This window comes from Silene latifolia, chromosome Y (assembly GCF_048544455.1).
Source record: "Silene latifolia isolate original U9 population chromosome Y, ASM4854445v1, whole genome shotgun sequence".
NCBI lineage: Eukaryota > Viridiplantae > Streptophyta > Magnoliopsida > Caryophyllales > Caryophyllaceae > Silene > Silene latifolia.
The window spans coordinates 65,364,983-65,437,071 of NC_133538.1; the positions used below are offsets into that span (position 1 = coordinate 65,364,983).

Below are 72,089 nucleotides of genomic sequence, written 5' to 3' on the forward strand. Positions count from 1 at the left end.
TAAAGATCAAACAATTTAAGATTCATTCAAGAACTATGTGAAGATGAAGTTCGTCAAAAGATTAATCAAGCATGGATGATGACGTGGCTTATACTCGAAGATCTTCTTGAATATTAGAATAGTATAGGTGATTATCTCGTAATGGTAATCAAGAATGAGTTTCTTGAATTAGTAAAGTTATAGCTTTGCAGCTATAACATTACTAGTAAAAGAGCTCAATGTTATAGCTCTTCTACAATAACATTGAAATGCTGAGTTTTTATAAACGACTTATAATTGTTTCGAAAATTATTTTATAATTGTTTAAAGTTTGTTTTAAATGTTTTAATGAAAGTATTTATATATTAAAGCCCGGTTTAGTGAGGAGTTCGGTTTTATAGTAAACGTTAATTGGTAGTCATGATGGATCAACTTATGAGTTGGACTTTGCTACTAATTAGGGTTTCTATATAGCCTCTCTTAAAACCTAAATTCTAATTATATGTTAAGACTAGGGTTTGCACGATTCACGAGGCTTATGGGCCGTGATATCTCGTGTTGCCTAGGGGATATTAGGTAAAGATTTTATTCCATAATAATATCTTTAAATATCTTATATATCTTACTTAATATATTTATTTATGGTTAAAGATATTCTTGTTTTAGGAAATCTTATCATAATCTTAGAATTTATAGTAAAGATAATATTTGGAAAGATTATATTCTATCTCTTTGAATATTCTTTATTATCTTTTGAGGGCTTTTAAGGAAGAGATAATAAGAAGATATGATTTGTTTCTATATCTTATTATTTCCGCTATTAGGGTTTGACAAAACCGTGTAGCCTACTCTTTCTTCTCCTATAAATACTTTGCTATTTACAACATCTAAATTAGAGACCTTAAGCATAAAAATTGATTTTAATTTTACAAAGCAAACCGTGTGTTTTAAGCAGAAAAACCGATTTGCTATTTTGAAAGGTCGTGTGTCATAAAACTCGCATATTCCTTCTTCATTTATCGTTATAAGATAATAGTGCTTAATTGATTTCTTAACTCGTTCATTAACGTGAACCGTTGTTAGAATCATTAGTGCTTTCTTATTAGCGTAAGTTAGTCACTCGAGTATTTAACGGTACTCATTGAGTTACAGCTAGAGTTAGTTGTACGAGTTGGGTTAGTAAATTTGTAATCCGTAGAAAGGTACTAAATTTATTAATCGAGAATAGTGGACGTAGGTTTCGACTTGTGAAACTGAACCGCTTCAAAAACCGTGTGTCTCTTCGTTCTTTCGTTTGTTTTGCTTATTACGTTTATCTTCATTAGTTGATTAGTTAAAGTTTAATCAATAAACTTTAAATAATCAATTACATATACATTATCGAAAAAGCTTTCAAAAAGTTTTAAATCCTCAATTCACCCCCCCCCCCCCCCTATTGAGTATTTTGGATCAATAGACTCTTCAGTTTGCACCTTGGGCAATGAATCGTCTCTGCAAATTGGTTTCCATTGCAAAGATGAGTACGTTCTTTATCGCACCCGCTTCCATGACGAAGTCACTATAGGCAAGTGATTCGTTAACTCCTGCATTGGGGCCTGGGTTTACCGGTATTGGCTCAGTTAAGTACTTGAGCTTACCGTCAAGCAATGGCGACATTCGCAATGATGCCTCCCAGTCCGCAAAGTTGGACCCGTCATTTTTCAGACGTGTGAACTGATTCATGTGGTCCATGAAAGCTTTCAGCCAGGACTCGCATCCAAGTGTGGCACTCGGCATTGGGATTTCGTTATTTTTGGTCAAATTATGTGACAATTCCTCAATTACTCACATTAATTTTAATCTTAATTCACATTAACCTATAATATGAATTAATCTCACATTATTTTAAACTTCTTTAAAATAATTAGGTATCTATTAAATTGTGAACTTCTTCACAACAATTAATCATACATTATAAATTTAATGTATAATTAATATTGGCCAAAACAAAAACAAACAAAATCAAAAAAAAAATTCTCTCTTTTTTTTTCTTTTTGGTCTCGGCAAAACAAGAAGAAAAAACAGAATTTTTTTTTTCTTGTGCTCTCGGCAAAGAGCAAAACGAAAAAAACAGAATTTTTTTTCTTCCCTTTTTTTTTCTCGGCATTTCAGCAAAAACACCAAAAAAGATTTTTTCTCGGCTGAATTAAAACGAAACAGCCTTTTTTTTATTTTATAAAAACAAAAAAAAAAACATTAAGATGAACAAATTTGTTTATAGTTGCTATTAGAACAAGATTGGCTTAAACATCTTTTTAATTTAAACAAATATTCAAACTTGATGATCCAATTTAACCTATTAAAAGGAACATCTAAATCATTATAAAACCGATCATCACAATTGATTTGAATGTTAAATTAACTTGTTTGCCAAAAACCATATAGCAAAAAACAATTGAACAACTGTTCCGGGTGTAATTCCAGAGCAGTTATACGTTACCACCCGTGCTTGTAGAATGACGTCTTTGGTTGACTCCTCCTTGCGGTCTCCTGAAACAATGAGCAAATTGAGGGCTCGGCTTTGGGCCGAGCGAACTCACTCCGACGCTCAAGTCAGTAAACTTAGAAAGATAAGTTGTTGTTACTTGGTGAAGTATATATTGTAGAGAGATAAGGAAGATATTACTAGATGAATAGTGATTCTTAGGTTAAATTGTGGATCCCCTCCTCAATGAGAGTTGAGGATGATTTATAGACTTTCACCTTTTGTCACGTAGTGGCCAAGTGGCCAAGTGGCTAGCAGGTGGAAAGACTGATCTACCCCTCGGCCGAGGGACCCATGGCAGGCCGGCGGGCCCTGTTGACTCACCGCCGAGGGGTCTTGGATATGAGTTCGCGGATGTGTGCCTCGGCTGGCTAGTTGTCCCCGCCGAGGCACAAGAGACAGCGGGACAAGTGGCGTCGGTTAGTTTGTCTAAGCCGTTGACTTCTTTGTGGATATCTTTGACCTTGCTCAATATCTTGCCGATTGGTCGCGGGTGCAGAATATGCCCCATCAATTTGCCCCCAGCATAGTCTATGCCGTGGTATGGGCTCCGATGTATGTTGAGCGTATATTCTGCGCAAGTGAAAATTTCTGCCCTGGCCTCTTCTTCCCCGGCATGGCTCTGCTTAGGCCGTACCATATCCCCCCTCCACATGGATGTGTAATGGACATCCGATGTGGAAAGAGGCAATGACGCTGGCTGAGAGATATGAAGGGTGCTTTCTGGCTTGGTTGATCATGTGGCCGGCGGATAAACGGATACTTAGGAATTTGTTGAGGAAGATGAACAGGCAGAGAGATATGAAGGGGCGTGTTGAAGACGCTTGGTCACTGTTGCATTGATTGACGTTCAACTGTTGCAACGATTGACATTCCGTGGTTGCATGTCTGACACGTGTCCGTTTGCTGATTGGCTGACGTTTCATGGGCTGTGCCCTGATTGGTCCTTCTTCATGGGCTTTTTTCTATAAATAGGGCAGTTAGTCCCTGAAATTGGCCACCAATTTCATTTTCTATAAAATTTTCTTCTTTCTAGACTTCTTTGACGAAACTTCTCTCTAGCTTTCAGACTTGTTACTCCGGCGTAGCATTTTTCTTCAAGGTAAACAATCAAATTTTTAATTTTTTCATTAAGTTTTCGTTGTGAATCATGTCTTCTGCTGATGCCGGGCCTAGTAACCGTGCGCCGGGGGGTTCCCCGCCGCGTCTTGATGAGGAGGAGATGCTAGGTGCCATCCCGATAAGGTCTAGGGGCCCTAGGTCTCCGTCTCCCGAAGTCGATCCAAAAGCTTTGGAGGATTGGGAGGACGATGATGATGATGATGACGACGGTGATGATCTGGTGATGATCTTTGAAAGGGCTCATCGATGAGGGGAGGCGATGCGTTATGGATCACGGCGAGGCTGTAAGGTCCGCCTTGACCGCGTCTGGACCCATAAGTTCGCCAGTTGTTCCGGCGAGACATTTTTCGAGGGCCATTTCTACTTTGGCAGGGGGTACAAAATTGTTATCCCTGAGGAGGGCCAGGCCATCTGTTGTCCTCCACCGGGTTGCACCGGCGTATACATCCGGCACTTAGAGTACGGGCTCCGATTTCCGCTGAATGATTACGTTATGGCTATCATTAGAGCCATGAACGTCGCCGTGGCCCAACTGCACCCGTTGGCTATTAGGACCATAGTCGGCTTTGTCTGGCTCTGTCTCTTCAAGGGGGAGGTCCCAACGGTCAATTTATTCCGTCGTCTTCACCACCTTCGGCCGTCGTTTCCCGGTCGTGTCGGATGGTACAGCGTGCAAGTGGAGCCGGGTTACATCTCCGTTGATAAGCTTTCCTCCTGCAAGGACTGGAAAGATCGGTGGGTGTACGTTGAGGTGCCGGATGACTATCCGCTGCCCCGGTCCTTCCAGCACCAAGTTAATTTGCGGTGCGAGACTGAGGCGGAGCATGACAGATGGGTCACCCGGAAAAAGCTTAAGATGGACGCCAGCAAGGTCCCTCTTAATGAGGATGAGAAGCTGGCGATGAGGCTCTTTGAGACGGACAAGAGTGGGGTGTCGAAAAGATGGATTCCTCGAGCGCTTGAGATCATTCTTCAGGATGAACCGCTCTGCCATGTCGGCCTCATACCGGCCCTAGCGCAGGGTGAGTGGGGTCGGTGTGAGGCCCATCTCTGCTCTCAACGTTTCTGTTTCTTGAATTTTGATTTACTTCTACTTAACTCTTACTTTGCTTCCTTTGCAGACCACTTTGGACCGGACCTGTCTGAGGATATCCTTCGGAGAATGGGGCTGCACAAGGATAAGACCGTTGCTGATTTGCACCCTAAGGCTCTGGCCCGTGATCGCAGGACGTCGCCGAATGATCTGATGGATCAGCAGTTGAAAGGCCACGAATGTGGAGGCGGCCCAGGCGAGGGTTGCTAGTAACATGCCGCGCCGAACGCGGAAAACGAAGTCTTCGGCGGCGACGGCGTCGACATCCGTTCCACCTTCCATCCCTTCAGTCCAGAAGGAGACGGTGGAGATCGTTGACATTACCGATGGGGGGGACTCCGATGCGGAGGGATCTCCCCTTGTCCGTAAAAGGAAAGAGCCCACCCCTGCTGCTGATACTTCTGCTGCTACTGCCGCAGCTGCTGCCGGCGAGGAGATGCGTCCTCCGAGCAAGAAGGCCAAGCATGGTACAGATATATCCTGTGGCTCAGACTTAGCCGGTTAATTAGGCGTTCCTGATGACAGGCTCTCCGATACGTCCATGTATACTGACACGGATGTTTTAATTGACTTTTTGTAGATCAACCGTCGGCAGCCGCCGTTCTCACTGTGCGGCAATTGGAGAAGCAGCCTGAGAAGGCGGGTGATAGAAATGTCACCGTCGATCCCCTACTTCAGAAGGTTTCCCCCACCGAGCTTGTGGCAGAGGGGATGAGAATAGGCAAGAGGCTGGCGAAATGGACTCGGCTATGGCTCCCACATTATGGAGCAAGAGAAGACCATGGCGAGGTCGCCCACGCTCGAGCGGCTAAGGCCGGAACTTGACGCGGCGAACAAGGAGGCTAAGAGGGCCAAGGCCGAGGTGAAGAGGCGTCCGTCGAGAGAAAACTCGGGGAGGACGCCGAAAGGGAAGTCCTCGCCGAGAGAGCCAAGGCCGAGGTCGGCGCTGAAGTGCTAAGCTAAGCTGCGGGAGATGCGTGACCTCGTTCGAAGCACGCCGACCTTTACCTTATACGAGAGGAACGAATTTAGGGGCTTGTTCCGGGCCCGGGGAAGGTGGTCCGAACAAGGATGCTATCATTGCCCAAAGGGAGGAGGACATTGAGAGACTCCAAACCGTTCTTCTCCCTAACATGTGCGCCCAATCCGGGACTGGCCGAAGAAGCGCCGGGGAAGTGATTGAGGAGCTCTTCCCTCTTGATGGCTCCTTTTCGTGGGGACAGATTTGTGAGCTGTTTGATGACAAGCTCGAAGCTAAGGAGGAAGCCGCGAAGGAAAAGGCCAAGGAGGAGGTAAGGGTAAAGAAGGAGGAAGAGGCGGCCACGGAGAAGGCGGCCCTTGCTGAGGAGGCTAAGGCGGCCAAGGAGGAAGCCGAGAGGATGAGGGCACTGAGGTGCCGAGGCGTGGTCTTTGCGAGAAAGCCGAGACTCGCCGAGATAGCTTCCGGGTCGCCCATTAAGGACGATCTTTGCTAAGCGGCCGCGATGGCAAGCAGCAACGAGGCATAGGGAGGGGCGATCGTCACCAGGCTCACCCGGCGTCTCGGATAGCTTTAGCTGTTCGGGGGCCAATTATTAAGCCTTCCCTCCCTACCATCTTTTGGCGCTTAAACGATATGTCTGTAACCTTTTGCCTTTCTTTTCCTTGTATTTTGTACAACTTTGGTAGGTTGTGTTTTGGCTTATCCTTATGGGGACGGCCGTCGTCTGTATTTTCCTCACTTTGTAACCTGATCATTTTTAATAAGAGTTTGCTTATTCTGCCTCCGGCTTGGCCGAGGTTTTTTCTTGTCTTCGTCTGAGTTGTCTTCTTACGTCATTAATTGAGCGCTTCTTTTGCTTCTACCTCGGCTTTGGCGAGGCGGTTAGGAATGCGTATCTCAAGCGTGTTTAACGTTCTAGGGCGTCTTGATCGCTTTCGCGAGTCTCAAGCATGTTGCGATGGTTGTCATGAAATCTGCTTCCTTGTAGTGATTGCCGTGGCGTCTACCTCTTGGAGTGACTGCTGCGGCGTCTACCTCTTGGGGTGACTGCCGTAGCGTCTACTTCTTGGGGTGACTGCGACGGTGCTTATTTCTTGATGGTGACTGCCGTGGCGTCTACCTCTTGGAGTGACTGCTGCGGCGTCTACCTCTTGGGGTGACTGCCGTAGCGTCTACTTCTTGGGGTGACTGCGACGGCGCCTATTTCTTGATGGTGACTGCCGTGGCGTCTACCTCTTGGAGTGACTGCTGCGGCGTCTACCTCTTGGGGTGACTGCCGTAGCGTCTACTTCTTGGGGTGACTGCGACGGCGTCTGCTTCTTGATAGTGACTATGGGGGAAAATGAACACTTTGATGGAAAACTTGGACGATTCTTCATTAGATAAAAACGTGGGTCGGGGTGCCCACAGTTGTCTTGGGCACCTCCGCCGCTTATACAAAATTTTCCCGAGATTGTCAGTGCCCTAATGGCTCATCAAAGGTGCACCCTCCATGTCTGTCAGCCGGTGTGTCTCGAGGGATCGTCGGACCTGGGAATGTACTGTATCTGGAAGGACTTCAATTTGGCGGTGTCGGCCTTCACCCTTTCTAGGTATCTTACTATCCCGTTGATGCGTGTCATTTATATGATGTTTTACATCTCTTTTTACACGCATTTCAGAGCTCAACTGTGCTATATATGCCCATATTTCTCTATTTTCCTCTACTTTCGTACTTTTGTACTTTATTGCAGAAATGTGGAGAATTTAGCGGAAATCAAGCGAATCCGTCCCGAGTAAGCTGCATTGCAAATGACGTTAAGGAACCGCTTAAGGAACAAGCTTGGTGCGCAATCCAAGGCCCGAAAGACGAATCCACGAGTTTAAAGAAGTCGAGTAGCAGCTAATCCGGTCGATCGACCAGTATCATCAGTCGATCGACCACCTATCGGATCCCGAAGCTCTATCATTCGAGGAGCGATCGATCGACCGATCGAATAGTCGATCGACCAGACTTCGATTCCAGACGAGATTTAGAACTCAAAGCCCGTGAAGTTTAGGTTTAGGAAAGGGTTGTTGCGCTTATTTTCTATATAACGTAACACAACTTTCTGTTTTATTATCAAGTCTTTTAGGGATAATTTTACATAAAGTTTTAGATTCAAGTTTGCATTCAGAGATTGTTCGGATAATTAGGGTTTGGATATCGAATCTTGCTTTGGAATTCTGCCTTTATTCTTAATCGTTTCCTCTGGAATTTTCGGTATTGTTCTGCCCTAATCTTAAGTTCATTGTTTTGCTTTCATTGTTAGTATAGAATTGATAGTTAGTGATCCCAAGCCAATTATCGCTTCATCATTATTGTTGTTTACATCAAGTATGAATTCCGTAATAGTCATTAGTTTTATTGTTGTTTTTACATTCACCATGAGTAGCTAAATAGCTTGTGCTAGGATGTAGGCGATTTATGGCTAGGCGGCAATAGGGTAGATACGGACTGAACCCGCGTGTCAGTCGATCGACTGACATTGTTGGTCGATCGACTGACCTTGTAAGGTTACCTTTCGTTTTGATTGAATTTAATCTTGTATTTAACGACTCGAATGCATGCGACCAGTTAGATACCTCTTTTGTGACTGACCCATTAGACCGAGAGGTAGGGTAGGTTGCTTGACCGTCAATTAATTCGACTAAACTGTGCTAAGATCGAAAGATAGGTATAGTTTAGACCATTAGTCATTTTTCGGGATGAAAGTCAGTATTAGTGACATTAGGGACCTTTAGCGAGATCGAGAGATGCTAATTGTTAGGAGTGGACCGAGAGGACCTCTTATTTCCCGCCTTACTTGTGTTTAATTCAGACCGACCTAGTTTTTCTTGGAAGCTGTAATGACCCGACCATCCTAGTACCTTTCTTTTATTTGTTTAATCCATATCTTTAGTTTATTTTCTTCTTATTATTATTAGTTATAGACCAATTCAACCAGTCCCCATAATAGTTACCTTAGATCGATCATAGAACAACTAGAATTTACAAGCGCCTCCTTGCGGATCGACCTGTTACCACTAGCCTAGGTTAGTCTTAATAGGAATTATAAATTTTATCTTTGGTACTCACAGCGACGGGTATCAAATTTTGGCGCCGTTGCCGGGGAGGCAATAGTCCTAATTTTAGTTGTTTTTATTTTTTTAGTCTTTCTTAGTTTAAGGAACATTCGTTCCTTAAACTGTTCTTATATTTTGTTGTAGTTTCCTCTTATGCGCGAGTCTCGGGGTGGTCCATTATCGCCATTTGATCCAGAGATTGAAAGATCTTTGCACGTTAAGAGGAGATTATTTCAAGAGCAACAGCTGGAAGAACCTAGCTCTCGCTCTAGCTTTTACGAGAACGAGTACATTCGAGGAGAATCCACCCTCTTCACCCGTTTCTACATCTTCAGCCGAGACAGTTACTTCTCGGAAATTTCGGTCATGGCCGAGGAAGCGAGTATAGCTAGTTTTTCGAGCCGACAGCCGCCGATTTGTACAAAGGGTTCGAATTACGGGAGAAGCTGGGAAATTCGAACCAAAGCCTGCCTACATTACTATGGTCGAGAGAAACCAGTTTGGGGAAGCTGCAAATGAAGATGCGAAAGCACATGGAGACCTTCATTGACTATCTGCAGCGCTATTCCCCCACCATTTGGAGTGACCGCGGACCAAATCAAGGAGACCATGTTCATCTTTTCCCTTCGTGATGCCGCAAGGGAATGGTATAGGGATTTGGACAAGACCGTTCGGAGATCACCGATTGGAATACACTGGCATTGGCGTTCTACAAGAAGTACTTCTCTGCTTCAAGGACGATCGCTATTAGAGCTCAAATTACGGGCTTTAAACAAGGGCCAGATGAGAACTTCCACGAGGCATGGGTCCGATTCAAGAAGTTGGTGCGGACCATACCGCACCATGGGATTGCGAAGTGGAGTTTGTGCAATCATTTCTACAATGGGTTGTACGACGATCAGAGGGCTATTTTGGATGCTCTTTGCCAATGGGAGATTCGCTGAAAATTTGGGAGCAACCAAAGGGTGGAAGATCATTGATGATCTCGCTACCCACAAGGCCGAGTATGGGAATTCGAGAGGAAATCGGAGGAGAGCCGCTGAATCTTCCTCTGTAGCCGCACTTGAGGCTCTTCTTGCAAGATTTGACAAGTATGAGCTAGGAGGGGTCTCTAAAGGAGGGATATACCAAGTCAACGCTGTGACAGACGGTCCCTTCGTCTGTGAAAGGTGTGGAGTTGAGGGCCATGTCTCGAAAAATTGCCCTAGTCCATTCGAATCTTGCGCTGCCTTCCAACACTATAGGCAGACGAACACATACTTCGAGCCGAGCCACCCGAATTTGAGTTGGAGAAGCCAAAATGTCCAAAATCCAACCCAACATCCACCACAGCAGCAGCCGTATGTTCCGCCTCATCAAAAGCAACAACAATACCAGAAGCCTCCTTATGTGCCGCAGCAGCAACAAACGCAAAATTCTGAGTTTTCGGAGCTTAAGAATCTGTTGCTAAAGGAGTCCCAAGCAAGAGAGGCCGGAATGAAGTTACTTGAGAGCCAAATTGCTCAACTAGCTAGTAAAAGTAACACTCGAGCTCCCGGACACCTACCCACTCAACCCGAACAAAAGGAGACCCTAAATGCAATCACCTTAAGGAGCGGGTCTACCCTTGACGGTCCTGCCATGGTTGAGGATGCTGTCGAGAAAGATGAGCCAGAAACAAGCCAAGAGAAAGCTTCAATGAACAATTCAAAGAAAAAGACGTCTGCCAGGAAAATCAGTCGATCGACTGACATACCCAGTCGATCGACTGAAACACGGGTTCCAGGAGCTTCTGGAACTGTGCACACCAGTCGATCGACTGGCGAGGGTGGTCGATCGACCACAATCACTGCTGATGCTGAAGAATCTCGTCCTTTAATGCCAAATAATCTGCGAGATTACTTGTTTCGGGGTACCACCGTCCCGAAGATTTTAGGGGCAGACCCGAATGCTGATGGGTCAGTCCCGACTAAGAAGTTCGACCCAATGACGGTCAATGGGTCTCATTTTAGACGGTCTGAGGAGGGGTCCAGCTTCAACAAAGAGAAGGTGACGGACTTTCAGCCTAAGTCCAAGGACGTCGGCGCGCGCGAATTAGAAGAGAGGGCTAAGGTACTCCTTACAGCCCCATATCCGGAGAGACTCTTGCCAACCAAGGAACAGGTATCCTTTAGCAAATTTGAGAAAGTGATTCGTAGCTTAAATGTTCAGGTACCCTTTCTTGAGTTAGTTAACCAAGTGCCAGCGTACACTAAGTTTATGAAACGATTCTTTGTCAAAGAAAAATCACTTGAACAAGTTCATACTGTTGCATTAACTAAAGAGTCTTGCTCTTACTTGTCTCACACTGCGCCCCATAAGTTAGAAGACGGGCAGTTTTCCGTCCCTTGTAGCATAGGTACCTTTTCTATCGAAAAGGCTTTATGTGATCTAGGAGCTAGCATAAGTGTCATGCCCTTAAGCCTAGCTAGGAAGCTTAAACTGACCAGGTTTGCGATTACCGAGATGACAGTTCAGATGGCTGACCGATCTGCGGTCGAGCCCATAGGAGTCCTAGAGGACGTACCCGTCCAAATAGGGAAGTTTTTCTTCCCTGTTGACTTTGTTGTCCTTGACATGCCTGAGGATGACCATATACCCATCATTTTGGGTAGGCCATTTCTGCACACTGCTGGTGCAGTCATCGACGTCGGTAAAGGTACCTTGACTTTCAAAGTGGGAAAGCACTCCATTGTTTTTGCCCAGTACCGCCAAGAAAAAGGATCCCATGTGGCTGTCACCTGTAACACGGTTTCTGAAAAGAAATCGTACTTTGTGCTTCCTGAACTGACTGTCCCTATTACTACTGCTGTATTAACCCCTCCGCCCCAGATTGGGAGCACGAAGGAGGAAGACTTTGTTGTTTTATATAATGCAGGAGCCGGTTTGGGGAAGGAAGAGCCGCTGGATGCTCCAGCTGCGACAGAGCCTATCGTTTCGAGAGGAGTTCTTGGATGCCTAAGTTATGGGACTGACGAGGAAGTGGAAGATGAGCTAACCAAGGTGAGATGGGCAGATTTGGAGTCCGACGATTCCGAGGGAGTCCTTGATCGGGGAGATGACGACGCCGAGCAATTTGAATTCTCCGTCTGTCGAAGCTGAGAGGGGTGCAACTGATAAGATGAGCACCATTGAGGCTACCTCTAGTAGCCAGAAGCCGACGAAGTGGGCCATACCATGGTCCTTTTTGATCAACTATTAGTTGATCAAATTCGTTATAAACTTCATTTTATTGCTTTCGAACTATTTTTTTTTTAGTGCTTTTGTGTGCGCGAAAACTTCGCTTTTATTTTGTTTGCTTAGTTTTTTTTATGCATTTTAGACTTTTTCTGGGTTTTGCGCAATTTTGGGCGCGTACTATTGTGTTTTTGCAGGTATTTAGAGTTTCTTAGCTCGAATCATTGAGCAATTACGAAGAAATAAGACACTGCAGCAGTGTTTTCAGTCGATCGACTGGTTTCAGTGGTCGATCGACTGGGTTGCGGGTTACAGGAGCTACTGTTCACGACCATCCAGTCGATCGATCCCCTTTAGGTCGATCGATGCTGCTGGCTTGATACATTCTTTCACGACCTCTCCCCATTTGTGTTTGGTCGATATGCGGACTTAAGGGAGTTTTCTACTCCACTTTATTTTCCGTCGAATTGTCTATTTCTTCTTTTGTCTCATTTATGCACAATTTTTACGTTCCAAAATTGCTTTCTTCCGTCTTATGCGTGGTTTTGATTATTTTTCAGGCACTCTTGTCGGTAGCACTGCTGGCTACTGAAACCTCCTAGCTCACGCTGGTTTGGGGAGGTTTCCTTTGCTGCGCTTAGAGTCTTGTGAGTTCCCAAGTTATCCCTTTATGTCATTATGTTTTTATTTCCCTTTTTCTAGCAAATTCCCGTTTTCCATTTTTCTTCATTACATGATTTTGCACAATGGGGACATTGTGCGATTTGGTTTGGGGAAGGGTTTTGCGTCGCATATCATTTGCTTGCATTCACGTTTACATTTCTGTTTTGCATTGTTTATTTCATGTCTCATAAATACAAAAGTCCAAAAAAAAAAAAAAAAAATTGAAAAATTTCAAAAATTTCCATAAAACGCACGTTTATTTTAGCATATAGGTCGAGTCGGAACGGTAGTATTTCTATGATGATTTAGCATTTGCATCTGTTTTGCCTGAGCCTTGCTTGACTTACATGTTATTAGTAGAATCGTTAGTGCATATCTACGAGTTTTCGTTAAATTATTTGCTGAGCCTGAGACTTGACTTTAATAATTGGCAAGCTACATCATATATTTCGAGTTTTAGAGCTTATAACTGGTGTCATTCATGACCAGTTCATCTAGGAATGTGAGTAGTACTCCTTATGAGGCATGTTTCCTTAATTTGCATAATTATGAATTTGATCTACTTAATACCTGTATGCATTCGGTTTGTGGTTAGTTGACACATGTGGTAGAGGTTTCCTTTTCTCATTTTACCCATAAGCTTCACTATGCCAAAAATATCCTTTTTGTCCTATTTTCTACATCCTACATTTAGCCTGTCCTTTGTCAAGCTAGTAGTCTGTGTTCTTGGGATTGTTACTCAATTTTTGGTGGTACATGCTCATGTTTGAGATATCGTTGGGAGAATGAAATAAAGGAGGAAAGAAAAAAGAAAAAAAAAAATGTGAAAAAAAGATTCGAAAAAGAAGAAAAAAAGAGGTTCTGTACTGTGTAAGCAGTCGATCGACTGCCACCTTTAGTCGATCGACTGAGATTCGTGAAAGGAAGAAAAAAGTCAATTCGCATGATTTAATCCTTAGCCTTTGGCGATTTTTGCTCCCATGTTTCATTTATTTCTTATGGGGAGTTTATTGATTTAATAGTTTGGAGATTCTGAGTTTTGTGCTTGCTATAGCACCGTTTCGTTTGATTATGAGAAAGAAGTTGGATGTTGTCCTTTGGTTCCGTTTTGGTACTAGCTTGATCACCTGTACCTCCACTTTACCATAAAATGTTTTGCCTCTTCTTACCCATACCTCACATTTCCATAATTACACCTCGGCATGTGTCAATGGTCATCTGTTTGGTTGGAATGCGTATGTACGGTCATAGAGGTCGTCTTCATAATTTATTGCTGGCATGTTTTCATAGGTCGTAGTTAGGTGAGAGTCACTACAATATTAATTCTTTCTATCTTACAAATATATCACCTGTGCTTAATTGAGCGAATTGAGCGACCCGCGAGAGTCCAATTTGATAAGTCCGCATGCGGTTGATGGTTAGCAGATTTTGACGACCTTATAATTCGTTTGCATGATTCGCATTACTAGTTGATTGTTGGTTGTGCATTAAATTGGTTCAGGCCCTACAGTTTTGCGTTTCGCTACGAGTTTGAACTCGTTCCATTGGGTCATTAGATCGAAGTCTAGTTCTTGCTTGGGGACAAGCAAGGTTTGGTTTGGGGAGATTTGATGCGTGTCATTTATATGATGTTTTACATCTCTTTTTACACGCATTTTGAGCTCAACTGTGCTATATATGCCCATATTTCTCTATTTTCCTCTACTTTCGTACTTTTGTACTTTATTGCAGAAATGTGGAGAATTTAGCGGGAAATCAAGCCGAATCCGCCCCCGAGTAAGTGCATTGCAAATGGCGTTAAGGAACCGCTTAAGGAACAAGCAGTGCGCAATCCAAGGCCCGAAAGACGAATCCACGAGTTTAAAGAAGTCGAGTAGCGACTAATCCGGTCGATCGACCAAGTATCATCGATCGATCGACCACCTATCGGATCCCGAAGCTATTCTGTTGAGGAGCTTGATCGATCGACCATCGAATAGTCGATCGATTGGACTTCGATTCCAGGCGAGATTTAGAACTCAAAGCCCGTGAAGTTTAGGTTTAGGAAAGGGTTGTTGCGCTTATTTTCTATATAACGTAACACAACTTTCTGTTTTATTATCAAGTCTTTTAGGGATAATTTTACATAAAGTTTTAGATTCAAGTTTGCATTCAGAGATTGTTCGGATAATTAGGGTTTGGATATCGAATCTTGCTTTGGAATTCTGCCTTTATTCTTAATCGTTTCCTCTGGAATTTTCGGTATTATTGTTCGCCCCTAATCTTAAGTTCATTGTTTTGCTTTCATTGTTAGTATAGAATTGATAGTTAGTGATCCCAAGCCAATTATCGCTTCATCATTATTGTTGTTTACATCAAGTATGAATTCCGTAATAGTCATTAGTTTTATTGTTGTTTTTACATTCACCATGAGTAGCTAAATAGCTTGTGCTAGGATGTAGGCGATTTATGGCTAGGCGGCAATAGGGTAGATACGGATGAATTGGCGTGTCGTCGATCGATGACATTGTTGGTCGATCGTGACCTTGTAAGGTTACCTTTCGTTTTGATTGAATTTAATCTTGTATTTAACGACTCGAATGCATGCGACCAGTTAGATACCTCTTTTGTGACTGACCCATTAGACCGAGAGGTAGGGTAGGTTGCTTGACCGTCAATTAATTCGACTAAACTGTGCTAAGATCGAAAGATAGGTATAGTTTAGACCATTAGTCATTTTTCGGGATGAAAGTCAGTATTAGTGACATTAGGGACCTTTAGCGAGATCGAGAGATGCTAATTGTTAGGAGTGGACCGAGAGGACCTCTTATTTCCTGCCTTACTTGTGTTTAATTCAGATCGACCTAGTTTCTTTGCCTGAAAGTCGTAATGACCCGACCATCCTAGTACCTTTCTTTTATTTGTTTAATCCATATCTTTAGTTTATTTTCTTCTTATTATTATTAGTTATAGACCAATTCAACCAGTCCCCATAATAGTTACCTTAGACTGATCATAGAACAACTAGAATTTACAACTGCCTCCTTGCGGATCGACCCTGTTACCACTAGCCTAGGTTAGTCTTAATAGGAATTATAAATTTTATCTTTGGTACTCACAGCGACGGGTATCACCCGTCATCTCGAGCCTCGTACTCTCCACTGATTTGGTTGGCCACCAATAGTGAGCATGTTTTCACCACGACGTGCTCCGCCCCGGCAGCCCTAGCTAACTTGACTCCATTTATCACCGCCTCGTATTCGGATTCGTTGTTTGAGATCGAGAGGGTAAGTTTCAAGGCGTGCTCAAACACGTCCCGTTTAAAGGAGGTGATAAGAATGGCGCTCTCCCGAGCTGTTCGCCGTGGGGGACCCGTCAGTAGTTATTTCCCATACGCCGGGATGCGGCTCTTCTTGGTCGGTCGGGGTTCCTTCAACCATGCCGACGTCGGTATTCATCGGATCGCCCCCCTGCTGCGAGGATGGGCTCTTCCCCTTCCCTGACTTCTTCGCCACTTTGAGGTATTGCATGTTGCACCCTCTGGCGGATATCTGGGTGTTGACCACCTCGTCCTTCTCGTCCTTGGAGACGAGCTTATGCGCTTCCCCCCGGTCCGAGACATACATCAGTGTCAGGGCCCGGATTGACATTACTGCATCAGCCTCGCTTAGAGTGACGCGGCCTATGAGGACGTTGTAGGCGGACGAGCCGTCAATGACTACGAACTCAGATAGGACATTCTTCGCCGCATTCTCCTCGCCGAACATCACCGGCGATCCCGATCAACCCTGTGGGTACCAGCCGGCCGGAAAAGTCTGACAACGGATTGGTGCAGGGCTCAAGTCTTCAACCTTCGCAGACCGAGGTTGAGAAAGCACTCCCCGAACATGATGTTCGTGTAGGCGCTGTGTCAATCGAGGCACCTCTTGACAGGTGGTTGGATATGTCCAAGTGGACTACAAGTGGGTCGTTGTGAGGGGCGATGACTCCCTCGTAGTCCTTCTTTCTAATAGTCATATCGGGGATGTTGGAAGCGGGGACCGCTATTTTGGGCACAAAGTTGATGGCCTGATACAGCTCGTTCAGGTGCCGTTTGTGCCCATGAGCGGACCCACCGTTCTCGTTGCCCCCGATGACAACATGGATCACTCCTATCCGTTCAAAGACGGATTTCTTATTTGAACCGCCGGCCTCAGTCTTTTGGCCTTTGGCAACATATTTGCCGAGGCTCCCCTTCCGGATTAGCTCTTCAATGGCATTCTTCAGATGCCGGCAGTTGTCGATAAGGTGACCGGTGTGGCCGTGGTACTCAAGATCTTGGCTCGTGTCACCGTCTCCCTTCGGCTTGGGGGCCTTTCCCACTTCTCGGCCCTCACCCTTGCTCGGGCGAAGACCTCGTGGAGATACAACCAGGGGGTGGGATCATTGTACCGCCTTTGGTGGTACGTTTCGAACTCCCCGGCGCCCGCCGAGCGCCGCTTCTGGTGGACTGTCGAGGCCGTGACCTATTATCGTCACGGCGTCTTTCATCCGGGTTGTCCTCCCGGTGGCTCTTCTTCTCTCGAGTGCCCACCTGCCGTGGCCTACCCAGTCTTGTGATAGTCTTCCACCTTGATGGCCTGGTCGGCCATCTTCCTAGCGGCGTCTAAGCCTAAGCCGCCGCACTTGATGAGCTCGTTTTTTAAGTCTCCCCTTGGGAGGCCTTTCATCGTGTGAAGGCTCCCCAGCTCATTGTTCGGCTCACACGAATCTTTGAACCTTGGCATCGAACCTCTTTACATAGCTTCGGAGAGACTCGTCTCCCTCTGCTGATCAGGAGGTCCGATGTCTCCACGGCCCTCCTTTTATTGCAAGAGTATTGGGCTAAGAAGGCGTCCCTTAGGTCGGCGTAATAAAGATACCGAACCGTCGGGCACCCCTTGTACCAACTCGAGCCATCCCATGCAAGGTTGTTGGGAAGACTCGGCACTGGACTTCGTCGGGTTGCTCCCACACCGACATGTACGACTCAAAGGCCTCGGCATGATCGGTGGGGTCGCTATCCCCTTTGTATGTGAACGCCGGCAACTTTAGCTTGGTTGGCACGGCGGTTTCAAGGACGTAGGCATTGAGGGGCTGTCTGACCACGTGTCGAACGACACGCGGCGATCGACTCCTCGCATTCCTAGTCCGGCTCCTCTCCCCGTGGCGGGAAGGGCTTCTTCTCCGACTTTGGTGAGTCGGGCTTCTTCTTCGACTCTGGTGAGTCGGGCTTCTTCTCCGACTCTGGCGAGTCGGACTTCTCTCACTTCTCTGAGGCAGGCCTCGTCGGTGCTGCGGCGACGCCGTCCTCCCGCGGGTCCGGGAAGGACTTAGGTCTACCACTAGCACTTTGGGCTCCTCCGGCGTCTTGACGGGGCCAGCTTCTTCCAGTGCTCCATTCAGGTCTCTTGGAGTCACATTTCAGGCCCTGGTCTCCGGACGGGTTCCGCCGCTCTTGTCGGTGTGACGGTGTGAGCCGGCGTACTACCAATTATGTCCAGGAGTAGCTTTAGTTTCGCTGCATCGACCACATGTCCCATGATGGTGACCTGGTTGGCGAGCGTGGCGTATCTGGTATTATTGGCATCCCGTACTCGGTTGAATTACTCGGCCGGTGGAGGGTGCGCAACTCGAAGCGTGGACGGTATTATCTTGGCGAGAACTCGGTTTCGTCGAGTTACGAATACCTCTTGTTGTTTTGACATCTTCTTAGCTTTTTGGGTGGGTTTTTGTTTTTTTTTTTTTTGTTTCGGAATGAATGTGACTAGCTTCTAGTATCTTTCCCCACAGACGGCGCCAATTGTCCCGGGTGTAATTCCAGAGCAGTTATACGTTACCACCCGTGCTTGTAGAATGACGTCTTTGGTTGACTCCTCCTTGCGGTCTCCTGAAACAATGAGCAAACTGAGGGCTCGGCTTTGGACCGAGCGAACTCACTCCGACGCTCAAGTCAGTAAACTTAGAAAGATAAGTTGTTGTTACTTGGTGAAGTATATATTGTAGAGAGATAAGGAAGATATTACCAGATGAATAGTGATTCTTAGGTTAAATTGTGGATCCCCTCCTCAATGAGAGTTGAGGAGTATTTATAGACTTTCACCTTTTGTCACGTAGTGGCCAAGTGGCTAGCAGGTGGAAAGACTGATCTACCCCTCGACCGAGGGACCCATGGCAGGCCGGCGGGCCCTGTTGACTCACCGCCGAGGGGTCTTGGATATGAGTTCGCGGATGGGTGCCTCGGCTGGCTAGTTGTCCCCGCCGAGGCACAAGAGACAGGCCGACAAGTGGCGTCGGTTAGGTTGTCTAAGCCGTTGACTTGCTGTGGATATCTTTGACCTTGCTCAATATGCTGACTGGTCAGCGGGTGCAGAATATGCCCCATCAGCATATTATCATCTTAACTAATTAAAACAACAATATGAAAAATTAAAATAGAAACAAAAGATAAAAAAAACAGAAAACTCTCGGCCAAAAAATAAAAATAAAACCCCTACGGCCGTTTTTTTTTTCTTTTTTTTTCGATTCTACAATTTTTTGTTCAAATTCATTTATGAAAGTCATCAAAAATAATTTCGTGGCCTTGGCTCTGATACCACTTGTAGGAAATATCGGTATACTTCTATTAACATTATAAGGATTATGACGAAATTATTATTATGAATACGAGTCATAAAAGAAATTACATAAACAAAATAGAAGAGGATTAATAATCAACCTTTGGTCTTTGCAAATTCGGCCTAAGAATAATATCAAAGTTGATATTCGCCTAATTGTTGCACCCAAGATGATATGAGAAATGCCCTTTTGATTTTGCTAGAATCGATCCCCAAAAATTTACTAATTAATTTTAGGATTTTGTTGTGTTTTTCTTGATGAGAGAAAAGCTAGGTCAAAAATAAAATTAGGTTAAGGAGAAATGATCTCCCACTCTCGTATTATAACCGAAATAAGAGAAGTAAAGGGGAGATATTTTTTTCTCCTAATTTTCGGCCAAATCAACCGAAATAATGAGAATAATCTCCTTAATTCCTCAAAATGTATAAAAAGTGTATAATTTATAAATTGTCATTTAATTTATTCCGTATTAATAAGTCTACACACAACAGCTTGCAGTCGATTTATTAATGCCGGTCTGCAATAATTTATTATGACAATATCGCATAATATATACTTTAACTATAAATATCGCATATTTATAATTTGCTAATTAAATATAACTGGTTACATTTAATTACGAGAACATCTTAATTCGTTTAAGCTAACATTATATACATTTATTAAATATAACATATTATATTCAATTTACGAAATGTGATTAATTGTCTCTCGGCTAATATTATTTAATTAGATTAAATAATCGTCTCATCAACACATTGACTAACTATTTAGTCAAATACATGGACTAACCTTTTAGTCAGGCATCAATGTGATTATATTTTCATACAATCACATCTCTCAAACACATCTTTTAGGTGTGACTTTTAGGGACCAGTTGATCACTGTCATCAGTATGATAATAACGTCAAACTTTCTAGCAAGCTAACCGTTATTAAGTAATCGTTAATCTACTGATAAAATACGAAGTATACCCTTGTGAACCTATAAGAGATTTATAAATGTTATCACACTAATTGTGGAGGACACAAGCTCCAACAAAAACAACTAGGTTTGCATGGCTATCTATTAGGTTAATGATTATGCTTTCCACTTAAAATAATCAACACAATATTTTTGCCGAATACACCCTACATTTCGGTCCATTTAAGATAAAATGGATTCCATTTTATCTTTGTCAATTTATCAATTTGTCACACGTCACAAGTCATGTAAAATTGTCATGTATTTTAAACGTATTAAAAATCAACGTATTAATAAAATACGTCATGTACAAAATCGACTTATTAATTCACAATTACTTGTACCAAAATTCTTTACCAATTATAATTACAACATCTTGTATTTATAATAAATCATTCATTCAGTTTCAATTATTTCCGTAAACAATAATTTCATCTAAGCAATAAAACAATTCGATTACTTAGACCGTGTCTCATTTAATCAAATTACAACGAGACACGTAAATATTACTTTCAAAATCGTCCGTCAATTTTAAGCAATTTAATTGACTCGTATCGTTATACGACCAAATAAATATTCAATTAAGAGTGTTTCCCTTTAGGTATGACCTAAGGGGATCAACTGATCACCACCGTCGCACGACAGTAATGTCAAACTCTAGTCAGCCAATCATTACCGATATGTGTGGACCAGTTGACCGTAAAATATTACATCCCACATGTATTCTTAAAATGATACTTAAACATGTGATCATCATGATCGACAGTTGTCATCGCATTATTGTCGGAGGACACATATTCCAAAAATCTCCCACTTGTCCTCGACAAGTGTGCGTCACCAATTTTCTTGTCCTATTACTATCTCCCACTCAATGAAAGGTGTCTTTCAGGTCGTACTTGCAAGTGATCATATCGAGAGTGGTTTCCTCGATCTGGAGAATAACTGATTGACCGGATTTATCTACCATAGATATCTTCTGAGCGTGGCCACGCATTTCCAGTTCATTACTCCTCAAGTGGCCCTGAGATATTGTTATAACCCTGACAAGGGGTGGACAATTCCTATCGCACTCATTCCCTTCGACTAGCCACAGCCATCATAACCCAAAATATACCCATTTGACCCCATTTTCGAAGGTCGTAGTAACACAAATCAAAGTTAATCTGAAACTGTGCCATCTTAGGCGAACAGTCTTTAGTCAAAAGAATCGACTCATTAGAATACTATAGTAGCTCTCGCCACGACCAGGCTATATAAATTTTTCAGAACTCTATAAGCGGTCATAAGGCCCGACAAATTGTTCCTAACATTTTGCCCATGTGATCGACTAGTCATCACACATGACTCCATGGCACTTGAACTTGCCATCAATCGCATCACACTCTAGTCACTTCGAGATTTCACCTCATGTAAGTAACTATGGGCGAATACAATGCTAATCCGTGTTCACGTTAACGGGGTTCAATTGTCTCTACAACCCGTTTGGATGTAACAAAGTATAAGGTGAGTTAATAATAACTCAAACGACAAATGTCGACATCACATTCGGGTAGTCAATACCATATTACAACCTTGTGATGTATATCGTAAGTGTGTAAACACCAGTCGATTGCAATAGATGTTTAACATACCATGTGTCCATGTGTTCAAACTTCTTTTATTGCATTTTCCTTTATATTCATGTTATCTCTCATAGCATGAACCTTACCAAGTACACATATAGGTTCCCAACCTTGGTTTGGGTTCTTTATCTTGAAAGAACTTTCTTGTTGTTTATCACATAACCAACGAATTTGTGCTGGATGATATAACTTGCACTGGTCAAGTGTTCTACCAACTCACAATGCACTAGGTATACGTTTTGTAGGGTCTTGCAACAATTGTCAAGATGATTAGCCTAGCACTTCACATAAGTCCTAGTATATTAGAAAATATTAGTTTTGAGTAGCTTCTTACTTTAACTATCTTTCCAAACTTCTTATTTCTCCTTTTAGCTTGAATAGCTTATGATTTTCATAAATCCTTACGTGTGTTCGAACTTCAATATGTGCTACCTCTTGTCACATAACAAAGTGTTCTGTCCAACATTGGAATCGCTCATTAGTTCTCCTCGAGAATTCATGACGATTCTTTTATGGCTTGCCAATGATTCATCACGCTCTTATGCATATGATTCATTATTGGACATGTGCATGATTATTCTAATGGCGGAAACATTAGTAATTTATAATCATGTGATCAACCATTCTTAGGTTCAATGAATGACCATGACTGCTTATGGCAATTCCATTTTCATTGACATGAATAACCTATGTTTCTCGTTGATTCGATGTGTATATCTTAATACCTATCCAACATCTCATGATGTGATTGGATTCATCATAGTCCATTTTCATCCAGAATTGAAAACTCAAATACTTCTTAGTGACAGATAGTATTAGCTCGTCATTCTCAATGAGTAATGAGTTATAAATTTTACAAGATGATTGCTCCCACTAAATTCCATGTCTTCACATGATAATTTCAAACTCCCACTTAATTCCACATGTTTCGTAATTGACTACTCAATCGAAACATTTCAAGAATTGAAATATATTTTGCTTTGCCAAGTTATTAAGATAAAACCAAATGTTCCCAACATATCTTTTCAAAATACCTATTTAGAAAAGGTTTCAATCTTAAACTTATGGAAAGAGATTTTAATCTCTAACTCATACATTTTATAATGATGCGTAGCAATGTCATTATTTAAATGTGAATTTCATTTAATATACGCCCTTCTCAAAAAATACCCTTTTCCGGAAGGAGGTTTAACCATTTCATTTTCATAATGAGGTTAAGTAATGACACTAGCGTGGTTAACAATTAATTTAGCTTTCGTAGATATTGGCATATCTTTCTTTGCAACTTTTAGTCATAAATCTCATTTACTTTTAAGGATGCAACTTTGTTTCATTTAGGCTCTTAAGTAAATATCAATATTGAAACTCTTGGTCAAATGTTGTACATAAACTAGCCAAATCTCTTGATAAGTCTTTTCATTAGTCATTTTTTTCCAAAACTTTCTTTTGGTCTCCTCGTGTAGTAATCTTGAGAAATCTTGAGAACATATTCTTTTCATTACTTCACTTGGTCTCTTATGTCATGTAGATTTCATCTATTGATTACTTCACTTGGTCTCTTATGTCATGTAGATTTCATCTATTCGAGACCATAGATCTCATCTATTCGTGTACACTATCTATATAGGTATACAAATCATTCTTTCTTGCGTAGATCTCATTTACTCAAGTACACAAATTTGCTTTGTGTTCTTTGTGTCTTCATTTTTCTCCCACTCTATCTTTAGAATAAATACACTAGAGATTCAAAGATAGCTTATGAGACACAAATAATGATTTTGAAGTATAAGGAGGACCATCTCATAGGTTGACTAATTGTTTTAGATTTGATAAGTGTACTTGGTGATTGACATTCCTTTAAGAGAGTTCATCAACTCAACATAACTTTATAATTGATCATACACAAGCCTTAAGCTTGTGGACATATATTGAATCACATCATTATAGTTGTCTATTAGATCACTTTAAGTGGATAATCATATGTTTTTATGTGCAAGCATATAAAGACGAATTTTTAGAACAAAGAAAATACGATAAAACGGGTGACTTAGGTTGCAAACCAAGCCACCATAATCCAAAATACAACAATTGTTTAGAAAGGATCAACCATTTCCATATCGAACACGGAAATCAAGAGGGCCTTTCTTGGTCTTGGAAGTGCTAGCTTCAAAAGTCTTAGCCTTGGTGAAAGTGGGAGCTTGCTTCTTACCCTTCTTCCCATTCTTCTTGAACTTTCCTTTGCTCTTGGTGCTTATGTTAAGCACATCCTTAGGTGGGTTAACATTTAACCCCATGTCTCTTTCGGTTTGCACAAGTAACTTGTGCAACTCTTCGAGAGGCACGTCCTTGTCTTGCATGTTAAAATTCACCCGGAATTGAACATACGTTTTGACTTTGGATAAGGAGTGTAGAATCCTATCTACAATGAGCTCTTTGGGGATTTCAACCTTTTGAATATTTAAAGTCTCGACTAGCTCCATCAATTTGAGCACGTGAGGGCTAACCTTTTGGCCCTCCTTAAAGTCGAGATCAAAGAATGCCGAGGCCGCCTCATATTGGACGATCATCGGAGTTTGTGAAAATATTGTCACAAGCTTGGAATAGATTACATTAGCGGTGCCCTTTTTAAAGGCTGTCCTTTGGAGATCCGCCTCCATCGCAAAAATCAACACATTTTTCATTGCGGCGGACTCCTTGTGGTAAGCCTCATATGTTTCCCTAGTGGCGGCACTCGACCTAGAATTTGGTTCGGGTAGAGAGGCCTCGGTGACGTAACGAATCTTGTCGTCACCTTGGGCGGCTAATTTGAGTTGGGCATCCCAATCGGAGAAATTTGACCCATTCTTTTCAAGTTTACAACGATCCATGAAGGATTAGAGCCATGAAGCATTAGTGAGAGGTGTGGCGTTGGTGTTTGGAGCGGCCATTAGTTATGAGAAATAAAAGTGGTCTACAAAATGAAAATAGAAGGAATAAAACATATGTCGTTTTCAAAAAATAATAATAACACTCGTAAAAATTTAATTTAAACAAGTTTTGCATTTATCTAGTAACCTCTACCCAACTTGATAAATGATTCCAAGACCCAAATTCATATTAAGTTGGGCAAGGGGTAGCCGATGGAACCCTTATCAATATAACTCGGTGGATTAACTTTTTAATCGATTCTACTTTTAGAACTCTTGGTCGATAAAATTACTCTAATGTTTATCTATAGCCCGGAACACATGCGACTACGGTCACGAATACTTCCGTTGAGGTCAATCCAAATTTCAAATAAATGTGTCCATGATCCAAATTCACATTAACTTGGGCACGGGGTAGCCGATGAAACCTTCATCAACATGAATTCGGTGGATAAACATTTATCACCCACTTCCCCTACGTAACAAGGTTTGTACCCCGGGGTGGCCGAGTGCACTCCCTCGCGAAATAGGTTTTCATGGTTTCTACTTTTTGGTAAGGCTATGTCTCAATTGTTTAATTTTAGCGAGAGGTCATGTCAATTTATCATCTATCACGTTTTAAGTGAACTAAAGCGGTGAACTACGATAATTGTAATTGACACGGTCGATAAACTCGATTAAAATGATAATGCATGTTTTAGTTATGGCGATTTAGCGATGCATGCAACATATAAATAAAATGCAAAGCATAAATAAAATCCTAGTATGGCCTTCATAAAAATAGTAAATCTGATAAACTATTACAAATTCGGAAACCAACTCCATTTGTCCCTTGAACTTCGGTTTTGGCACGCATCTCGAGGTAACACCGTCTTTAATGGATCGCCTTCTTGAGTGGCACCGTCTTCAAGGAACTCCGGAATAAATAAATTACATAACAAATTACATAATTTCCTATTATGCATTTGTAATTAAAATAAAAAAATCTATTAAATTACAAAACGGTGATACAAGATCACAATAAATTACAACCGAATCGATATTCCCATACATTTCGGATAATACCAATTAAAAACTAAGGCCATACTAAGTAAAATTACATAAAATAAAATTACATAAAATAAAATTATGACAATCATAAATAAAATGCAGCATTATAATATGTATGAACATGCCCAATTTTATGCTAAATCGCCTTTAAGGAGCCAATATCGTATATTAATAGGTTTTTATGGATTTGCATGATTCAACCTTTTAAAATCACAATAATTACATAAAATCATATTTATGTACTAGTTAATTACCCTAACCATCTTAGGACTAAAAATTAGTCTCCACTAACATATTGACAATAATTAACTTATATTTCTTAATATTGTTCATAAAAGGACTTATAATTACAAAATAATGCCATAAACTTCAAATAAATCATAAAAATTTCAAATAAATTTGAAATTTGAAATTTAAACTCATCAACATTCTGGAAAAATACCATGACACTCATAATGTTCAAATACTTAGGTTAAAAATTTCGAAATTTATCGAGGAAAAACAATGTTGCGGTTTATCGGATTTATCAATAATAATAACCATAAAAATATGAGAAAAATATTTTTATTTAATTTTAACTTTTAGATCTGAAATAGGTGATAAAATGCAATACGTGACGTTTTTCCTTAGTCATGAAGTATGTTTTAGCAATTTTTACTAATTAAAGTCACTACTTATGTGATTTTTTATCAAAAATTCATAAATCATGCATAAAGACTTCATTATAGCCAATTATTTTACACACATCTTATAAAATTGCATGTGACAACATACTAAATTTCTATGACCAGATTCGAAATATTACTCATATTAACCTATTTTTCCATTTAAATTCGATTTTCTCTTGAAAAATCCATATTTCGAGCATAAAAACTCATAAAATTATGAAAAATTACAGGTCATGAAAATATAATATATGTGAAAACCTATCCAAAAACCACTGGAAAAATCGAAGTTTAGCTAATTTTAGTCCAAAAATGGCATTTTTATCATAAAATCACATTTTTAATGCCATTATTATGTACAATGAACAATAAAAATCCATAAATTAACCAAAATATCCTAAATACATTTTAGGACCAGAAACTTTAACATGAATAATTGATTTCATGATATATCATAATAAACACAAATTTATAAGTATTATTTGTTAATCGTATAACTCGTAAAAACTATAACCGATTTGCATGCAAACAACCTAAGGCTCTGATACCACTTGTTAGAAATCTATATATCATTATACTCAACATATTCATATATGTTTCAATTTAATTTAGTCATAAAATGCGAGCCTATGAATCCTTACATTTTTTACCCATCACCTATCTTTTCAATGAGACTTGTAAGACATAAACCAACTCGAGTCTCATTAGACCATGCATGTTGTTGAGTAGGGAAGACTAAGTCGACTTGTAGGTGTTATACAATCTAATCGATTCGGCTCCGGGACCCAAACTTTCCTAGGATTGTAAGATATAACCCAACTCAATCCATCACAACAATAATTGCTTGCTTATAATTTGAGAACATGTTTGTATGATCAATTCCCATGAATCCCCTATGACCCCATGATAACCTAGTGCTTTTTATCAATTGTTTACAACCCTTTTTAATTCTTCTTGCTTGTTTACTTTTATTGCTATTTAGTTTAGTGACGTTCTACATCAACCCAAATTGTGACACCCCTAAGATACCACTAGTTGCAATAGAAATCTCATCTCAATTCCCGTCCCTTGGGATCCGACCTTTACTTGCCTCTTTACTAATTGTAGAGTTTTTTGTGAAGCTATAAATTGTGTTTTGGTCTAGGTGCTCCTAACGACAAGTTACCGAAAATATTTTAGTCCGACCAAAAATGGCGCCGTTGCCGGGGACGGTGTTCACTTGATTTAGATTTTTTTATATTGTTATTAGTTGTGTCTTTATTTGCCTTGGGGAAGTAAAACTCCTCAAGGTTTGTTCTAATTGTTTTCGAGTTGTTTGATATTTTGCATGTCTAGAAGGTCACAAGGTGACTTGTTACCTTTTGATCGTGAAATTGAAAGAACTTTGACAACCAATAGAAGACTTGCTAGGAGAAATTTGAGAGGTATTGGTGAGGTTGTAGATATTCAACCAACTATTGAGTTCATCAACCCTTTTGCAAGAGAAGGTAAGGAGAACCCAACACAAAATACAACACAAAATCAACCCACAATGCCTAAGTTTTCATCACATTCCGTACCCACCGAGGAGAACCTACCCAATGGTACTCCCACACCACAACATCTAACCGGAAATTTTATTGTCAAATCCGCATTTATCCAATTAGTCGAAAGAAGCCAATTTGGGGGGATGCCTAGTGAAGACCCTCACTCTCATATGGAGTCCTTTTGTGACTATTGTGATGCGATTTTTCAAACCGGTGTAACTCAAGACCAAATTCGATGGGTCTTATTTCCTTTTTCTCTAATTGGCACCGCGAAACAATGGTTGAAGGGCCTTGATAAGGCCACTCTCGGAATTGATTCTTGGAAAAAGTTGGCTCTAGGTTTCTACAAAAAGTTCTATCCACCGGAAAAGACTAACATGCTAAGAGCTCAAATTACGGGTTTTCAGCAAAGGGATGAAGAATCTTTGTATGAAGCTTGGGAGCGGTTCAAAGGAATTTGTCGCTCATGTCCTCACCATGGACTTAGCGAGTGGTTCTTGGTACAACAATTTTGGAACGGTCTATATGAAGATTCAAGGAACATTCTCAACATGGGATCAAATGGAATTTTCACCGAAGTTGATGACAATCAAACTTGGAACAAAATTGAGGAAATGGCGATCCATAACTCACAATATAGTAGACCTCGCAAGGCTACTAGAGGAGGAAAGCATGAAGTGGACTCCGTTACTCAATTGGGTGCTCAACTTAGTGCTCACATTGATACCATCAATTTGAAGTTTGAAAAGGCTATGGCTAGACTTGAAGAAGCCTCAAAATCACCAAAACATCATGTTAATGCCATGACAGCATCTTCATCAATCCCAAGTGGGATATGTGAGAATTGTGGAACTTTGGGACATGACCAAAGTGAATGTAGGGGAACAAATGAACAAGTGAATGCTTTCAAAGCATACAAGAGTGCTACCCCTTATTCCAACTATTACAATGAAAACACCAAATTCCATCCAAATCTCTCATACAAAAGCCAAAATGTTCAAAACCCTCAAACAATATACACCCCACCTCCCATGAGAAACAAAAATCAAAGATCCTTTTACAACCAAAACCAAGGTTACCAAAATCAATCTCCATACAATCAACAAAATGACCAAGGTTTTGATGTTCAAAAAGCGGTCCTTCAAATGCAAAAGAATCAACAAGAGTTTTTCACTCAAATGCAAAAGGATAGTCAAGCAAAGGAAACCACCATTAACAACATCCTAGCTCACACCAAAATGTTGGAAACCCAATGGACTCAACTAGCATCTTCAAGCTCACAAAGACAAAAGGGGCAATTACCACCTCAAAGTAATCCCCCAAGACATGAAACGGTTAGTGCCATTCACTTGAGAAGTGGTACAAGGTATGAAGCACCGAAGAAGCAAGTTGAGGATAAAGTTGTGGAAGCTAGTGACAAGGAAGAAATTGTGCAAAACTCCAAGGATGGAGAACCATAAAAAGAAGAAATCTCAAAGAAAAATGAAGACAAGGTCAAGGAGAAGGAGCCCATTGTGATTAGACTTCCTTTTCCAAGTCGTCAAGCCAAGCCCAAATTTGATGACCAACTTGGAAAATTTAAGGAAATTGTGAAGAATTTGGAAGTCTCAATTCCTTTCACGGAATTAATCAATCACGTGCCGGCCTATGCGAAATACATGAAAGACATCCTCACAAAGAAGAAGTCGATCCGAAAGCTTGAGACTATCGCCTTCACTAAGGTGAGTAGTGCAATACTTCAAGGGTGTTCACCTCCAAAACTCAAGGATCCGGGAAGCTTCTCAATACCGTGTACCATTGGCGACACCACGATCAACAAAGCCTTATGTGATCTAGGGGCTAGTGTGAGTGTTATGCCGTACTCGGTGAGTAAAAGTTGGGGATGGGAGAGCTTAAATACACCAATATCACACTCCAAATGGCCGATAGATCGACGAAGACACCATTAGGGATATGGGAAGATGTTCCCGTACGAATTGGGAAATTTTTCATCCCGGTGGACTTTGTCATTGTTGATATGGAAGAAGACTCCACCATTCCAATCATTCTAGGAAGACCTTTCTTACACACCGCGGATGCGATGATTGATGTGAAACATGGAGAGCTCACTCTAGAAGTGGGAGATGAGAGTATAACTTTCAATCTTGACAAGACCATGAGAGCTCCCTGTTTTCATGAACCATGTTTTATGATTGATCATTATAGCCGGAAGGATGATAGGAAGAAGTCGGAACTCCAATGGAAGAAGAAAATTGAAGATGCTCCATTCAAAGAGCAAGTGAATTGTAACAAAGAGAGCTTGAAAAGCTCACCAAAGTCAAGCAATGAAGAAGATGGCCTCATTGGCCAAGACAAGAAAATGGGAGAGTTGTCTCTATCAAGTCAAGAGATCTTTAGTGATCAAGTAGATGAAGTTTGTGGTCTTTGGGACGATGAGTTTGAAGGGATTTTCAATCCCTATATTGGTAATGCTATCGATCAAGACCGACAACAAGGGCAAAGATCTATTGAAGATCTTTATCATGACAATGAACAAGCTTTTGATTACTTCTTCAAGGTGTTAAGCAACATCAAAAACACCTTGGACATGCCCCCATGACATCTCACTAAGGATGAGAGTTTGGTGGAGTCCTCCCTAAACCACCATTTGTAAATATTTCTAACTCCTAACTCGCATTTTAATTCTCATATTGCATTTTTGTCATTTTTGGATTTTTATGCCTTGATCAAGATAATTATCATGTTTGAGAGAAGTGAGGGAGGTACTAATGATTTCAATTGATATGTAGTCCTTTAGCTTAGTGTGGGGATAGCAATTGCCTAGGCTATCCATGCCTTAGTAGTGCTCCCACAATGAAGAACACGAGATTTTGAAGAATGAAAAATGACGCGGGATATGCAAGTACACGGATGGAACTGAATTCGGGTAAAAGGGGAAGAATCCGAGCGTTTTCAAGAGAACCCGCCCGTCTTCAGGCAACCCGGGCGTCTTGGTCCGAATCCGCTCGTCCTTCATGAGCTGAAATTTTTATATTTTGGGACTGTTAACGAATCCGGGCGGCCTGCAAAAGAATCCGCCCGTCCTCAAAAAGACGCCTGTCCTTCAAGGGAAGCCGCCCGTCCTTTTGGCTGAGAAAAACAAGAAAAATCCCTGGAAAGAAATCCGCCCGTCTTCACTGAAAGACGCCCGTCCCGCAGCTGAACAATCCGAGCGTCTTTGCTCAAAGACGCCCGTCTTTAGGCGAGGATTTCCCAACCTGAACGAGACGAGAATCCGGCGTCCGAAGGAAAGCCGCCCGTCTTCCCCCTGCATTTCAAAATTTTTGCGTCTTTTATAAACCCCCTCCCACATTCATTACTTCATTCCTTCATTCAAAACACTACCCATAAACCCCAAAACTCAAAACCCTCATCCTGTCCATCACAAAAACAAGATTTCCTCAACCACATTCATCAAAATCAAATCAAAACATCCTTCTAACAAAAATTAATCACTCCTCTTTCAACAAAAATCAAACCAAGAACAAAATCTTCAACCTTTGAGCCGATTTTTGAATTTATAAAGGCAAAGTCTTTCATCATAAAATCGATTTGGGTACACTTGGAAATTGAAGATTTTCACTCTTTTCTTGGTTCAAGCATCAATGGCAAGGACAAAAGGAGCAACAAAGGCACCAAAGGCAAAGGCACTCTCAACAAGACAAAAGAGTCTTCAAGCAAAGAAAGTCTTATTGGCTATGGTGGTAGCTAGCTCAAACTTGGAAGTGCAACAAGAACAACCTCCCTTGGAAGCAACAACATTTACTACTCCGGAAATTGCTCAACTTTCGAACTATCCGGAGGTAATTTTCATTTCCAAATCCCATAGGGAAACTTTTGCCAAGTTTGCTAAAAAATCTTTTATATCCACCAAGTTTATTTGTGAAGATGCCTTAGATAAGTTGGGTGTCCTTGAGCAAACTAGAGCCTTCTTTAAAGCCATGGGGTTGGAAAAACTGTTTACAACAAAAGAATTGACATACCCCTCCCTTACCTTAGAATTCTTGAGTTCTTTGAAAGTTACAAAGGTAGAGACCATGGAAAACATCGAGTTCCGCCTAGCTAATGTTAGTAGGCGCATCTCCTTTGAGGAAATGAGTAAAGCTTTGGGTCTTGATGATTCACCTAGTTATTTCAAGAATGTTGGCAAGTATGACCCCGCTCCTCTTTGGGAGGCGATATCCGGAAGGAAATTTGAGAACTATCATGCTAGTCACGCTCTATTAGTCCACCATCCGAGCATTAGAGTGTGGCACAAGGTCATAGGGAACACCATCATTACAAGAAAACACACCAACCACTTTACCAAGCTCGATTTTGTTCTTCTTGAGTCGGCCTTAAACATTGGAAGGGAATTCACCAAGACTTTCAACTCTCTAAGGCTTTTGGTGGATAGATGGCTAAATGTTGATTGTGGGAAGCAAGGCACTACCGTTATTGTAAATGGAGGTCTAGTCACTCTTTTGGCTAAATACTTTGATCCGAACTTCAACAAGGATAGCAAGTATGTGGCGAAAAAGGGTGGTCATCTCATTGATTTGGATACTATAATAAACAAATACAAGTGGGTCTCTCATAACCCTCTTGACACCAAGTATGGGTGGCTCACTAGTGAGGCTAGATCGTTTACTTTGCCTTCGAAGATTTGTCGTTTAAGTGTCCATCGGACCAACTATTTCCTTCCCCTCTCAAAAGAGGCCGAATACATTATCCGACAACAAAGGGATTGAAATGCCCTCCTCTTCCATTGCCACACCACCCTATCCTTTCACTTACCAAGAGTTCAAACCCGAAGGTGTTGAAGCAAGCAAAGATTATATGACTCTTCTTATGCAAGAGATGCACAAGCAAGCTTTTAAGGATCGGGAAGATGCTTACTTAGCCCAATATCTACCCCTCCTTCATTTAGCTAGGCAAGGACTCCTTGATCCTTCATGTCCTTTGCCTAGTTGGGCGGATAGGGAAGTCTTCTTTCCGAGTGCATCTAGGGATGAGAGTCCGGGTGACGATGAGGTTGTCGGTGATGCGGTTGATAATAGCATTGATGAAGAGGCTAGTGAAGAAGAAGAAGAGGATGATGAACAAAGTGAACAAGAAAGTGAAGAGGGAAGTGGTGATGAGTCCACTTCTATTGAGGAAGATGATGATAGTGATGATATGATTGAAGATTAACAAGCTTTGGAGGCTCCTACCCTCTTGAGGTTTGTCTATTTCTCTCTTTGTTTTATTTATTTATCTTGATCATGATTGAAGTAGTCCTAACAACATAGAGGACTAACACCTCGGCCCCATTGAGGTGTTCTTATTTTATGCATTGCATCGTGTGTGCATGAACTACACCCAACCTTAGGACATTAGCAATAATGTCTAACTCGGTTTGGGGAAGTACATAACATGCACAACGGGAGGTAATCTAAATTATCCTCTCCGTCATAAACAAAAACCATGCATCATGTAGTGTAGATTAGTGTAGCTTGCATTTAGTGTAGAATTCATGCATCATGCTTACATGATTTCCCATCATTTTGGCCATTGAGGACAATGCCCATATTAGTGTGGGGATGGGGAATTCTAACTTAACTTCTATTCAAAAATCCAAAAAAATTGAAAATTTCAAAAAACCATAATAATTTGAAAATTTGAAAAACCAAAAACATGTTCATTTCCTTTGTAGTGTAGTCGTGTATATATTATTGTATATATTGTGTTTGTTTTACCCTTGTTCACATTGATCGACTACGCCACATCCGAGATATGAGGATATTGAAGACTGCATGGTATGATCTTTCCAACCTCGTTTTTCCTCTTTATGTTAATGACTATGTGGCTTTATTTTGATTGATGAGGTATAAAAATGTGAACTTAGGACTTGCATTTAGTTTACATGTCATATTAGTTGGTAGAATCATTTGCATTAGGATTTTTATATGTTAGTTGCATCATGGCATGTAGTTGCATGTTAGAAAAATTTTGCGAAACCGTCTACTTGGGAAGCTTGACAAGTGTATATAGGCCCTAGTAGATGCTTTTTCTTCTTAAGACTTTGCTTGTTAGAATACTTGTAAAACATCCTAGGATGTGTCATGCTAGTATCCTTCACTACAAGGAAAATGTGGGTTAGTGACGGCCCTACCGACGGAAAAAAGAGGCCGTCAGAAAATACGGGTTACTGACGGATTTGTGACGGAATTTCCTTCAGTAACTATTTCTGACGGACATTCCGTCATTAACTATTGGCGCGTTGACAAAGTCAAAGACGCCAAAAAACCTGTGACGGAATTTCCGTCAGTAATTCCATAAAACTGACGGAATTTCCTTTATTGCTATTCACATGCAAGAATGGAGTACAGCTGGAAATTATTTTAGCCCATTGACGGAATATCCGTCACTTTTTTCAAAATCCTGACGGAAATTCCGTTAGTGGGCCAAGATATTTGAATTCTGTGTTGATGACAGGCTGTCACAATAATTGGTCCACTGACGGAAATTCCGTCAGGATTTTGAAAAAACTGACGGATATTCCGTCAGTGGGCCAATAATTGTGACGTGTACAGTCACTTAAATTATTGTCTGCTAAAGTGGACATCTGACGGATTTTCCGTCAGTAAAATAGGAATACTGACGGAATTTCCGTCAGGATTTCTATTTTACTGACGGGAAATCCGTCAGATGCCCTTATAAACTAAGACACGGGAACACTTTCCCCTCACTTTACCAAATTTCCCCCAAATCAATTAAAAATCGTCAACCCTAACCTCCTTAAAACCCGACACCACCACCACCCTCCTCCACTTCCGGCGCCACCACCACCACCACCAACACCACCACGCCGTTGCCATCACTATAAGGTAATTAACTTTCTCTTTTTTTCCTCTTTCCTTTATCTTTTTCCTTCTCCTTCATCCTTTTCCTTCTCCTTTTCTTATTTACCTTTTTTTTTCGTCCAGCCCGCCGCCAGCGGCCTTCACGTCCGCCGCCACTGCCCCTTCTTTTTCATTTTTTTTGTCAAGTTAATTAGGTATTACTCCTTTTAATTTTTTTAATTAGTTTAATTAAGTTATTGTTTTTAATTGTTGTTGAAAAAGGGTTGGTGTTGATGCATGTTGACTTAGGATAAAAGCCAATGTTGTGACGGATGTATGTTGTTAATGTATGTTGTTAATTTAGATTATTAGTTATATTTTTTTTTAATGTATGCATGTTGACTTAAGATAGATATTTAATTTTATTGTTAAAAATTAGATTATTGTTAAATGTTAATTAGAATAGATATGAATTAGACTAGATATGTAAAATGAAAACTAAATCATGTTAGTTTATGTTAAATTAGATTATTGTTAAATTTTTTTGAACAACTTATCAACACCATCATGGATGTACCAGGTAAAACTAAATTTGACCCTAAGGGTAAAGAAGACTTTAATGAACTTTGCTATAAACGGACCACATCATCTAGGTTTGTTTTATCTACCGCGGAGAAAAAGGCTCTATGTGACTGGGTTACTAACTTAAAATTCCCGGATGGTTATGCTTCAGGTTTGAGTCGGTGTGTTGACCATAAAAAGATGGTGTTACATTCCATGAAAAGTCATGATTGTCATGTCTTTATGGAACGACTACTCCCCGTTGCCTTGAAAGAGTTGCTCCCCACAGGTCCTGGGAATGCAATAACTGAGATAAGCCAATTTTTTAGAGACCTGTGTACTTCTACGATTAGAGTTGATTCTATGGAACGTCTGGAGTCAAACATTGCGGAGATAATATGCAAGTTAGAGAAGATATTTCCCCCGTCTTTTTTCAATTCCATGGAGCATTTGCCTCTTCACCTACCTTATGAAGCAAAAGTTGGAGGACCTGTTCAATATCGATGGATGTATCCATTTGAGAGATTTCTTAATCATATAAAAAAAAAAGATTGGCAACAAAGCTCGGATTGAGGGTTCAATATGCAACGCTTTTTTGTTAGAGGAAATTTCAAATTTCTGTTCTTTTTATTTCGAAAATCACATTGACACAAAAGCAAAAGACTTAGATGTTGGTGTAAATTCCGATGACCAGTTGAAATCTAAGTTACCTGAGTTATTCAATGATGACATGGGAACTACAACCGGGAAATGTATACAGAGGTACTTAACTGAGAAAGAGTATGAAGAAGCTCATTTTTATGTGCTAAGGAACTGTGGAGATTTTTTAGAGACTTATGAAAAGTAAGTTAATACTTCATCATTACTCAATTGTTTTTTAATTATCAAATTAGATCGAATTTATAGGTAACTAATACATAATTAAAACATGCTTTCCCTACTTAGAGGGAATTTGAAGCACATATCAAAATCAATTTTCCTGATGTCACATCCTCTGATGATGTTTGGGCATCACATGACAAAAGTTTTCCGAAATGGTTCCGAAATCAAGTAAGTGATGATACATTTTCTTTGAAATTGAACTATACATTTAGATTTCTTATTAGATATTGAAAAAAATATGACAACTTAATTAACATTTTTTTATTCATAGGTTCATAGATTGAAGGATCGTCTAATAATAGCTTTAGCATTGGGTCCTAGTAACATGGTGAAGTCTTGGAGACGGTATTCCATCAACGGCTATAAGTTTCGAGCTTATAAGGAGGGAGTTGATGTTTCGAAGTCTACGTTAAGCAATGGGGTTTCTGTGAATTCAACTAAAGGGTTGGACTACTATGGAACCCTAAATGAAGTAATTGAGCTTTTTTATTATGCCGAGCAAAGGGTTTATAGGGTTATATTGTTTAAATGTGATTGCCCCGATAATTCCCCACAAGGACTTAGTATCCATAAGGTTTATGGACTTGTAGATGTAAACGAGAAAAAGAAACTTCGTGGACATAACCCATTTGTGGCAGCTTTTCAAGTTGATCAAGTTTGTTATGCTCCTTATCCAACCATTAAGAAAGGTAATCAAGGTATTCAGTGGTCCGCGGTTTTTAAAACCAAGGCAAGATCACAAGTTGATGCTCCTATTGAATAAAGTGTCTTTCAAGAATATGTGGTTGTGAATGATCACTCAATTTCACCGATTTTGTTGGAAGATATAGAGGATGAAGATGTATACGAAGTGACAGTGGAAAGAGGTCAAGGGGAATAGGACAGAGACGTCAGAGAAGAAGGGGATGAAGATGAAGTTGAATAACTTATTAGATACGAAAATGAGGAATCAGAGGAAGAAGTAGGAGTGCTTTTTTCAGAAGATGAACTTGTTTTGATTTGTAGTGATAGTGATAGTGAGGAGGACTAGTTGTAATTGTACAATTATTAAACATTCAATAAAATTTGCTCTCCGTTTTTTATTACTTGTCGTTCTAGGCTATTTGGTTTTTTGTTTTATACATGTCGTTTTAGCTTAACATCAATAGTGTGTTTCAATTTCCAAGGTTTGGTTATAAGAAACCTCTCAATTCAGCCAATAAAATGCATTAAAGAAGAGGCAAGTGGTAATTAGTTCACAGTTTTCCATAGTGTTTTTTTCAATTGTTTATATATACCCTGCATAAATGGTTGTTTTGAACTAACGATTTTTTTTTGAACTAACAATTTGAATTGTTTACATGCAGTGATTATGCCGAACATTTTTCGCCGTGTTTTTGGGAGCAATAGTAATGCAAATGCATCTCAACAGAATCGGGAGGACGACGAGGTTGAGAATGAGGAAGATCCTGAACCTCCATCACGAAGACAGGAGAACATGCAGGTGACTCTCTCAGCGGCCCGTGCTCGGCCAGATCATTTTTGGTATGTTTATGTTAATTTTTTAATTTTTAAAAAACTTAACATTTACAGTTTTAATTTCAAATATTTATGTGTTTTTCAGGTGGGATAACGAACCAATCAAGAAATATGTTACTTGGTCGTTCACTCGTAACACAGGAGATAAGTACTTCACTAGGTGGGGTAAAGCGAGTAACGCACAACGTCAGAAGATGTGGAATTACTTTGCGGTAATTATGTTTTTCAATAATAATTTTCTTAAGTTTATAATAATTTTCTTAAGTTTATAAGAATTTTCATAAGTTTTATATAACTAATTTCACACTTGTTTTTGAAACAGGGTCATGTAAGATCCATCGATCCTGAGTATGATCTTATTCCTAAGTGGCAGGCGAGGGTAACGAGGCGGATTACCACTCTTATTAATGGACTAAAATATAACAAGAAACCGCCAAAGTTTATATCCGTCACTCACAATCTTCCCCATTTTCCCTGAAATCACATAAAATTCCACGTGTTAGATACCACCGACGGAATTTCCGTCAGTAATGCAAAAAACTGATGGTAATTCCGTCACTTCTGCGCTGAAAATAAAGACGGATTTCCCGTCACAGATCCGTCAGTTTTTTTATAGACCGACGGAAATTCCGTCAGGACAGGTTTTTTACTGACGAAATAAGCTGACCCTGATTACTGACGGAATTTCCGTCAGGAAATTGAAATACCGACGGAAAGGCCGTCAGTATGGCCTTAATTTTTCCGTCAGTTTCCCACGTTTTCGTTGTAGTGCTTTGACCCATGGTTTAAGGCCTAGTCAAGAGTACCTTGTGTGATAACTCCTTGGCTACCGTTTATTCCAAGGTGACCCTTGAAACCATGCATCCATCATCCATGTTCTACCATACATTTTTGTCATCAAAGGGAATGGGCACAAAAAGAAATCAATTTGAGTTCAATGAAATGAAAAGTGAAAGAAAGTTTGCAAAAAAATGCATCAAATGAAAACAGGAGCAAAAATAGAACTCCTAGAGCTTCAAATATAAGCCACCCTCACTACATATGGGGTGACTTTGAAAATGTTCAAAAGAAATGCAAAGAATGTTGTCAAGTGTTGAAATGCCAAAAATCAAAAGAAATGGCAAGAAAGTGTGCTCAAATGTTATATGCCACATGAAATTGGGGGGAAAAACAAAAATGAAAGCAAACTCTCAAAGTGAAACTCAAATATCTATTGATCCCTTTATCCACCGTATCCATTTTTGTGCATGGTAGAGAGGGGACGACCCTTCTTCTTGTCTAGGCAAGAGGGGGAATTCCGCGATCCTCCAGTGTTTCTAACACCATAGGGAGTCTACTCTTGACAAAAGCATTTAACGATTGAGGATAAAGGTACCCTAGCTTGACACAACTTGGAGGTGATTTATTGGTATCCTTCTAGGCTTAGTAGTTTGAAGAAATTGCATCTATGAAAGAGTGTGTACCCTTGAATTGCTTCCCTGGTAGATAATTTCCGCCACTTAGATGAGGAAAGTGGCTATTCTTTTGTAGATGCATCCATTATTTGTTTTTGTGTGCTTAATGTTTGGATGTGTCGCCATTTTGGCAAGACCCACCTTGCCTTGCAAGACGGCATCCTACCTCATGGTTGTCTTGTTGTGAGTTTAAGGGGCGGAGTGAGACCCGCTAATTGTCTCATATCGGCTATGTTATTAGGTTAGTTTAAATAATGGTCCTAGTCTTTGTCACCTCTTTACTCAGGACGAGCAAAGGTTCGGTTTGGGGATATCTGATGTGACCATAATTAGAGCATATTTAGTCCCCGAATTAGCCTTGTTCCCATGCTTTTTAGTGCATATTTGGGTCATTTATTGTCTTTAGTTTTTTGTTTTGCATATTCTTTGAGGTTTGTGTCCTTGGTAGGAAAGGAGTGCAAACCTTGCATTTTCATGGCAAAACGAGACTAAATTGATTGAATTCAATGACCAAGCATCAAGGAGAGACAAGATTAGAAGGCCTTTGTACATACTATAGTAGATGGGCAATGATGAGAAAAGATCCTTGCATCCCCGAGGAAATCCCCAAGGATTTTATGAAGAAAAGGGAAGAAAAGAAGAAGAAATGTGACTGTACAGCAATCCGTGCGGATTGTCCTGAAGGCGCCCGTCCTCCATCTTCACAATCCGTGAGTCTTCACTCCAAGACGGCCGGGCAGCAACCTTAGAAGACGCCCATATTCTCCCCAAGACGCCCGGGCAGAGACTCTCGAATCCGGCCGTACCGAGCCTAAGACGCACGGATTCCAAGGCAGCAAAACTTCGTCTTCTTCAAGCTTCAAGAAAGATGCCCATCCTTCCAAAAATACCGTTGTTTCCTTAAGTAGAGACTTAATCATCATTTAAGCCCTTAGTTAACCCTAATTCCTACACCTAATCCCCACTATAAATACCCCATTAGTCTAATTAGAAGAGCATGTTCTTCTTAGCAATCTCTAGTGTAGTTAATATCAATCAAATCTCTCTTTAATTTTGTAATCAACAATTAATCAAGTTTTAATACAAGTTTTATTTCCTTAATCTCTCTTTTGTTCATCCTTTATTTTGGGTAATTGAAGATTATTTGGGTTATTATTGGGAGATTGACAACCTCTCAATCAAGCATCAAGTGCTTCTTTTATTCTTTGCTTTATTATTGGAATCATTAGTAGGTATAATTCCCTTAATCCCTTTTTAATTATTGCTAATTACTTTCATTTATTCATCATGTTTCACTTTGTTGGTATGATTGACAACCTTGCTAGTATGTTCAACATGATAATGAGTGAGTAGTTCCATAGCTAGGGTTAATGGGTAATTAGGGGAAACCAATATGGGGAATGATTCATGCTTAAGTTAATATGATTTCATGGTTTATTTGCTTGCTTGTTATGATCTCAACTCATGCACATGTTATGTTTGATGAAATGCGAGCCTATGAATCCTTGCATTTTTTACCCATCACCTATCTTTTCAATGAGACTTGTAAGACATAAACCAACTCGAGTCTCATTAGACCATGCATGTTGTTGAGTAGGGAAGACTAAGTCGACTTGTAGGTGTCGTACAATCTAATCGTTTCGGCTCCGGGACCCAAACTTTCCTAGGATTGTAAGATATAACCCAACTCAATCCATCACAACAATAATTGCTTGCTTATAATTTGAGAACATGTTTGTATGATCAATTCCCATGAATCCCCTATGACTCCATGATACCTTAGTGCTTTTTATCAATTGTTTACAACCCTTTTTAATTCATCTTGCTTGTTTACTTTTATTGCTATTTAGTTTAGTGACCTTCTACATCAACCCAAATTGTTACACCCCTAAGACACCACTAGTTGCAATAGAAATCTCATCTCAATTCCCGTCCCTTGGGATCCGACCTTTACTTGCCTCTTTACTAATTGTAGAGTTGTTTGTGAAGCTATAAATTGTGTTTTGGTCTAGGTGCTCCTAACGACAAGTTACCGAAAATATTTTAGTCCGACCAATATGCATGCAATGCAACAAATAATAGATTAATCCTAACATGTGAGTTAAACTATGTCGGTGAACACGTAGTTTTAGCAAACAATTGAGGTCAAAGTTGAGAGTTAGATTGATTACATGTGGAAACACAAGTAAAATAAATCATAAAAGAGCGATAAATAAACTGTAAATAAATAACGATAATTAAAATTACAATGATTACAAGGTTTAATTGATTTACGTCAAAAATACACTTGAACGGATTTTTGAAGATGAAATTAAATAAAGAATAAAGCGGTTAGAAATTAAAGTAACAAAATAGATCAGATTAGGGGCGATATTACGATTATTAGTTAAATAAGCACGTAATTAGAAGCCACGTCTAGGCGAAAACGAGTTTACGGGCTGAAATCACCTCAGAACACGCGCAGCATCTGCTGCGTCCCTTGGAAGAGGCGCAGCTCCTCCTGCATCTGTTCTTGAGTTGAGCTCTGTATGTGAAGTCAGAACCGCAGTCCGTTAATGTTCTTTGGTAATTTAAGATCAATTATCGATTGGGAACTCGAGTAAAAGTGATTTAGCAGGTTATATAAATATGGAACCGTCATAAAAGCGACAAAAACGGATTAAAATGAATTAAAACAATTTAAATTTATTTACGGTGTCGGAATTAAATTAATTACACTTGGATTTAAGACGGTTGGAGAATAAAATAGAACGAAATATGAAAAGTATGCACAAAAATACGAATCCCAGAAACTTGATACGGACAAATCGAGTTCCTAAAATCCGGGTTTGATATAGTGACGAAAACCCGCAGATATCGAATTATAAGGGATTTAGGTCGAAATAAAACGTTATGATTAAAAAGGATTATTAAAACATTATTTATATACTGAAGAATGAAAGAAAGTAGGAAAATCATCATTTTTTCTTCAATTTTAGCTTGAATTCTTGGCAAAAACACGGCCATACGTAATAAACAGAACTTAGTAGATGATAATCTAGTAACTGGGGATTTGATTGTTGAGGATCAAATCGGTATTGGGGCGAATTTAGAGGAAATGGTTATGAATTCATCTACTGCTCCTTCAGGTATTATTCAAACTGAAACAGTGGGACAATTACTTAATCTTACTGGATTTTTAAATAAACATGTCACAGATACTCCTGTAATTGAACTTTAAACTTATGTACCTTCAAGCTCGGGGATAACACCGCCTGCAACAGACCTTGGAATCGGAATTTCAAAACCTTGGGCTACGATTGCTAAACCTAAACCGGGGATGAGTCTCCATTTTTGCGATAAGAGTGCTGAATCTCGAACTGTTGAGATTATTGAGGAGGATGTAGAGGATGGGATAAAATTCTGGCAAAACACTCTCATGGGAAATTTTCTGGGTTCTAAGCCAAAACTCAAATAGGTTGATGAGTTTGTTCTAAAGTATTGGAAGAACTTTGATAGGCCAATAGTTAAGTACTATAAGAAAGGCTGGTTTAGCCTTCGATTCCTATCTGAGCATGATATGAATGAAATACTAAAGGGAGGGCCGTGGAATATGGGTTCCAGCACTCTCGTTCTTAAATAATGGACACCTGCTTTCTCTAAGGAAATGGATTCTATCTCCATTGTTCCAGCTTGGATTTTGTTTCCTGATTTGGATCCGTTTATGTGGTCTGAAAAAGTATTGAGTAAGATGGCAAGTGTGGTTGGGAAACTATTATTTGCATACCTTCCTACTACTTTCAAATCAAAGGTCTCCTTCGCTAGGGTTTTGGTTGAGGTGGATGTGGATGTGGCAGATGAACTACCTACAACATTGAAACTCACTTCCCCATACCATGGCGAAACTTAGCAGAGAATCATCTATGAATGGTTGCCACACTATTGCCATTGCTGCAGGAAATTAGGTCAGACAAAGGAACATTGCAAATTCACAAAAATTAATAAGAAACTTGAAGAAAATGTGTAGGCTAGGAAAGTTGTGCAGGGGTATAGACCAGTTCAGCCTGCTGTTACTCCTCAGGCCACAACTGCTCAGGACTCAGAATGCTATGAGCCATGCCATATTCCTCCTAAGTTAGATGAGCAGACACCTTCTGAAACAGCACCAGTGAGCTCAGAATGTCTGGGACTAGGCTCCACTGCTGTTGCTTTAGGAGGGAGTTCTCAATCTAATGAGAAAGGGGAGGGCTGAGGAAGCCATAAGCTAGGTCATAAGAGCAATGGAGGTACTAAGATAAGTAATAGAGGTGTGGAATCAACTGGGTTAGTTCAGGAGAATACAGGGATTCACATACAGAATACTTTTGAGGTTCTATAGGAAGAGGAAACTACATTGGTGACACAGCTAGTGGTAACTCAGGATGAGGAACCACCTGACCCAGGGAAATGATAATCTCCTCTTGGAATATTAGGGGCTTTAATGACCCAATAAAGCAGCAGGAAGTTAGGGGATACTTACATACCAATAAAATGGAAGTTTTTAGGTTTTTGGAAACTAGAGTTAAAAGTAATAATGCTGCTGCCATTAGTAGAACTTTTGCTTCTTATCAGGTTTTGAATAACTACTCCCACCATTACAATGGTAGGATATGGGTTTTCTTAAATAAAAGGGTAGTTACTTTACTCTCTTCTCATGTTTATGATCAATTGATACATTTGGAGCTCCTTCACCATATTTCAAATCAAACTGTTCATATCACATTTATATATGGAAGTAATGATGCTGGAATGAGGGAAGGGCTATGGAATGGGCTCAGAATTTTAAGAAATTCTATTACCAACTGGTTTATTTTGGGTGACTTTAATATTGTACGGGCTATAGAGGAGCGAATTGGTCCAAACCCACATTGTCTTGCTGAAATTTTGGCTTTTAACCAATGTTTGTTGGACTGTCAGTTGAAATATTTACATAGATTTTGGTGTGAGCACACATGGACTAATAAACGAGAAGTTAATGCAAGAATCTGGTCCAAACTGGACAAAGTGCTAGCTAACCCTTCTTGATTTCTTCATTACCCTCAGACTCAGGTGACCATACTACCATCAGGAATATCAGATCACTCTCCCCTCTTAGTGAGTATTCAGGATGCCTATCAGCCTAAAAGGAGATTTAGCTACTTAAATTCCTGGGAAGGACATCAAAACTATAACAGCACTGTTCTTCAGGCTTGAGATATCACAGTTAGGGGAACTGCAATGTTTGGATTATTTGGGAAATTGAAAAATGTAAAGAGGAGTCTAATAACACTGCATAAATCTCATTTCTATGATATTTCCAAGAGGGTAAAACAGGCTCATGATGATCTGACTGCTTGTCAAACTCAGATATAGTCTAGTCCTTTGGATGCAAACTTATTGCCTTGTGAAAAACAATTATTAGAGAAGTATTTACTTCTCAGGAAGACTGAAAGAAGCTCTTTGCTGCAAAGAGCTAAATTGCAGAACATTCAGTACAATGATGCTCCTAATAGCTATTTTTTCTCTAGAATAGCTGCTAGGAAGCATCAAAGTATTGTGGGAAAAATTCTGGATCGAAATGGAAGGGTTAGAGAAGGAACTCAGGAGGTGAATCAAGCTTTTGTAGATTACTATCAGTGGCTTTTGGGTCAAACAAGTCCCATATCTCCTATTGATGATGATCTACTAGAAGGGCCCACAATGGACAGCAATTATTGGGGGGATCTCTGCAAACCTATTGAGGTCTCTGAAAGTAAGAGAGCATTGTTCTCTATAAACTCAACCAAGAGTCCTGGGCAGGATGGGTTTTCAGCACAGTTTTTCAAAAAGAATTGGGAGATGATTCAACCTGAGTGTTGTCATGCTATCCACGAGTTCTTTCAGAAAGGGAAGATGTCAAAGTCAGCTAACACAACTCTTCTGGCTTTGATACCTAAAAAACCAGTGGTGCAAACTGTGATGGACTATCGGCCTATTGCTTGTTGTACTGTTTTTTTATAAAACAGTTAGTAAAGTTCTATGTGAAAGATTAAAACCATTACTACCTCTCTTAGTGGGCAAACAACAAGGAGCATTCGTAGCTGGCAGGAGTATCTTTCAAAATATTATGCTTACTCAATCTCTGATTAAGGGATATGGACAACAAGGGGTTTCCCCTTGCTGCCTCATTAAAGTTGACATCAAAAAAAGCTTTTGATTTACTTCAATGGGGGTTCATTAACCAAATGCTTAAGATTTATAAGTTTCTTCCCCAGTTCCAACAGTGGATAATGGGTTGCCTCACTTCTACTTGGTTTAGTCTGAAAATCAATGGAGATAATGTGGGATTCTTCAAGGGCAATAGTGGCTTAAGAGGAGACCCCCTCTCTCCCTTTCTCTTTGTTATGAATATGGAAATTCTTTCAAGAATACTTAGAGGGATACACAAGAGAGGTCAAGTTTCATATCATCCCAAATGTGGCAGACTTGGCTTGAATCACTTGATTTTTGCAGATGACTTGATGATACTTGTTACGGGAGACACTCCTTCTGTTGCTGCAGTCACTCAGTCTCTGGATTACTTTGCTCAAATTTCAGGACTGCAAGCTAATCCTAAAAAGATCTAACATTTATATGGGAGGTGTTAGGGCTGATGTCAAACATGATATTCTAAGAGACACTGGTGTTGGAATATATGTCCTCCGACAATAATACGATCACAATTGTCGATCATATTGATCACATATTTAAATCTCATAACAAGAATACGGAAGGGATGATGCATTACATATATAGTCAACTGGTCCACACATATCGGTAATGATTGGCTGGCTAGAGTTTGATATTACTGTCGTGCAACAGTGGTGATCAGTTAATCCCTTGAGGTCACACCTAAAGGACGATTCCCTTAATTGAAAAAGGTTAATTAATTGTATGTCGATACAGATTAATTAATTCCTTAAAATTGAACAAATTATATCATAAGAGAGAAAATGACATCTTATTATAATGTGATTAAATAAGATTTTATTTAGTAATTTAAGAAGTTATATTACTAAAATTAATCAGTGTTTGTGAAACACGCGAGATGAGAATGATAAGTTAGTTATAATTACAAGATGTTGTGAATTATACTAACTAGTATTTAAACGACCATTTTATGAGAAAGTAATTTTGAATTACTAGTCAATTTGTTAAATGTGATATATTTAATTTGTAAATGATATTTAATTTGTTAAATATGCATTTTAAATTAAAACATGACATAAGACATGTCACATGTCACATGACATACAATTGTACAATTGACAAAAATAAAATGAACTCCATATTACACATCAAAACCGAAAATTGATGGGCAATTTTAGAAGTTTTGTCTTATTCATTTGTCTTATTCATTTGTCTATGACACTTGATAGTGACTTGACCATGACAAAGCCTTACACTAATTTGTCCTGTGAAGACAAAAAGGAAAAAGAAAAATGGTCCTAAAACCATATATGCCCACCGGTTTTTAGATGCCAAAATAGAGAGTTTTTTTTCTCAATTATTCATTCTCTTATGTTTTTATGAAAATTACTGCACTCTCTCTCTTATTCTTCATAAAAATATTTTTATGAATCTAATTTGAACAAATAAATCACTAATAATACTAGCAGTAGTATATGAGTATTAGTAATCGATTTTAAGGTAAACCACATTACAAATATCTAGTACATATTATTTTGTGGGATTTTGGGATAGTCTTGGGTGCTACTTATTGGAGGGCTTCTATTTTGAAGTCTTGTATGATCATCCTAATTTATTTTCTAGCTCAAGAACAAATGAAGGTAGGAGACCTTCATTTGTGCCCATTTGGCCGAATTTTTGATGGTGAGAAATAGATTTTTCCATCTCTTTTATTTTAGTTTGCATGCATAAGATCTAAAATTTATTTTATGACTAAATAAATTTGAACATATATGAATATTTTAAATAATGATATTAATAATTTCCAACAAGCGGTATCATGAGCCAGGTTGTTTGAATGCAAATCGGTTATTGTTTTTCCGAGTTATAAGATTAATAAACAAAACTTATAAATTTGTTTATTATGAAATATCACGAAGTTTATTTGCATGTTAAAGTTTCTGGTCCTAAAATGTACTTCGGATATTTTGGTTTATTTATGGATTTTATTGTTCATTATATATAATAATGGCATTAAAATGTGATTTTTATGATAAAAATGTCATTTTTGGACTAAAAATAGCTAAACTTCGATTGTTTCAGTGCTTTTTGGATATGTTTTCACTTATATTATCTAATGATGGCCTGTAAATTTTCATGATAAAATGAGTTGTTTTGCACGAAATATGGATTTTTCAAGTTAAAATCGTATTTAAATGGGAAAATAGGTTAATTTGAGTTATATTTCGAATCTGGTCGTAGAAATTTAGTATGTTGTCACATGAAATTTTACAAGATGTGTGTAAAATATTTGGCTATAATGAAGTCTTTATGCATGATTTATGAATTTTTGATGAAAAATCACATAAATAGTGACTTTAATTAGTAAAAATGCTCAAACATACTTCATGACTAAGAAAAAACATCACATGTTTCACTTTATCATATATTTCAGATCTAAAAGTAAAAACTTAATAAAAATAATTTTTCTCATATTTTTATGATGATAATTTTTAAAATCGATAAACCGAAACATTGTTTTTCTCGATAAATTTTCGAAATTTTTAACCTAAGTTTTGAACATTATGAGTGTCATGGTATTTTTCCAGAATGTTCATGAGCTTAAATTTCTAATTTTGAAATTATTTGAAATTTTTTATGATTTAATTTGAAGTTTATGACATAATTTTGTATTTTAGGTCCATTTATTAACAATATTAAGAAATCTAGGTTAATTATTGTCAAATGTTAGTGGAGACTTATTTTGAGTCCTAAGATGGTTAGGGTAATTAACTTGTACATAAATATGATTTTATGTAATTATTGTGATTTTAAAAGGTTAAATCACACAAATCCGTAAAAACTGATTAATATACGATATTGGCTCCGTAAAAGCGATTTAGCATAAAATTGGGCATCTTCATACATATTATAATGCTGCATTTTATTTATGATTGTCATATTTTAATTTTACGTAATTTTTGAATTATGTAATTTTACTTAGTACGGCCTTAGTTTTAATTGATATTACCCGAAATGTATGGAAATATCGATTCGGTTGTAATTTATTGTGATCTCGTATCACCGTTTTGTAATTTAATAGATTTATTTTATTTTAATTACAAATGTATAATAGGAAATTATGTAATTTATTATGTAATTTATTTATTCCGGAGTACCTTGAAGACGGTGCCATTCGAGAAGGCGATCCATCAAAGAAAGTGATGCCTTGGAATGCGTGCCAAGACCAAAGTTCAAGGAACCAAAGGAGTTGGTTTCCGAATTTGTAATAGTTTATTAGATTTACTATTTTAGGAAGGCCATACTAGGATTTTATTTATACTTTGCATTTTATTTATATGTTGCATGCATCGCTAAATCGCCATAACTATAACATGCATTATCATTAAATCGAGTATATCGACCGTGTCAATTACAATTATCGTAGTTCACCGCTTTAGTTCACTTAAAACGTGATAGATAATAAATTGACATGACCTCTGGCTAAAAATAAACAATTGAGACTTAGCCTTACCAAAAAGTAGAAACCATGAAAACCTATTTCGTGAGGGAGTGCACTCGGCCACACCGGAGTACAAACCTTGTTACGTAGGGGAAGTGGGTGATAAATGTCTATCCACCGAATTTATGTTAATGAAGGGTATTTCGGCACACCGTGCCCTAAGTTGATATGAGTTTGGATCATGGACACATTTATTCGAAATTTGGGTTGAACTCAACGAAAGTGTTCACGACGATTTCCGGATGTGTTTCGGGCTAGAGATAAATATTAATGTAATTTTATCGACCAAGAGTTCTAAAAGTAGAATCGATTAAAGAGTTAATCCACCGAGTCATGTTAATAAAGGGTATTTCGGCACACCGTGCCCCAAGTTAATATGAATTTGGATCATGGAATCATTTATCACAGTTGGGTAGAGGTCACTATGTAAATGCTTTACTTGTTATTAACAAGTATTAATAAAATGATAAATGTTAAGTTTTCTACCATTCCGTTATCATATTGTTCTATTTCTTTACCACAATTCATATACGATATCATTTCGATTTTTGATTCAAATCTCCATTAAAACATCGTAACTAAAGACAAATATCAATTTGCTTCTAAAACCTCATATGAACCATTGCTAAGGATCTCTTGTAAAGAGTATAGATAAAAGTTATTCATGATCAAAAGGGTTTTTGATTCTTGACTGACATATCTACTTACAATGAATTGTTTCTCATATGCTTAATTGAGTTAAGTACTTTGAAACATTACATCATTTTGGTAACTAGATTTGTTTGAAATCAAAATTGACCAAAATACCGCAACCACATCAGTGAAAGTTTTAAGACTATACAAATGAATTGAAGAGTAGTCTTCATGAAATTCAATTTTCGCACAAGGTTGAAATGAGTGGGAGCATTCTCTTAAACCGTTAAGAAAAGGGTGAGGTTCAAAGAAGTAAAATTAGAAAGGAATTGATACAAGGTTATGATAAAATTAAAGTTATTTAGAATAACGATACTAAACCTATCAATCCCGACCGATAAAGTTTCCATTGTCTTAAATGTTTGACACTAGAAAGGAAACTACCCCAAATTATTGAAGAATCAACAAGTTAGTTGTTGGACATCTGATGGGATCTTCTTCTTTAAATGTTTATTTGATTGACATAAATTTTGCTAGTACTACTTCGTCAATATTAGAAACGAGTGGAGGTTTTCATCATTGTATTCGATACATAAGATGATTATAATATGACGACTAGCATCAAATAATTTTTTGTTATGAAATAATTAATCTCATTAATTTACATATTCATATATGAATTTATTTATTTAGTCATAAAATAAATTGTTGATCTTATGCATGCAAACTAAATAAGAAGAGATAAGAAAATCGTTTTCTCACCATCATAAATTCGGCCAAATGGGCACAAATGAAGGTCACCTACCTTCATTTGTTCTTGAGCTAGAAAATACATTAGGATGATCATCCATGACTTCAAAATAGAACCCTCCAATAAGTAGCACCCAAGACTATCCCAAAATCCCACAAAATAATATGTACTAGATATTTGTAATATGGTTTACCTTAAAATCGATTACTAATACTCATATACTACTACTAGTATTATTAGTGATTGATTTGTACAAATTTGATTCATAAAACTTGATTTTATGAAGAATAAGAGAGAGTGTTGTTTTTCATAAAACATGAGAGAATGAATAATAATAGAGAAAATCCTCTCAATGGTGGCATAACAAAGCCGGTGGGTGAGGAGGTCTTTAGGACCTTTTCTTTTTCCTTTTTTTCTTCACAAGATAAATTAGTTTAAGGCTTTGTCATTGTAACACCCCGACCCAAACCGGGTCGGAAGCGGTTACTTATGATAGCTCACCAGGCAATGTACATGGCCCGCAGATCAACACGGGTCCTTTACAGCGCATTTTATCCTCACTCATGCGCATCCTGGAAACCTTCCCAGGAGGTCACCCATCCTAAGACTACTCCCAGCCAAGCACGCTTAACTTTGGAGTTCTTTCGCATGGATGACCATAAAAGAAAGTGCACTTTATTGATATGAGTAGTACTTCTAATCCCTTTAAGCACTAGTCAATTAAGCCTATCACTGGACCTCTTCAATTACCATGGGGTGTTACAGTCATGGTCAAGTCACTATTAAGTGTCATAGACAAATGAATAAGACAAAACTTCTAAACTTTGCCCAACAATTTCGGTTATCATATGTAATATGGAGTCCATTTTATTTTTGTCAATTGTACAATTGAATGTCATGTGACATGTGACATGTTTTAATTTAAAATGCATATTTAACAAATTAAATATCATTTACAAATTAAATAAATCATATTTAACAAATTGACTAGTAATTCAAAATTACTTTCTCATAAAATGGTCATTTAAATACTAGTTAGTACAATTCACAACATCTTGTAATTATAACTAACTTATCATTCTCATCTCGCGTGTTTCGCAAACACCGATTAATTTTAGTAATATAACTTCTTAAATTACTAAATAAAATCTTATTTAATCACATTATAATAAGATGTCATTTTCTCTCTTATGATAATAATTTGTTCAATTTTAAGGAATTAATTAATCTGTATCGACATACAATTAATTAACCTTTTTCAATTAAGGGAATCGCCCTTTAGGTGTGACCTCAAGGGATCCAGTGATCACCACCGTCGCACGACAGTAATGTCAAACTCTAGCCAGCCAATCATTACCGATATGTGTGGACCAGTTGACTATATATGTAATGTATCATCCCTTCCGTATTCTTGTTATGAGATTTAAATATGTGATCAATATGATCGACAATTGTGATCGCATTATTGTCGGAGGACACACATTCCAACAAACTACCACTTGTCCTCGACAAGTGTGCGTCACCAATTCTCTTGTCCTATTACTATCTCCCACTCAATGCAAGGTGTCTTTCGGGTCGTACTTGCAAGTGATCATATCGAGAGTGGTTTCCTCGATCTGGAGAATAACTGATTGACCGGAATTTTCTACCATAGAAACCTTCCGAGCGTGGCCACGCATTTCCAGTTCATTTCTCCTCGACTGGCCCTGAGATATTTTTTTAACCCTAACAAAGGGGTGGAGAATTCCTATCGCACTATTCCCTTCGACTAGCCACAGCCATCATAACTCAAAATATGCCCATTTGACCACATTTACGAAGGTCGTAGTAACATAAATCAAAGCTAATCTGAAACTGTGCCATCTTAGGTGAACAGTCTTTAGTCAAAAGAATCGACTCATTAGAATACTATAGTAGCTCTCGCCACGACCAAGCTATATAAATTTGCCAGAATTCTATAAGCGGTCACTGCCCGACAAAGTGTTCCTAACAGTCTGCCTATGTGATCGACTAGTCATCTCACATGACTCTATGGCACTGAACTTGCCATCAATCGCATCACACTCTAGTCACTTCGAGACGTCACCTCATACAAGTGACTATGGGCGAATACTATGTTAATCCGGGTTCACTTTAACGGGGTTCAATATCGTCATTCAACCCGTTTGGATGTAACAAAGTATAATAAAAGAGTTATAAAGTAAAACACGAACGACAAATGCGATTATCACATATGAATAGTCAATGCCTGATTATTAATTCATATTCTATAATCTAATTTGATCTTGTATGTAGTTGTTCATCTCAATCCAATTGAAAAGACGTGACTCATCATGTTAAGCCTATGAATAGGCATTGTAAGTAGGTCTTACCAACTCCCTGCACAACCTTGCTACATACTTGTTTTCCTTTCGTAATGTATACATTTGCATTACAAAACTTTCTGAGTACGTGTCTAGATTCAATCTAGACATAGGATTCCTGGCCTTAAAATAGCTCCCACTGTTTTCACAGTGTGCGGGACTCATCCCTCTTGCACATCCCATGATTGCAAGTGTACTCAATTTCTGTTGTAAATATTTCTCATTGTTCTTTATTGCCTAGAATGATTCTAGAAAATCTATTTCTTAAATAACATAGCCACAATGGTATCTTAACCATCCTAATGTGTTTTGATTATGGTTTTGTCGGGAACCATGCGCAATCTCAATTGTCAATTGTCATTTGTGTAACACCCTTACACAAAATTGCATCAAAAACACTTTGCTTTACATCCTTAATGTTTCTGCAAGCACTTAAGGGTAATCTTTATGGCTTAGTTCTATTACTTAAATTCGATTTGAAACAATTCATCATACTCAAAGTATATGAAGTGTTATACACCATTTCCTATTTAATTGATTCGCCAGCGGAAGCAAATGGAATCAATCAAATATGTTCAATTCGATTGAACTAGTCATGAATCTTATCAACATAAGACTTCTAATTTGACGCTAATATCATGTGGATTTATCTTCATAAATACGGATATTAAGATGTATTATAATACTCCAAAAGTCCTAAATCATTCGCAATGATCAATATATCATCCACATATTAGACTAATTAAAATCTCCGTAACTCCCACTAAACTTCATGTATAAACACAACTTCTCGACTTATCGAGAAAAGTTTTATAACATGATCAAAACATTGATTCCAACTCATTGATGTCCTACTTAAGACAATCTCTTAAGTTGCACATTATCTTAGGATTGTAAGAATCTATAAAACTCATGACATGTATTGAATACATTCCTTCTAATAGAAGAAGTGGGTTTTAGATTTACTTGCTATATGTATATCATCATAATGAAACACAATCCCTAAGAAGATCCGAATAGTGCAAAACACTTTGCAACTAATCAAGGTTTGATATCTCTCTTTATTAGTGCAAAACCTTTTGTCACTAATCAAGCCTTTTATTTCGGATTTTTATGGCTCTAAGCCTTGTATTGAGTTGTGACTTAAACATTCTCATGTAAGTCATATGTTCATTACTTTCCAGAAGTAATCAACTTGAATCAAACAATTTCTTTGTAAGTTACAAGCTATTTACTTTCTAAAAGTAACACTAATTCATCATCTTCAACAAGTGATGACTTTAACCTCCTAGGTTTTGAAGAAACAACGTTTTACACAGAACGTCTTATGTAGCCATGAAAGACCAGTTTCTTGCGACATAGAATTCTTTGTGAATGCTCATTTTTCCTTACTATAATCACGAGTACAACGAGTTTGTGGCTCGTGAAGCTGTCTTTCTAGAATACAAGTTTATTTCTAAAAGACATGGATTTTAGTGGGAGTTACGGAAATTTTAATTAGTCTTATATGTGGATGACATATTGATCGTTGGGAATGATTTAAGACTTTTGGTGTATTATAATACATCTTTAATATCCAGATTTATGGAGATAAATCCACATGATATTAGCGCCAAATAAGAAGTCTTATGTTGATAAGATTCATAATTAGTTCAATCAAGTTGAACATATTTGATTGATTCCATTTGCTTCCGCTGCCGAATCAATTAAATAGGAAATGATGTATAACACTTCATATACTTTGAGTATGATGAATTATTTCAAATCGAATTTAAGTAATAGTTACCATGTAAGCCATAAAAATTACCCTTAAGTGCTTGCAGAAGCATTAAGAATGTAAAGCAAAGTGTTTTTGATGCAATTTTGTGTAAGGATGTTACACAAATGACAATTGACAATTGAGATTGCGCATGGTTTCCGACAAAACCATAATCAAAACACATTAGGATGGTTAAGATACCATTATGGCTATGTTATTTAAGAAATAGATTTTCTAGAATCGTTCTAGGCAATAAAGAACAATGAGAAATATTTACAACGGAAATTGAGTACACTTGCAATCATGAGATGTGCAAGAAGGATGAGTCCCACACACTGTGAAAACAGTGGGAGCTATTCTAAGGCTAGGAGGCCTATGTCTTGATTGGATCTCGACACGTACTCAGAAAGTTTTGTAATGCAAATGTTTACATTACAAAGGAAAACGAGTATGTAGTAAGGTTGAGTAAGGTACAAGAAGTTGATAAAACCTACTAACCAAAGCCTTCTCATAGGCTTAACATGATGAGTTATGCTATTTCAATTAAATTGAGATGAACAACTACATATAAGATGAAAATGGATTATAAAAATATGAAGTAGTAATCAGGTATTGACTATTCATATGTGATAATCACATTTGTCGTTCGAGTTTTAAAAATCTAAAAACTCCTTTTATATCTTGTTACATCCAAACGGGTTGTAGAGACAATATTGAACCCCGTTAAAGTGAACCCGGATTAACATGGTATTAGCCCATAGTCACTTGTATGAGGTGACGTCTCAAAGTGACTAGAATGTGATGCGATTGATGGCAAGTTCAAGTGCCATACAGTCATGTGAGATGACTAGTCGATCACATAGGCAGACTGTTAGGAACACTTTGTCGGGCAGTGACCGCTTATAGAGTTCTGGCAAATTTATATAGCCTGGTCGTGGCGATAGCTACTATAGTATTCTAATGAGTCGATTCTTTTGACTAAAGACTCTTCGCCTAAGATGGCACAGTTTCAGATTAGCTTTGATTTATGTTACTACGCCCTTCGTAAATGGGGTCAAATGGGCATATTTTGGGTTATGATGGCTGTGGCTAGTCGAAGGGAATAGTGCGATAGGAATTGTCCACCCCTTTGTCAGGGTTAAACCAATATCTCAGGGCCACTCGAGGAGTAATGAACTGGAAATGCGTGGCCACGCTCGGAAGGTTTCTATGGTAGAAAATTCCGGTCAATCAGTTATTCTCCAGATCGAGAAAACCACTCTCGATATGATCACTTTCAAGTACGACCCGAAAGACACCTTGCATTGAGTGGGAGATAGTAATAGGACAAGAGAATTGGTGACGCACACTTGTCGAGGACAAGTGGTAGTTTGTTGGAATATGTGTCCTCCGACAATAATGCGATCACAATTGTCGATCATATTGATCACATATTTAAATCTCATAACAAGAATACGGAAGCGATGATACATTACATATATAGTCAACTGGTCCACACATATCGGTAATGATTGGTTGGATAGAGTTTGACATTACTGTCGTGCGACGGTGGTGATCAGTTGATCCTTTGAGGTCACACCTAAAGGACGATTCCCTTAATTGAAAAAGGTTAATTAATTGTATGTCGATACAGATTAATTAATTCCTTAAAATTGTACAAATTATTATCATAAGAGAGAAAATTACATCTTATTATAATGTGATTAAATAAGATTTTGTTTAGTAATTTAAGAAGTTATATTACTAAAATTAATCGGTGTTTGCAAAACACGCGAGATGAGAATGATAAGTTAGTTATAATTACAAGATGTTGTGAATTGTACTAACTAGTATTTAAATGACCATTTTATGAGAAAGTAATTTTGAATTACTAGTCAATTTGTTAAATATGATTTATTTAATTTGTAAATGATATTTAATTTGTTAAATATGCATTTTAAATTAAAACATGACATAAGACATGTCACATGTCACATGACATACAATTGTACAATTGACAAAAATAAAATGGACTCCATATTACATATGATAACATAAATTGGTGGGAAAATTTTAGAAGTTTTGTCTTATTCATTTGTCTTATTCATTTGTCTATGACACTTGATAGTGACTTGACCATGACAAATCCTTACACTAATTTGTCTTGTGGAGACAAAAAGGAAAAAGAAAAGGTCCTAAAGACCTCCTCACCCACCGGTTTTGTTATGCCACCATTGAGAGGATTTTCTCTATTATTATTCATTCTCTCATGTTTTATTAAAAACAACACTCTCTCTCTTATTCTTCATAAAATCAAGTTTTATGAATCAAATTTGTACAAATCAATCACTAATAATACTAGTAGTAATAGTATATGAGTATTAGTAATCGATTTTAAGGTAAACCACATTACAAATATCTAGTACATATTATTTTGTGGGATTTTGGGATAGTCTTGGGTGCTACTTATTGGAGATCTTCTATTTTGAAGTCTTGGATGATCATCCTAATGTATTTTCTAGCTCAAGAACAAATGAAAGTAGGAGACCTTCATTTGTGCCCATTTGGCCGAATTTTTGATGGTGAGAAATAGATTTTTTCCATCTCTTTTATTTTATTTTGCATGCATAAGATCTAGAATTTATTTTATGACTAAATAAATTTGAACATATATGAATATGTTAAATAATGAGATTAATAATTTCTAACAACTGGTTATGTGGAGGGGCCTTTTCCTTTCAGGTACCTAGGTGTGCCCCTGAATGAGGGAAAGCTTAACAAAAAAATGTTTGTTGGCCTTCTTACTAAAGTTCAGCAAGTTCTCAATCACTGGACAACTTAGAAATTATCCTATGCAGGGAAAATCAGTCTGCTTAACACAGTGATATTTGGATTAGAACAGTTTTGGTGTTCAACCTTGTTGATACCAAAAGGTGTACTCAAACTGATCACAAAATTTTGTAGGAACTTCCTATGGAATACTGAAGAGGGTACAAAGAGGTTGGCAATGAAAAGTTGGGCTACTTGCTGCAAGCCAGTCCAGGAAGCAGGGTTTAATATAAAGGAAATTTTGGCCTGGAACAAAAGTCTCATATGTAAGTACATATGGGAAATAGACCAGCATTCTGAGAGCTCTTGGACAACATGGAACTATCTATACAACATTAAAACGGGTAGTTTCTGGACTATGGCTTCAAAGACTTATCATTCAGAAAGTTGGAAGAGTCTTATCAAGGTTAGAGATGAATTACTTCATAAAACTGGTACATTGATGCTGCTAAGGATATACTCCAGTCTTGTGTTAGTAAAGGGAAGTTCAGCTTGTCATTGGTATATGAACAGCTCGGGGAAAAGGAAAGAACTGTGAGATGGGGCAAAACTGTCTGGACTAGGGCAGTTCTACCTAAGCACAATGTTATCATGACTTTGGCTTTGCAGGGAAAATTAGCTACGGTGGACCAATTGAACAAGAAGGGGATGATTATAGTCAACAGATGCGTACTATGCAAAGCTGCACTTGAAACCCACAACCACCTCTTCTTTCACTGTCCTTAATCAGCATCAGTATGGCAGCACCTTTTGCTTTGGATGAAAATCTTGGGCAGATCAAACTCCTTGAAAATGGAAATTGCATCGATTTCTAGCAGACAAGCTTGATGACATTGGAAGACCAAATGGTATTTGGGTTGTTTGCATACCTTGGTGTATAGTCTATGGGAGGAACATAATTCCCGAATTTTTCGAGGATTAGAACATGAAGTTGAGTATCTGTTAAGACGAGTCCAATATATAGTTTGTGTCCGCTCATTCCATGTATCTCAAAAATATGAGGAGTATGAGTTCCTAGAGTACTTAAATGCTTAGATAGAAGTTTAAGTTATTGGTTATCTTTGTAAGATATTGCCTACTTTTATTTCCTTTATGGAAGAATATATGGCTTGCTATTCTTGCAAAAAAAAAAAAAAGGTAGGAAAATAAGACGAAAAGAACAAAACAGTGGAAACCGAGGAAGAAGAAGAGCAGGAGCAGCAAGCAACCTCTAGAAGAGGTGCATCATATGCTGCGACCCTTCGAAGAGGCGCAGCTGCTGCTGCGTTTCTTCTCGACGTCTGATATCCACTGCTGTGTAAAAACAGTTTTATAAAAGGGTTTTTAAGATCGGTTTTGAATGTATTTTTGACATAAACCTTACATTAATTCGTACAAAAATAAAAACATAAATTAAAAGTGAGATTTACACCCTCATACTTACATGTTTGACGGAATGAGATTAACTAAGTTAACGTTAGTGATTGCTCGACACGAATGTATGTAGAAAGTGACCTCGTTGGAGGATTTTAAATTAATTGATTGATTGATGTGTAGTGGTCAAATTGGTCGGTCATGCAACGTAACTGGTACTCAGAATGATCTGAACTTACGTGGTCGACTGATCAAGCACATAGGCGTCGAAATCTTAGAGCAAGGTCTAGAATGCAAAGAGTGAAGAGAAGGGCGGACACTCGCGTGAAAAATATAGAGACTGGAGGTCTCTATTTCTACCAAAAAATGTGGAAGAGTTTCAGAATGACACAAACTATGGAAAGAAATCACGGAAATATTTTGTAAACAGCCAAACAGGGCTGGGGAAGAGGCGCAGCAGCTGCTGCGGTCCTTCCAAGAGGCGCAGCATCTGTTGCGTTATTTCCCCAGAGGTTTCCTCCTCCGGAAGAAAGATTTCCGCGTTTCTGTTATGGAATTGCGGTAGATCTATACTTCCTTATTCCGTAAAATATGATATACGGAAGATATTTTACCAAAGATATAAAATTTGATTGGGAATAAATATCTAGAACATTCCGACTCGGCATTTTAAACGGTTTCTTAGAAAATGAAGCGGTTTTTGACCGGACTCTAAATGAACTCTAATTAATGTCAAAACGACCGTATCGGTGGGTAGATGACGACCAAGGGGTAGACTCGAGTGTTTGAGCCATCACCTGACGATAAACTTACGAACTGTCAAAAATTGTTCCGCGTACTAAACATACAGCCCAATCATCACTGGGTGGTTGGCGGAGGTGTAGAAATGAGGTATCTACAATTGTCTTTTACTAAAAAAAATAAACGCACAAGAATTTAGCAAGTGCTTTCGTAAAACAACAGAGAAATACCAAAGTAAAATAGTCATATAAGTTTATGTCCCATATAAGCTCCACTAATAGTGATAATTGCAGCGAAGTATCATCGTTTACAGAGGTAGGCCGCGTTGGCCAAAGAAAAATAATTACAAATTGATAACTTGTTATCAACTAAACAAGGAAACGATTGATGCAATACTGGACAATATTGAATTGGACAATATTGAATTATAGCACAAAGTTTACTAACAAACAAAGTTGACGGCATGCTTTAAAGTAAGATGACCTCTTTGTCAAAACCCATAAACTGTACACTGAAAGAAGTCACAATCGTTACTAAATAGAAATCAAATTGAGGGACTAAATTTTATGCTTCCTAGTTTAGTTGTCTTTCTCTGTAGTCAAGGCACTACCCCAAGCATTATGCAACCAACATAAACTACTCCGAGTCTCGAGTCTCGATACTGGCTATCTACACTCGATTACAACTGGCACTGAAAAACTCAGTAATCAATCAATATCATTGTCATCAAATGGCAACATTAGCACACAAAGTATTTCATGTCTCCCATAATAACATGCATGATGTACCAAAAACACCTCATATAATATGAAATCATTGATACATACCTCCAACTACCGTAAAGCCTATAACTCAACTCTTTCTAAACAACACCTAAATGAAAAGGTCAAAACGGCCACTTATTGTCTTGACATGTGATTTGGATGTATTTAATAGCAATATCCCAATGGCACTCACTATGAATTAAAGAAGACAATTCTTTTTTTGGTGAAATGTGAGAGTTTTCATTAATCAAATAGAATATTCAATTACAAACATCAATACTGCAAATTCTAATACTAGTCACAGCTAGAACAAGATATCTAAACAAGAAAGCCACTGCCGATCACGACTAGTAACAGGTTGTATTATCATCTGACTGATTCGAGCATGAATTAATCTCTTCACATCTTTCACAATTTTCCCAGACATTATTAGCTGCAAGTCCATTCTACAACTGTTCCTCTCCATCCAGATGTTGTACCAGCAGGCCAGCTTTGCTATACTATAGACATGTTGCTGCAATTGAGAATACCTCCTGTTAGAATGCAATTTGAGTTGCAGCCACATCTCAATCTGTCCCAAAATCTGCTTGCTGTATAAACAGTCTTCAAAAAGAAGGGAATGTGTTTCTATGCCAGCTTCACACAGCACACAATCCATAAAGTCACATATTCCAATAGCATGTAACTTCTTCTCTGGTATTGAGTGCCTTATAATAAACTAACCAAACTATAAAGGCATGCTTAGGGATATTCCATCTATCCCAGACATCAGAATACCAGGACACAAGTGGGTGTATATCCTGTATCCAAGTATAACCAGGCCCAACTGAGTAGCCTTTAGGATCAGCTACCCAGCAGTTGTTCACAAAGCCAGCATTCAATTTTGTCCTGATCTTACAAATGTTCCTCCAATTCCAATTGGAGTCACGAGGAGGTACATAAGTAGACCAGTCAGTCCACTGAACCCATAGTCTATCAGCCTTTAGGATGCTAGAGCCTACTACCCAACTGAGTAGCCTTTAGGATCAATCCACTAAACCCATAGTCTATCAGCCTTAGTGTAGATCCAATTCACAAACTTTCCAATAGTAGCAATGTTCCATTTTTCAGCATCTTTCACAACCAATCCTCCTGATTTCTTACTGCAGCAAACAGTGGACCAAGCCACTAGAGGAGCCCTGTGATACTCAGTGCCCCCTTACCACAAATAATTCCTTTAGATAGCAACAATCCTCCTGATTATTATTTTAGGAATCAGAAAAATTGAGGCCCAATAATTATGAAGAGTATTGAGAATAGAATTAAACAGAATTAGCCTGCCAGAATAGCTAAGCTTCCTAGCCCCAATCCCTCTTTTCCTGGTTACTATCCTTTCCACCAAAATATTACAATCCTGCCTTGTGAGTCTACCTGACTGGATATGGATACCAAGGTATTTAAAAGGTAAACATCCTTCTTAGAAGCTGAGATTTTTAAAATATCATGTTTCAGCTCATCAGAAACCCCAGCAAATACTACCTCAGACTTAGCCACATTCACAATCAAACCAGAAGTGGCAGAGAAGGTAGAAAAAAGCTCTAAGCGGTAGCATAATTAATCTAGCATCCCCTTTACAAAAGAGCAACAAATCATCAGCAAAGAGTAAATGAGTCAATTTAAGGCTCCTACAAAAGGGATGATATCTGAAGTGCCATTTCTGAGTTGCATACAGCAGGTCCCTTGATAAGTACTCCATACAGATTGTAAAAAGCAAGGGAGAGATGGGATCCCCTTGCCTTAACCCTCTTTGCCTAGCAAAATATCCAAAATGAGAACCATTCAAGTGGAGTGAGAAAGAAGGAGTCCTCACACAAGTCATAACCAGATGCTTAAACTTTGCTGGGAAGTTCAAGGCTGTCAACATCTTCTCTAAAAAATTTCATTCAATGAAGTCATAGGCTTTTTGAAGATCCATTTTAAACATACATCTAGGTGATGCAGTACCTCTATTAAACATCCTCACCAGATCCTGACATATAAGAATATTTTCTAAAATACTTCTTCCATGAATAAAGGCACCCTGATTCCTACTTATGATGCCAGGAAGAACCACAGCCAATCTGACACACAAAATCTTCGAAATAGTCTTGCAAATTACATTACAGCAAGCAATAGGTCGAAAATATTTTACACTAGTTGGTCTATCAGTCTTAGGTATGAGAGTGATTATAGTGGCATTAATTTGGGTGAGCAGTTTACCACTATCAAAAAAATCCAAAACAGCAGCACAAACCTCATTGCCAACAATGTCCCAAGCATCTCTATACAATTGGCTAGTAAAGCCATCAGGTCCAAGAGATTTTGTAACACCCCCTCATACCAAGGTGCCTTACCAGGACTACCCTACCATGAAAGAGTGTTACCATCTTGGTTGTCCGAGGTTAGTATATATCAAAAGTGTATGTCCCAATCAAATTTATTAAAAGTACTGTAAAAATATAAATGATTTCAATAGTCCAAATCCAAATCCAAAACCAACAAAAGTGAATCCAACTGTTGACAAATACAAAATCAAAACTAAGACTCTTAATTGTGATACTACAACTGGTGATGACGCCTCCCCCATGACCGCCCAAGCTCACCAAATGCAATACTTGTCAAGCCTGCTCACCATCCCCGAATGGATCACAGCAGATTCCACAAACAACAACAACGGGGTCAGTACCGTTCAATCAAGATAATACAAACAAACAACGTAACCGGCTGATCATCCTCCACCCCATCTCACACAGTAACTGACTACACACCAAAGTGTGTAGCCCTGCCAGATTACCCATCGCAACAGGTAATCCTCGCCGCCAGTGGAGGACTGCAGCCAATCCTCACCTAAATCCCACTTATCAACGAGCGATGTCCCTATCCCTTAATGTGCACATCCCCTCCCGTGGCGGGTTCCACGGAGGGCAAACTAGGGTGTGAAGCCACTCTCGCAAGTGACTCCACCACAATCAACACACTCATCACAACACCACAGCATCACAGCTGTCACAACACCACCACCATCACAACACAACCACATCACCACCGTCACCACAACACCCATACTCCGTTGATCAGCAGATAACAACAATTACAATACAATCACAATCTTAAATCAATTAACGGTAAACTGAGTAAAGAAACCCTACCTTAGCAACAACAGCAATACGAAGAATCAGGCAACTAGAATGGCTCCTCTACGAAGTCTTCGCCTATACAATAATCACATAACATGATTACACATCGCACAATCCCCTTTTCCCAATTCATACATAAAGCAACCCTTAGAATAAATCATCAATGACATGGGGATAAAGACTTATCGACGGTGGAATGAAAGATTGAATGCAAAAGCTACGATGATCACACACACACAGTGGGAGATTTGGGAGTGATTAGGATATCGTAAGAGTGATTAGGGTTGTAAAATGACGTTTAGAAACTGCTTTGTCAAATAAATAATCCCTAAACACTCCCGCATCAAACCGTTGAATAATTATACGCCAGACCGGATACTCGATCAAGTATAGAGTATACTCGGCCGAGTATCCGCTATTCGGTCGAGTATTCATCATACTCGGCCGAGTATTCCTCGGCAGTAGCCAAACAGAATATACACTCAACACTAGTCGGCCAAGTAGGCTCTACTCGGTCCAGTACTTAGCCTAAGAAATCCGTAGTATTACAGTCTTCCCCCCTTAAAAAGAACTTCGTCCCTGAAGTTCACACTCTATCCCACAACAAGCACAACAAAACAACTTCCCGACACATATACCAACACAAAAGGACTCACACCAAAACAGCTACAAAACCCAACTAACCCGACTCAACTAGGACAAAACACACATGCGACCATCTCCTAACCTCCTAAAAAGACAATGGTTACGTTCCCGTAACCAACCGTACCTGATCAAAAAGGTTAGGAAAACGCTCTCTTATAGCCTCCTCGGGTTCCCATGTGGCCTCTTCCACATTGTGATTAGACCAAAGTACCTTGAGTAAAACGGTTTCACCATTCCTTGTCTTACGTACCTTGCGATCTAGATTCTCCTTAGGAACCTCAGCATAGGACAAGGACTCATCAAGCTCGATATTCTCCACCTCAAGTATATGTGACGGGTCACTTACATACTTCCGAAGCTGTGAAACATGAAAGACATTGTGAACTCTATCCAAAGTCGGTGCCAAAGCTAATATGTAGGCTACCTCGCCTATGCGGTCCAAAATCTCATAAGGACCTATAAACTTCTAACTCAGCTTGCCCTTCTTTCCAAACCTTATCACACCTCGCATAGGTGACACTTTCAAAAGGACCTTGTCACCTACAGCAAACTCTATGTCTCTACGGTGCAAATCGGCATAACTCTTCTGACGATCTTGGGCTGCTCTCATCTTCTGCCGAATCACCTGGGCTTGCTCAACCATATCCTGTACCAGCTGTGGTCCTAAAACCACTGCCTCAGAACTGTCATCCCAACAAACTGGACTTCGGCACTTCCGACCATACAAAGCCTCAAAAGGTGTCATCCCGATACTCATATGATAACTGTTGTTATATGAAAACTTGATCAGGTCAGGCATGTCCTCCCAGCTACCCCCAAACTCCATGACACATGGCCTCAACATGCCTTCTAAGGTCTTGATGGTCCTCTCCGTCAGACCATTATTTGCCGGATGAAAAGCTGTGCTCATCTTCAAAGTAGTACCCATCAACTCTTGCAATTCTTGCCAAAACTTGGATATGAACCTCGCATCACGATCAGACACAATATCCTTGGGTATACCATTTAACCGAACCACATGTCTTCTATAACCCAAAGCCAGCTGCATCTTAGATCGGGTATATTTCATAGGAACAAAGTGAGCTGACTTTGTTAACCGATAAACAATCACCCAGATCATGTTATTGCCTTGCTGTGATATAGGTAATCCCACAACAAAGTCCATAGAGATCGACTCCCACTTCCACTCAGGTACTTCCAAAGACTGAATCTTACCCTGTGGTCGCCTCTACTCACCCTTGACCCTTTGACAGGATAAACATCTAGCCACGAACTCGGCTACATCCCTCTTCGTGTTTGGCCACCAGAAGGTCTTCTTAAGATCTTTGTAAAGCTTATCACCACCTGGGTGAACCGAATAAGGAGTGAAATGAGCCTCTGACAGGATCACTCTCCTCAACTTTGCATCCTCAGGAACACACCATCTCCCATCAAAACGAACACTCCCATCTGTGTGGATAGAAAACCTGAAAACTGTGCCACTCTACACTCTTGACTTCCATTCTTGGATCTTAGGATCAAGCTCTTGCTTACTCTTGATGTTCTCATAAAAGTCTGGCTCGATCGTTAGATCCCCGATGGTATCCCCTTTCCTTATCATAAAGATCCCCATCTGAGACACCTCATCCCTCAACTTCAGCAAGGATATGGCCGTATATAGCGAATGAATGCTCTTCCTACTCAGAGCATCTGCAACAACATCAGCCTTACCCTCGTGATAGATGATCTCCATATCATAGTCTCCGATCAGCTCCATCCACCATCTCTGTCGTATGTTAAGCTCCTTCTGAGTGTAGATATACTTTAGACTCTTATGATCTGAAAACACCTTAAAGGTTGCCCCATAAAGGTAGTGCCTCCAAATCTTAAGAGCAAAAACGACTGCACCCAGTTCCAAATTATGAGTAGGGTAGTTCTCTTCATATGGCTTCAGCTGCCTCGAAGCATAAGCTATAACCTTCCCTGCCTGCATCAAAACACAACCCAGACCATTCTTTGAAGCATCGGTATACACTTCAAAGTTCTCACATCCCTCTGGCAAAGCTAGAATAGGAGTTGTGGTCAAACGTTCCTTTAAGGTCTGAAACGTCGTCTCACAACTCTCATCCCAAACAAATCTGGTCTCTTTCCTCATCAAAGCAGTCATAGGCCATGCTATGGTAGAAAAGTCTTTTACGAACCTCCTGTAGTAGCCAGCAAGGCCTAAGAAACTTCGAATGTCAGCAACACTCTTCGGTGATTCCCACTTGGTCTTGTTAGAAATCTAGATCTCATTATATAACATATTCATATATGTTTCAAATTTATTTAGTCATAAAATAAATTACTAATCTTATGCATGCAAACATCAATAGTTAAGAGAAGAAATCGGTTCCTTACATTGCATGTTTCGGATATTTGGGCACTAGTAAGGTCACCTACCTTACTTAGTTCTTGAGCTTTCCTTATGGATGAACAAGATTCAAAGGTAGAATCTCTCCCAAAGACATATACCCAAGGAACACTCATAATAACTAATATTATTTGTACTAGAAATAATACTAATCCTACTTAAAAATTGATACAAAAAAAATGTATTTCCTCTTGTATAATTTCGGCCAAGAGGGGAAAATGATTTTTGTGGTTTTTTTTTTCTTTCTCTAAAAATGTCTCACCAAAAAATGTAGAGAAAACATAATAATCTTACACTATAAAATTATGTAAGGAAGTAGTGAATGAATAAAAGAAAAGCCCCTTGTCTTTTCTATGTAGAAACCGATTGGAAGGGAAGGAGAGCCCAATGCATGGGTTAATTTTTCTACCCAAGAAATGTAGGCTTGCATGGCTACATATAGGTAGGTCATCAGTGTGTTTTCTCTTATTAAAATAATCAACACAATTTTTCCACTAAAACCCTCTAATTTTTCGGCACTTATAAAATGGAAAGTCCATTTTATATTTTGTCATTTGTCAATTTTGTCACATGTAACATGTTACATGACATGTCACAATGTAATGTATTTTTAACATATTAAAAATCAACATACTCATAAAATATGTCATTTACAAAATCGAATAGTAATTCGTAATTACTCGTACCAAAATGTTTCCAAATTATAAACTACAACATTCTGTATTTATAATAATTTATTCATTGCGTTTCAATTGTTTCTGTAAACAATAATTTCATCTAAGTAATAAAACAATTCGATTACTTAGACCGTGTCTCATTTAATCATATTTACAATAAGATACGTAAATTATACTCACAAAATCATTCGTCAATTTTAAGCAATTTAATTAACTCGTATCGGTATACGATTAATTAAATAATCAATTAAGAGTATTTCCCTATAGGTATGACCTAAGGGGATCAACTGATCACCACCGTCGCACGACAGTAATGTCAAACTCTAGTCAGCCAATCATTACCGATATGTGTGGACCAGGTTGTTGTAAAATATTACATCCCACATGTATTCTTAAAATGAGATTTAATAATGATATTTAAATCATGTGATCGCACTATTGTTGAGGACACATTTCCCAACAATCTCCCACTTGTCCTCGACAAGTGTGCGTCACCAATTCTCTTGTCCTATTACTATCTCTCACTCAACGCAAGGTGTCTTTCAGGTCGTACTTGCAAGTGATCATATCAAGAGTGGTTTCCTCGATCTGGAGAATAACTGTTTGACCGGATTTATCTATCATAGATACCTTCCGAGCGTGGTCACGCATTTCCGGTTCATTACTCCCCGAGTGGCCCTGAGATATTGTTTTAACCCTGACAAGGGGGTGGAAAATTCATATTGCACTTATTCCCTTCGACTAGCCACAGCCATCATAACCCAAAATATGCCCATTTGACCCCATTTACGAAGGTCGTAGTAACACAAATCAAAGTTAATCTGAAACTGTGCCATCTTAGGCGAATAGTCTTTAGTCAAAAGAATCGACTCATTAGAATACTATAGTAGCTCTCGCCACGACCAGGCTATATAAATTTGCCAGAACTCTATAAGCGGTCCTTTGCCCGACAAAGTGTTCCTAACTTGATCTGCCTATGTGATCGGCTAGTCATCTCACATGACTCTATGGCACTTGAACTTGCCATCAATCGCATCACACTCTAGTCACTTCGAGACGTCACCTCATACAAGTGACTATGGGCTAATACTATGTTAATCCGGGTTCACTTTAACGGGGTTCAACGTTGTCTCTACAGCCCGTTTGGATGTAACAAAGTATAATAAAAGAGCTTTAAAGTAAAACTCGAACGACAAATGCGATTATCACATATGAATAGTCAATGCCTGATTACAATTTCATGTTCTATAATCTAATTTGATCTTGTACGTAGTTGTTCATTTCAATTAAATTGAAATGACATGACTCATCATGTTTAGCCTTTAAGAAGGCTTTGGTTAGTAGGTTTTATCAATTTCTTGTACCTTACTCAACCTTACTACATACTCGTTTTCCTTTTTAATGTATACATTTGCATTACAAAACTTTCTGAGTACGTGTCGAGATCCAATCAAGACATAGGCCCTTTAGCCTAAGAATAGCTCCCACTGTTTTCACAGTGTGCGGGACTCATCCTTCTTGCACATCTCATGATTGCAAGTGTACTCAATTTCCGTTATAAATATCTCTCATTGTTCTTTATTGCCTAGAACGATTCTAGAAAATCTACTTCTTATTTAACATTGCCACAATGGTATCTTAACCATCCTAATGTGTTTTGATTATGGTTTTGTCGGAAACCATGCGCAATCTCAATTGTCAATTGTCACTTGTGTAACACCCTTACACAAAATTGCATCATAAACATTTTGCATCATAGCCTTAATGCTTCTGCAAGCACTTAAGGGTAATCTTTATGGCTTACTTGGTAAAGATTACTTAAATTCGATTTTGAAAATAATTCATCATACTCAAAGTATATGAAGTGTTATACATCATTACTTATTTAATTGATCCGGCAGCGGAAGCAAATGGAATCAATCAAATATGTTCAATTTAATTGAACTAGTCATGAATCTTATCAACATAAGACTTCTTATTGACGCCAATATCATGTAGATTTATCTTCATAAATCTGGATATTAAAGATATATTATATTACTCCAAAAGTCTTAAATCATTCTCAATGATCAATATGTCATCCACATATCGGACTAAATAAAATTTCCGTAACTCCCACTAAACTCCATGTATAAACACAACTTCTTGACTTATCGAGAAAAATTTTATAACATGATCAAAACATTGATTCCAACTCATTGATGTCCTACTTAAGATTCTCTCTTAAGTTTCACATTATCTTAGGATTTTAAGAATCTACTAAACTCAAGACATGTATTGAATACATTCCTTCTTTTGAAGAAGTGGGTTTTAGATTCACATGCTGTATGCGTATCCTCATAATGAAACACAATCCATAAGAAGATCCAAATAGACTTGAGCATTTCAATTAGTGCAAAACCCTTTGCAACCAATATTGCTTTGAAATCTCTCTTTATTAGTGCAAAACCCTTTGTCACTACTCAAGCCCTTTTGTTTCGGATTTTCATGGCTCTAAGCCTTGTATTGAGTCGTGACTTAAACACTCTTATGTAAGTCATATGTTCATTACTTTCTAGAAGTAATCAACTTGAATCAAACAATTTCTTTTGTAAGTTATAAGCCTTTACTTTCTTAAAAGTAGCATGAATTCATCATTTTTAACAAGTGACGAATTTAACCTGTAGGTTTTGAAGAAACAATGTCTTACACAAAACGTCTCATGTAGCCAAGAAAACCCAGTTTCTTGCGACATAACATTCTCTGTGGCATTCTTTGTGGCTCTTGAATAATTTCTCCCACTCTGTCTTCTAGAAATAAACTTGTATTTTAGAAAGACAGCTTCACGAGCCGCAAACCCGTCGTACTTGTGATAATTGAAAAGGGAAAAATGAGCATTTGTTTCTTGTGAAAACTTACAAACTATTTCGGTTACCCTTACCATTTCATATCTCATATGATTCGATTTAGTGGAAAAATAATCTAGACAAAATGATAAAATCCCCAAAAGGATCAAGTAACTCAAAGTAACTTGATCGAAGTCCAAACCTTATCGAATAGCGTTTGAATTCTTATCCAATCATACATTATCCCATAATGCGTGTTAAGAGAGATTAATTTGTGATACTATATCACAATTCATTTGGCTTATATCAAAGTCTTCACTTTGATAATCCCATCACGACTAAATCGTGATTCCTTGAACTCTTTGAAATTCTTCAAAGATTTCTCTATTTACCTTATTAAGTGAACATATTAGTGTCAACTTAAATCGTTGGTAAAAGATAATGATCAACCTATTTTGGATCAATGATTTACAACCTCGATCTCCTTTTCAACCAAAAGGCACGAGACATCTTGCTTTGAATACAAGATACGCAAATAATGGTTTCAAGAGTACTCGATAACTCTTTGCGTTTATCATTCCAAAATCTAAGGTTTGATCTTGGGTTACCAATTTGAGTCTTGCATCATCTTTATGATATATCATTCTAGTTTGGTTTAGAATATTATCACCTTGATAATGGGCTAGCCATACATCAAATCGTGGTGTATAGGGTCACAAAAGTGAAACCTCTTTTGTATCTTAACAAGTTTATATTCTTATTTAGAGTTTATACACTTAATAGTCACAATTAAGTACAACTTTAAACCCAAAAACTAGATTGAGTACACAATGACTATTATACATAACAAATTACATAATTTCCTATTATACATTTGTAATTAAAATAAAAATAAATCTATTAAAATACAAAAAGGTGATACGAGATCATAATAAATTACAACCGAATCGATATTCCCATACATTTCGGGTAATACCAATTAAAAAACTAAGGCCATACTAAGTAAAAATCACATAATTCAAAAATTACATAAAATAAAATTATGACAATCATAAATAAAATGCAGCATTATAATATGTAAGAACATGCCCAATTTTAAGCTAAATCGCCTTTAAGGAGCCAATATCGTATATTTAACGGTTTTTACGGATTTGTGTGATTCAACCTTTTAAAATCACAATAAATTACATAAAATCATATTTATGCACAAGTTAATTACCCTAACCTCTTAGGACTCAAAATTAGCCTTCACTAATTACTTGACTATAATTAACTCATATTTCTTAAAATTGTTCATTAATGAACTTAAAATTATAATAAAATGCTATAAACTTCAAATAAATCACAAAAATTCCAAATAAATTCAAATTTTGAAATTTAAACTTATGAACATTCTGGAAAAATACCATGACACTCATAGTGTTCAAAAAACTTAGGTTAAAATTTCACAAAATTATCGGAAAAACTATGTTGCGGTTTATCGGATTTATCAATAAAAATCATAAAAACATGAGAAAAATTATATTCATAAACTTTTCAATTTTAGATCTGAAAAAGATAATAAAATGCAACATGTGACGTTTTTCCTTAGTCATGAAGTATGTTTTAGCAATTATACACTAATTAAGTCACTATTTATGCTATTTTTCATCAAAAATTCATAAATCATGCATGAAGACTTCATTATAGCCTATTATTATACACACATCTTATAAAATTACATATGAAAACATACTAAATTTCTATGACCAGATTCAAAATATTTCTCATATTACCTATTTTTCATTTAAATTCGATTTTTATCATGAAAAATCCATTTTTCGAGCATAAGAACTCATAAAATTATGAAACTTTCCAGATCATCTAAAAATAATATATGTGAAAACATATCCAAAAACCACTTGAAAATTCGAAGTTTAGCTAATTTTCGTCCAAAAATGACATTTTTATCATAAAAATCACATTTTAATGCCAATATTATTTAAAATGAACAATAAAATCCATAAATTAAACCAAAATATCCTAAAACATTTTAGGACTAGAAACTTTAACATGCATAATAAATTTTGTGATATATCAAAATAAACACAAATTTATAAGTTTTATATGTTAATCGTATAACTCGGAAAAATAATAACCGATTTGCATGCAAACAACCTTGTGCTCTTGATACCGCTTGTTAGAAATCTAGATCTCTTTATATAACATATTCATATATGTTTCAAATTTATTTAGTCATAAAATAAATTACTAATCTTATGCATGCAAACATCAATAGTTAAGAGAAGAAATCGGTTCCTTACATTGCAT

The 72,089-nt window shown here is 38.4% G+C and overlaps 1 non-coding gene across 1 annotated transcript; it reads right to left on the reverse strand.

Annotated features, from left to right (window-relative positions):
* Window positions 1–28,366: 28,366 nt before the first annotated feature.
* LOC141634566 (small nucleolar RNA R71) lies at window positions 28,367–28,473 on the reverse strand. The gene has a single exon (XR_012539294.1). It is a non-coding gene; the product is annotated as a small nucleolar RNA R71 (small nucleolar RNA).
* Window positions 28,474–72,089: the final 43,616 nt, after the last annotated feature.